The sequence below is a fragment of the Bufo gargarizans genome, chromosome 1 (assembly GCF_014858855.1).
Source record: "Bufo gargarizans isolate SCDJY-AF-19 chromosome 1, ASM1485885v1, whole genome shotgun sequence".
Lineage (NCBI taxonomy): Eukaryota > Metazoa > Chordata > Amphibia > Anura > Bufonidae > Bufo > Bufo gargarizans.
In genome coordinates, this window is record NC_058080.1 from 735,670,085 (window position 1) to 735,742,173 (window position 72,089).

General features: G+C 45.7%; 2 protein-coding genes across 5 annotated transcripts; both read left to right on the top strand.

The window, feature by feature from the left end:
• Positions 1-4,612: 4,612 nt before the first annotated feature.
• On the top strand, positions 4,613-5,642 carry LOC122930315 (ribonuclease H-like). The gene is made up of 2 exons (XM_044283595.1): positions 4,613-4,760; positions 5,359-5,642. Exons 1-2 carry the CDS (start codon positions 4,613-4,615, stop codon positions 5,640-5,642), a joined length of 432 nt encoding a protein of 143 aa, XP_044139530.1.
• Positions 5,643-24,415: 18,773 nt separating this feature from the next.
• LOC122937800 (oocyte zinc finger protein XlCOF6.1-like) lies at positions 24,416-58,509 on the top strand. 4 transcript variants are annotated; one of them, XM_044292872.1, is made up of 4 exons: positions 24,416-24,453; positions 26,067-26,470; positions 33,115-33,217; positions 57,277-58,509. In XM_044292872.1, the coding sequence occupies exons 2-4, from the start codon at positions 26,396-26,398 to the stop codon at positions 58,359-58,361; spliced, it is 1,263 nt and encodes a 420-aa protein (XP_044148807.1). In that variant the 5' UTR covers positions 24,416-24,453; positions 26,067-26,395; the 3' UTR covers positions 58,362-58,509. The 4 variants fall into 4 exon arrangements, with proteins under 4 accessions (XP_044148807.1, XP_044148816.1, XP_044148799.1 ...); XM_044292881.1 differs by lacking the exon at positions 24,416-24,453 and having other exon boundaries at positions 26,004-26,212; positions 26,341-26,470; XM_044292854.1 differs by lacking the exons at positions 24,416-24,453; positions 26,067-26,470 and adding exons at positions 28,538-28,590; positions 28,668-28,732.
• Positions 58,510-72,089: the final 13,580 nt, after the last annotated feature.

Here is a 72,089-nt window from a genome sequence, read left to right on the forward strand (position 1 = left end):
ATTTTACTTCCTTTAGGGATAGAGGAATTCAAAATTGGCAAGATGTTTTGCATGAAATTAAACTAGAATTCGGACCTTACCGAACCATTACTGCTGCAAAACGTGAGATATCTAAGCTCACATGTAGGCTCAATCAGAGTCCCCGTGAATTCCTCTCTGTCCTTAAAAATGCCTATGGGTTAGCATACAGGTCCCCAAATTGGGAATCTGAAGAGTTTAAGCAGCTGTTCTATGATGCAATGCCAACCCAAATCAAACTTAGCCTAGCCAGAGATCTTGATATTGAAGCTCCCCTGGACAGGTTGGTGACTGCTGCCACCACACTGTATAATATCAGTGATTGCCATGCTACAGGTGAGCGGAGGTTCAAAAAGTCCCCAGAGCAAAATGTAGCTGAAGCTAAGGTAAACCCTAGCTTGGGATTTGAAACGCAGCCACGTAAATACCCTCAATCTACAGTACCTGTCCAACAAACCCAGCGACAACAGGTAGGACCCAAACAGATAAAGCCCCAAAACCTCAATGGTTCAGAGGGAAATCATTTTGGTGCTGAACGGTCTAACTTCCGCCCCTATTACAATGGGGGTCCCCAGGGATATAGGCCCTTTGACAATAGGGGTTCCCAGGGATACAGGAACTGGAACAACAGGCCCAGATAACAAAGGGAAGATAGGCAGAAACCCTCAAATTCACCTAGGGGTAGGTCACCCAACAATAACCAGGGCGCCCCACAAAATCAAAATGTACGCAAACCAAACAGGTTTGATCAACTGGCTGAACAAATGGCCCAGCTGTATGACATTGTAAGTAAGTCGTCCCAAGGGTCCCAAGGAAAACAGCCTGAACCTTTTTTAGGGGCAACTCCAAGTCCCAGCTCAGCCCCATAAAGCAAATAGGGCAGGGTCAAAGTCCAGGCCAACGCAAGGTTATCAAGGTGGTTGAGGAAGAATCTAAATTGATATCTAACCATATTTTTCCTTGCAGGGTTCCTGAGCCTAAAGTTGGGGCCAGGGAGGAGGTGTCTAATATGTTATCTATTTTGCAGACTAATCTTGTCGATCCCTGCAATCCTGTGTCTTCTCCAACAAGTGATCCTATCGTATCAGCGTCAGGCTGTGAACTGTCTATAAACTGTGGCATAGCCAGGCTGTCTCCTAAGGTGGGGGCTACTACTCCTGTTCCCTGCAGCAGGAATGTGAAGGATTCACCAGAGGTCGCGACGCTGCAGAGAGGTCATCCTCTCAGAAAACAGGAAAAGAACACTCACCCTAACTTCCTATGTGATTTGTTTCAGGTCGAAGGCCGATATTTCGTGGACTCTTATCTTCAAGATGAGCATATCGGGCCAATCAGGGGTTTAATTGATACAAGATCACAGGCAACTATCTTATCACATAGTTATTTCCAACAGGTTCTGGATTTAACAGCAAAGAGACCGAGATTGAAATTGTTCGATGGCTCTCTGATAAGTGTAGGTGGAGACACTTTCAAAATTGGCAAGAAGACAATTAAACACCCCACACTGATTGTGGACCTTTCATATGATCGGCTGATCATAGGAATTGACCTTCTGAAAAGGTTGAGTTCCATAATAGACTTCATAAATGAAGCAGTTTGGACTCAGGTAAAGGCACCCATTGCCTATGATTATTCTTGCAATGCACAAACCCAACGCAGTTGTCATGTGATTGAAGAGAGGCCTAACTCTGTTGAAGTTCATTTTAGGAACAGTCAAACGCTGGATGTCACGATCCTGAAAAATGGTAAGCCGAGGAAGCTGTCAATGGTGCCGCTCATATCATTACTATCCAGAAGGACAGAATCGAGAAGATAACCTTGGATGAGGATGTATTGACTATTTCCCTTTAAGGGGGAAGTCACGAAGTCGTGGACCTGGCCAAGTATACTCAATCCATGGTACAGATTGAAAAGGTCAATGACAATGTATTGATTCCCATACAGGTGAACAATATAGCCCGGGTGAAATATGCCAAGTTGGATCTGAAATCCGAAGTCAGCTACATAAGCTTAGGACTCTTAAAACAGCTCACCAATCCTAAAATAATTAAAAATTCCTCTCCACAGGAACAATGGGTTCATGATCTGGATGGAGATTCCCAGAATCATAATGTGGTTGCAAAATGTATTTTGTCTATATCCATATGAAATAAGACTACAGAACACGTTTTCATCGTGTTGAATGAACCACGGCATCAGATGTATATGGGTAATGACCTTCTGCACTGATTTGCCATGCAGATTGATCTGGTAAAATATACCCTCTGGTCCAGATTTCCGGGAGATCCAGAGGGATTCCAGGATGTGAAGAAAGCCTTGAGATGGGGACAACAGATGCCCCAAGCCGTGAGTATCATGGTTGCTGAGGAGGTTAAAATCTCTGAAGGATGTAAACCATTTCTTCTTACCATTCAAGTGAAGAAGGGACAAACTCTGAAGAACGCAGACTCTTTGAACTGTTTGTCCAACCGGATGCAGCAACTCAGACTAAAGGTAAAACCCATACCTATAATTAACATTCACCAGGATCCATTGCACATGATAATCCATAACATGGCTCCCCATAGCATATCCCTGCAGAAAAACACCGTAATTGGTCTAGCTATGGATTCGGAATACTATACCTTTGGATTCCAGAATAATAGAAACCTAGAATGTGTCGGCAGATAAGAACCATTTGGCCCATCTAGTCTGCCCAATATACTAAATACTATGAATAGTCCTTAGCCCTATCTTATATGAAGGATGGCCTTATGCCTATCCCATGCATGCTTAAACTCCTTCACTCTATTTGCAGCTACCACTTCTGCAGGAAGGCTATTCCATGCATCCACTACTCTCTCAGTAAAGTAATACTTCCTGATATTACTGTTAACCCTTTGCCCCTCTAATGTAACACTATGTCCTCTTGTAGCAGTTTTCCTTCTTGTAAATCTTCTCTCCTCTTTTACCTTGTTGATTCCCTTTATGTATTTAGCAGTTTCTCTCATCTCCCCTCTGCCTCGTCTTTCTTCCAAGCTCTACATGTTAAGGTCCTTTAATCTTTCCTGGTAAGTTTTATCCTGCAATCCATGGACCAGTTTAGTAGCTCTTCTCTGAACTCTCTCCAAAGTATCAGTATCCTTCTGGAGATATGGTCTCCAGTACTGAGCACAATACTCCAGATGAGGTCTCACTAGTGCTCTGTAGAGCGGCATGAGCGCCTCCCTCTGTCTACTGGTAATGCCTCTCCCTATACACCCCAGCATTCTGCTAGCATCTCCTGCTGCTCTATGACATGGTCTGCCTACCTTTAAGTCTTCTGAAATAATGACCCATAAATCCCTTTCCTCAGATACTGAGGTTAGGACTGTATCACTGATTGTATATTCTGCTCTTGGGTTTTTACGCCCCAGGTGCATTATCTTGCACTTATCAACATTAAATTATGTCATTGGACTTATTCCTGATGAATACCTAACAGAAGAACAGGTAGTGGAACAGTGTTTTTCCTCAACACCTGAGGGGTTATTCAATATCCACTCTGTTTACCCTTTCAATTCTGAAGAAGGTACATGCCACATTGAAGAGTCATCATTGGTTTTCAACCAGGAGATAGATGAAAAGGAATACGAGTCATGCCAACAAGGAAAGGATAAGGTACAGTACACCCAAAATGATTTAACTAGTGAGCTTGAAGAAACTTACGAGTTAAGTCAGCGTGAAATCTTTCCAGAATTTCAGGAACGGGTGGAAGAGCAAATCTATATTGCTAACACGTGCTCCAATGAGTCAGAGCGTCAACAGCTAAAGGAGCTCTTCACATGATTCTAGGACATGTTTGCCAAGGATTCTTATGATTGTGGGGAAACAGACCTGCCTGTCGCAAGAATCCACACAGATACTGATGCACCCCCTGTCTTTGTCAAACAATACCGACTTCCGTTGGCGGCTTATAAGTCCCTATCGGAAATCATCAAAAACCTGGAGAGAAGGGGCATCATCCGGCCGATACATAGCTCGTTCAACCGTCCTATACTTGGAGTCCTCAAACCCAACGGTCAATTTCGTCTCTGCTCGGACCTAAGACAATTAAACAAACGTGTTAACACGTCCGGATGGCCCATGCCATACATTGACCAGTGTTTGGCGCAAATTCAAGGATCCAAAATTTTTACCGCCCTTGACTGTGCACAAGGATATTGGAAGATGAAAGTGGACGAAAGGGATCAGTACAAACTGGCCTTCACATTTTGAAAGCAACAATATGCATGGACCTGACTACCCTTCGGATACATAAATGTGGGCCATGAATTTGCTGTGTTCATGCATAAGGCAATGCCTGATGCCACTGAACGAGGTACCTTATCCTATGTGGAGGACATCCTGACCAAAAGCACGACTTTTGAGTAACATATTGTAGAACTGAGGTATGTACTAACCCAACTGAGAAAAGCTGGTGTGAAACTTTCTTTGCAGAAGGCTAATTATGCCAAAATTACAAAACCTCTTTTGCAGTTGCTGAAGAAAGGAGTGAAATGGGAATGGAGTGAGCGTCATGAGCAAGCTGTGAATGAACTCAAGGCCAAGCTTGTCCAGGCCCCATGCCTTGCATATGCAGAGGGTGGAAAACCTTTCTTCGTGGAAACAGGTGAACGACAAAAGCGTGAGTGCAGTCCTTTTCCAGAAAAAGAAAAACCTGAACAAGATCATCGCCTATGCCATCAAATCCTTATCACCGGTTGAAGTAAAATTCAACAGTTGTGAGAAAGCATTACTGTCAACAGTGTGGGCTTTACAATATTTCAGGAGCTTCATTCAAGGTGAAAAGATCATTGTGGAAACTGCACATCAACCACTGCAATATTTGCAAAGTGAAAGGATCAAAGATGGAAATCTGTCAAACAGCAGGATAACCGCCTGGACGATGTCCTTAATGGGATGGCCATTGGAGATCAGGTATAAACAAAATAATAAGAATCCAGTTGCTCAAGGATTAGCTGAACTGCATGATTGTTCCAATGCGGAACAGGGAGGTAAGTCACCAGAAATGTATCGATTGATAATATGAATATGATTTATTAGAGGAACAATCATTATCCCCATATAAATCCTGTGATGAGGAGTACTGCGAATCATTACCATATGTATATGTAGACGGCTGTTCTTTCCATACGGATGTGGGAAATGAGCGTACACTGGTTGCCGATGTCGGAATTGCATGGAATAATATATTCCCGGACATATCCGTTGGATATAAAATTGGCCCAAAAAGTAGCCAAGTCGCAGAACTCACCGCTGTGTACCAAGCCGTACAAATGGCTATCGAATATGATATTAAATAGTTTTCCATAATCACAGATTCTGATTATATTCGTAATAGCTTTGTGGAGTATTTCCCCGGATGGAAAAGATCCAACATGATGAGAAGCAACAACAAGCCAGTCAAGGATGGTAAGATGTTTTGCAAAATCGATGAAATGGTTATTATCCACAATCTTACCATTTACTGGAAAAATGTGAAGGGTCATTCAAAGTATCCAGGTATGGATAAGAAAGGGAATGATCTAGCAGACTCCCTCGATAAACAAGCAGCCATCAATGGAGAAGTTTTGGATGTGGATGATCTCATGGAAACTGGATGAAACAACAAAAATCAGGCCCAAAAGGGAACTGAAGCCAATGTGTTGCAATGGAGCCAAGATTCCCCTAGTGAGGATCTCATCACGAGCCAAAAGGGGGATCCAATTATTGGTACTTTTTATAAACATATTGAAGATCCACAGAATTGTCCTATAAATACAGAAGATTGCGATGGCAAAGAGGAGTTACGGATTTTGATGAAGGATAGGTCCCAATTTTCGTTACAGGATGGATTGTTGATTAGGACCTTGAAGAATGGTATCACGCATCGGGCAGTACCCGCAACATACCAAGGTTTGATGCTACAACTCGCCCATGATGCCCCGACAGCTGGTCACCGAGGTGAGAAGTTGACATACGAGTTGTTACAGGACTATGCTTATTGGCCACATATGTTGCAAGATGTTCGCACGTATTGTCAAGGATGTCTAATCTGCCCTCAATTCCAGCCATAGACACCCACTCATCGAGCGCCGCTGAAGAAAAGGAGGATGTCCATGCCATGCTCAGACATCCAAATTGACTTCATCGGACCAGTAACAACCTCATCAAAAGGCAACAGATATATGTTAACCGTGACTTGCTCACAAAATGGGTGGAATGTTTGCCTTGTAAAACATGCAGTTCAAGTGTATGTGCATCTCTTCTCATTAACCACATATTTTTCAGGTTTGGTTTTCCCCAACGCATGTGGGAGATACTGGGGGTAAAAAGAAAGCTACATATAGCCTTTAGTGGTGGAGTGGAGTGCTACAACCAGTCCATTGTGAACATTCTAAAAAAGTTTGTCAATGAATCCGGTAAGGACTGGGATGTCAAATTGCCTTTGGTTCTTATGGCCTTTAGAGCCACCCAAAGCGCAGCAACTAAACTTTCTCCCTTCGAAATGATCATAGGCAGGAAGATGGTGTTACCCCAACATTTGCTCTACCGGACGACAGACCACAATTTAATAAATGCTACAACATCTCATCAATATGTGGAAAATCTACGCAAGCACCTTCAGCATGCTTTTGCGTTTGCCCAGAAGAATATAGAGAAAGCCACAATAAGTGCTAAGACGTACTACGATCTGAAGACTACACAGAAGGAGTATCAAATTTCCGATCAGGTTTATCTCAATAGCTTTGTTTGGGATCAAGTGAAGGAGAGAAAGTTCTTACCTTCCTGGAAAGGACCTTATGTCATCACTGACAAGTTGTCATCTGTGGTCTACAAGATAAAAATCCCTAAGGGGGATGAATTTGTAGAAATATGGGTGCACATTAACCAGTTACGTGTTTGTCATCCTAGCTCACGACTTCGTGAGTTGGATGAAGAGAGGTGGAGAGATTTTACGGTTCCAGCTAAAGTCAGAAACCAGGATTGGTATTGTATGAACAAACATGTGTACTAACCATCCTCATATGTGCTTCCTCTATAACTAAACATCTCTTAACTTACCTCTAAAACTAAGAACTTGCTCTGTTCAAGAAAATAACCTATGCCAATCAAAGATACATGATAGCATTAACTCTTTTCTTGCAGGATAAAAGTGAAAGATGTATGTACTCATATGTGTCATACAATTTTATAGGTACAAGATGCCGACTAAGATGATTGCCATCGTTTATGTCATCCTAATCTTGGGGAAGGAGTTCCACGCAGAGCCGATTGCTGTGCCAGGCCTTTCATCCGGGATCATGCTGCAGGATACCCTGCAGGATTCATACTGACGAACAAGAGGATTCTATCCCAGAAGATTTACATCAGCCTGGATCCACGTGTCCGAGATCATGTTGCCGGGGATCCAAGCCTGGTACCAGACACACATGGGATATTCCCAAGAACGGATTACGCAAATCCTGGAGCAAGCGAGAAAGACCTTGACCAGAGAGCAGTTTTCTACAAACCAAAGCGATTAATTTCTGCAATCGTAGCCGCTATAATCTTTAGCGTAGTAGGCGCTGTCATTGCTACAGGTGTAACAGTTGCCAATTCCATCTCTATCAAGACATTGGAACTCGAAGTTGGTTCATTGAAAGAGAACCTAATAAACATTCATGCGGAAGATGGAGAATCAAAACAAACATTTATCGAACTTATATACTGTTTTGCAGGATCTATGGGATGGTTACGTTTATTGACTATCCAAGTGGTGCATTGTATAAGATCCTTCAAAAAGACTTTGGCCAAGTTGTGGTACAAGCAAGGTTCACGCACCCAATCCTTAGAGGATTCCATATGAAAAGCCCTTTTAGACATTCCAAATACATTCACACTTTATGGAACATTTTTGGAATGAAGAGGATTTGTTATGAAAATGCACAAGTATACAATATTATCTAATGATATTATAACCAAAATGAATGCTCATTGCCTTTAAAAATAAAATCAGCCTGAACCAAAGTTCTAATATGTGGCTGAGGAAGCCAAGATGAGTTCATGGCAAGTTTAGTTTATATAAAAATAATTGTGAACATGAACGGACATTGTATTTAAAAGTTATTGCTAAGGATATGGGTTTATCTATGGGGAGTACACCAGCTTCCTCAGACATGTCTGTCTGAAGGGAACAAGGTTGTTTCATGGATAAGCCATGACGTGATAAGAATTCATATCCTTGAGGCACACCTGCTGTATGAGGTTCAATTTATGTACTCATAATTATATTATATATATATCTTTGTATGGTATATTTAGTTTACAACATATTTTAACCAATAATTCATATAATGTGTTGTCTATGTGTAACAATGTATCGATTTATATATATATTATACCATATATGTATCAATTAGGATGTATCCTGTAGAAGGTACAGAGACATTGAAGTAAGTTTCTGTTAATTGAATTTATGAGAAGAGTTAACATATATTTCAAAAAGATAGGAGAAGACAGTGACTCCAACAAGTCCAGGATATAGGTAATAAAAAGTGTCAGGAAAATACCTTCCTCATTGATGTATATTAAAAAGGTTAAGAAGGTCATGTGAACGTATTATTAGATATTTAGTTTTAATGTTTAAAGTTGTGATGTTCATCTGCAGTACCACAGTGCCATCTGGAGGCAGATGGACAATATTATATTATTTTATTATTTGTTTTATGCCATTTCAAGAGTTAATATGACATAATGGTGTTATTAGCATGCGAATACACCCACCCTACCTGATTGGAAATCCCTAATCTAAAGGGGATGATTCTTAGATAAGGGGGGGAATAATTACTTGCGTGCAGAGCTATTAAGCAATTAATCCATAGATCCAGAGATCCATCCATCCATTCATTCAATCAAGACCAAAAGAAACTCAAAAAGAAAACTTTACCAGAAGAAACTTGGATTATTTTTTGGATTACTAGGAAAGTTCTTGAGAACTGGTCCCATCTGAACTCTGTTTACCTTTGACCCTGTAACGTATATTTGTGTTTACTACTCGTGATATTAATAAGATATTTCTCTCGGTATATAGCCATATATACTGTGGGAATATATAGTGTCAGGCGCCTCCAGTTATTTTCCTGTATAATCTGTGTTTTATTGCTATAGCCTGTTTGATAAACAGAAGATCCTAAGTTTCTCTTGGTATATGAGTCTGTTAGTTAGAAGTATGACCCTGGTTGTCATAAATCACTAAGTCACACTGTGCTGGTCAGATAGGGGTGTGTTAGCGCCACCGTGTGGTACATTTTGGGTATTATTTTGTAACTCCATTATTTGTTTTGCAATTGTATTGATTTTATATTCTTTGTTTTATAATAAACGATATATATATATTTTTTTTTTTTTTTTTTTTGCATATACAATTGTCCCTTTGTTTCACTGCTTGCACAAATCAAATTAAGATACTCGATAAAAAGAACTTAGAGGCGATTATGTCCGCCTAAAGGGTCATATAATTTTTTTTTGATACTTTTTTTTGTTTGATCCTCTCTTTTATATAAAGATTCTTTTTATATAAACGATATATGACAGATGGTAAAGCTGCCCATTCTTCCTGGCAAAAAGCCTCCAGTTCCCCTAAATTCTTGGGCTGTCTTGCATGAACTGCAGGTTTGATGTCTCCCCAGAGTGGCTCAATGATATTGAGGTCTGGAGACTGAGATGGCCACTCCAGAACCTTCACTTTATTTTGCTTTAGGGAATCACAGGTCGACTTAGAATTGTGTTTTGGATCATTGTCATGTTGGAATGTCCAAGTACGTCCCATGCGCAGCTTTTGGGATGAGTGCAAATTTTCCTCCAGTATTTATGATACAATAGTATATTCATATTGCCATCAATTCTGACCAAATGTCCTGTGCCTTTGTAGCTCACACATCCCCAAAACATCAGTGATCCACCACCATGTTTCACAGTAAGAATGGTGTTCCTTTCATCATAGGCCTTGTTGACTCTTCTCCAAATGTAGCGTTTATGGTTGTGTCCAAACAGTTTTAGTCTCATCACTCCAAATGACTTTGTGCCAGAAGGTTTGAGGCTTGTCTCTGTGCTAATTGGCATAGTGTAAGCGGGATACTTTGTGGCATTTGCGTAGTAATGGCTTTCTTCTGGCAACTCGACCATGCGGCCCATCTTTCTTCAAGTGCCTCCTTATTGTGCATCTTGAAACAGTCACACCACATTCTTTCAGAACCTGAAGTTATTTGTGTTTTTTTTCTTGCATCCCGAACAATTTTCCTGGCAGCTCTGGCTGAAAGTTTAGTTTGTCTACCTGATCGTGGTTTGGTTTCAGCAGAACCCCTACTTTTTGAACACTGCTGATCGGCATTCTCAAGTCCTTTGATATTTTTCTTATATCCCTTTCCTGTTTTATAGAGTTCAACTACCTTTTCCTGCAGATCCTTTGACAATTATTTTGCTTTCCCCATGACTTAGAGTCCAAACATCATCAGTAATGATGAGGAAGGGGAACTTATGTCCCCGAAACGCGTTGAGCCATATATTATACCGAATAAAGTGTTTGACCTGAAGCCCTCCTGTGGTGCTGCCGTCTGTCATTACCATTCTACCTGTGATCCTGGCCAGGGGGGGTTTAGGTCGCAGGTGTCATGTGCTTATCCTGACGACCACCCTTGCATACCATGAAGTGAGTCAATGATTTTTTATTTATTTTTTCTATTTAATATTGTAACATTATTACTTATTTTTAATCTTTTTTTTACTAAAAGGTTATTCTATAATAATAGTGATAACATTATCTTGTCAGCATCATTGGATGTTTTAACGTATTACCGTCCTAGTGCACGAATATTTATTCATTATATTGTATTTAATAACGGAGTGGCGCTCACCATTTCTTCAACCCTTTTTCTTTTCCTCCTTTCATGTGATCAGGCCAAATCACCAGGGTATGTAAACTTCTGATCAGGGTCATTTGGGTAGTTTGTGTTGTGATTATGATTTAAAAAGAGTAAACAGAGTTGTTTGAAAATAAATGGCTTCAGCCGACCACTAACCATGAGTGAGAGAAAAGTGTTTGTGTTATCATTCATATTCTCTGAACAATGGTATGCAAGGGTATGTAAACTGAGGAGCACAACTCTAGAGTCACTGACATAGAAAGATCTGTGAGCTCTTTGGAGAATGAATTAAAAGAATTTAAAACTGAAATCCCCATTTTGAGAACAGATCAAAACACGCTATAAAAGAAAGTGATAGACCTGGAAGATAGGTCGAGGAGATGCAATGTGAGAATACTGGGGCTACCCAAGGACGCAGAGAAAAAGAATCCAGCTGAAATGATACAGACCTTTATTCTTGATCATTTCGGAAAGGACTATTTTTCGCCAATGTTTATGATAGAGATGGCACATCGGGTCCCAGGGGGTCAACCAATGCTTGGAAGGCAGCCAGGGGTGCTCCTGGCAAAGGTTCTTGTTTCAAGGGACAGAGATATGATTTTGAAAAGGGCCAGGGAATGTTCCCCCATTTCATACGACGGAAAAAAAATGGGCCTTTCTTCCCAGATTTCTCTAAGGAGATTCAAGAAAAGAGGCGCAGCTTTTTAGCAGTTAAGAAACTGTCACCACCAGACATCTGAGAAGCTCTGACAGACGTTCTTCAGAACCTCCTCCTTGAGGTTCCTTTTGTTTTGCTTTTGTTTTCTCATCTCGTTAGCCTCTCTCAGCTGTCATGTAGTTGCACTGATTGCATCCCTTTAAATCCCTTCCCATACTGCATCACTTTGCGGTTTATACAACTTCCTGGAGTGTGTGCATGCTGGATGCTACTACTGAGTCTTCTACAGATAAGTTTTGTTCATACATTTATGTTTTCCTGTTTGCTGGATCCTAGGTGACCCTGACTCCCTCCGTATCAAGTGTAGGGAGCCGGTAGTCGTGTCCCCTCACTATTATAGGGTGTTCAGGTGTTATACAGTCGAGGAAGGAGGATATGCGATCATCTACCATTGAGATTTGTACATAGGCTGAGCAGTTAGGGAGAGAGCCAGGTCTGATGCAGGGCTCTCCCTTTGGTTCCTTAGTTTTGGATTCAGTCAGTCGGATCTTCATTTTGTGTCTTCTAGTTTTCTGTACACCTTCCGTGACAGAAACGTCTACAAGGAAAAGATATTAAGTATTCTTTTTTGCATCCAGCTAAACTTCGAATACTATTTAATGAGGCAACATATTTTTTGAGACTCCGGCCCATGTTTCTGATTGGCTTGTTTGGAATAGTATTTCAATCAGGCACTATTATATGTATGGCTCCCTAGGGTGGTGGTGGTCCGGGGTGAGGGGGAGAAGGGGTCGGAGTGAAGAGGTCTGTTGCTGGATAGCTGCGGATCATTGGAGAGGGGGGCAGGAGGTTGGGGTTTGTTTGGGCTGGGGTGCGATGTGTGTCTAAGGATGATGGGGGGGGGGGGGGCAGGGGAAGGAGAGATCTCAAATTTTGGGTCCTTTTTAGCTGATTGAGTCCTTACCTGGAATGTACGGGGACTTGGGGACAAATTGAAAAGACAAGCTGTGTTTGATTTAGTCCAGAGACATCTACCAGCTGTGGTCTGTCTGTTGGAGACTCACTTTACTGAAGAGGCTGCCTCGCAGAGCAGTAGAGGATGGGTCTCGCAGGCATTTCATTCAACTTTCACTAGTTATTCCAGAGAAGTTATTATTTATTTTTTTCATAGAAGGATTGATTTTGTATGCGAGGCATCCTCTATTGACAGTCTATGGGAAACTTTTCGGCAGAATGTGTATCTTGGCTTTTATTTATATCCCCCCCCCCTTTTTTTTTTCTTTTTATGTACCAATTTGCTTATTGACTTTTATGGAGAAGTGGCCAGAATGTCTTACGTTGGTGAATGAGACTTTAACTATGTCATCAACCCTAAGGTTGATAGGATTACTATGGAAAGCTATACCTTCTCCGGGATCCCCTCTGGCACGATTTTGTCAGGAGTCTGGTATAACTCTATGACTGGAGTTATACATGAGCTCTGATAAGGATCTGATAAGACCTCCCTTTAGACTAAATCCCTATTGGTTGATGGTGCTAGATAATCATGATCTAATTAAACAGGAGACTTTTTTTGGGCTGTTAATAATAATTCAGCTAGGGTCCAATCGGTATGGGCGCACTTAAGGCCTTTATGAGGGGGTTATTTGTCAGCAATATCCATAAGTTAATGAAGGGATACGGGATGAGAGAAAGGACCTTAAAAGAAGCTGCTACATGTTATGCCAGTCTTTGGATGCTACTAAGGCCTTTGACAGGGTGGAGTGCGAATTCCTGTGGAGGGTCATCGGAAGGATGGGATTTGGGGAGCGGTTTATTAGTATGATTAGGCTTTTGTATGTGAGATTGAATCTTAATGGGAGCATAACCTCGAGTTTTACTTTGTTGAGAGGCTCCCGTCAGGGATGCCCGCTTTCTCCGCTATTGTTTGACATATACATCGAGCCTCTAGTCGTTAGTGTTAGACAAGATGCCATAATTAAGGGCTTTGGAACATTAGGAGTAGAGGATCGCATTTCTTTATATGCAGAGGATGTATTATTTTTTGTAGAACACTCTAATATAACTTTGCTAAGAATTATTTGAACAGTTACTTCTTTTGGGGAGGTTTCTGGCTTTGATATAAATTGGTCAACAACCATTCTTTTGCTATTGGATAGGTTTGAACTTTCTAGAGAGTGGTTTTTGAGTATGATCAAAGTCTCTGATACATTTGAATATCTGGCTGTGATGATTTCCCCTAAGGAGGAAGAGTATATACGGCTCAATTTGATTCCAGTGATTACTAAATTAAGATCTAAGACCTCGACATGGATTCGGCTCCCCAAGTCCAGAGCCGGTAGAATCTCTATGGTCAAGATGATAATTCTACCCCAACTTTATGTCTTAAGGAACTCTCCAATATGGATTAAAGATAAGTTTTTTTAATTAATTGAGAAAATTATTAATAACTTACTGTGGGGAAGGAAAGGGGTAAGGTTAAAGTTGAAATATATATATATCAGCCAATGGAGCAGGGAGGGTTAAACCTTCCCTACTTCAAGGGTTACTTTATAGCTGAGCAGTTATGGCTATGGGGTGAATGGGAAAAAAGCTCCCTATGTAAGCTTTTGGTGGGTCGCTCTCCATATGATATTTCCTCTGTTTGGGCGTTTAATTAGGGTGGATCAAGACTATATGGCTGCTAGAATGCTTTTTTTCTAAATCTTGGGCCACTGCTAGATGCTGGTTGGGGATAAAGGGATCTTTAATTTGCACCCCTCTTTGGTATAATTTCTATTTAAAAGGATCTTTGAATTATCGAGGGATCAGTTTTGGCAAAAAAATATTTTATATGCTTCACAGGTTGTGGAGAATGGAGAGATTCTTCCATTATCTTTGCTAGTTCATAGAGGAAATTTAGGTAATTTAAGCTGGTTTAGATATTTTCAGTTGTGTTCAGCACTGGCCAGTGTTAAGGAAAAACCACTGCTGGTAATAGACTTATAACAAATAATACAGATCAGCGGCTCACCCTATGTACTGAATGGACAGGGTGCTCACCTCTCGGTCCACCCAGACCGCACGAAAGGTAAAAAGTATAGATATGAGAAAATGAGGGGCACTCCGTATAAGGGAACAGGAGACGATAATTAGCGGTACAAATTTAATATCGCATCAGATCATCATACATAAAACCATACAATAAAATATAATAAAATATAATGTAACAGTGAAGGCAGGGTCCTGAAAAACTGATGATATTTCAAGGGTCCATGAGACACTATCCACCTTATAATCAGTCTCAACAGGTAAGAATGGCCTAAATACCGTTCCCAAGATGTGTACTCCAAGTGTATCAAAAGGAGGTATAAGATGTCAACACTGTCCAGTTTGAAACATCCAGAATCAAGCAATACTTCTGTCAAGTCCTAAACAGAGTTGCTCTTCGGATATAATGACACAGTAGCAGCCGAGATCTCTTACCATCTGTATCCACTCCGCTCACATGGAGACTCGAGGTAGCGGCCGAGTACAGCTGACGTGGGGTCCCACGTGATGTAGAGTCTGAACGTGACGTCTCACGTGACTCACCAGCTGGAGTTGTTGTAGCGTATTCCTGTAGCACTTAACGAACACCACCTCTGTACCGGACTGGCTATGCAGATCACCCCGACCGACGTAATCACTTTGCGGTCACTAGTAGTACTTGGGGGAAAAGGCTCACTGTCCCAACTTGCCCAAACGCGGAAGGGGTATATACCCTGAAACGCGTTTGGGCAAGTTGGGACAGTGAGCCTTTTCCCCCAAGTACTACGAGTGACCGCAAAGTATTTACGTCGGTATGGGAGGACGCGATGCGAAATCCTAAGATCTCCCAATTGTATTGGTTAAGACACTGTTTAAGAAGGCATGCTCTCCTGGCCAAAAGGCATGGGGGGCTGATTGCCCTAGTATTGCTTTGGAAGAGTGGGAAAATATATTTGGGAATTTAAGACTTGTATCTCACAATTTTAACCACGTATTAGTTCAATGTAATATTATACATGGACTATATATCACCCTATTAAATAAATGTGGGTAAATGTGGTTAAATAAATGTGGGTTAAGGGAAGCTTCTAACTGTCCAAGATGTGATTCACCTGAGGCCGAGTTTATGCATAAGCTTTGGTCCTGTTTAGAACTAAGTGAATCCTGGAGCTCAGTCTGAATTTGTAGCGATCCCGTTGACGCCACAATGCTCGCTATTAGATGATATTTCCAAGGTGAACTGCCCTAAGAATGAAAAGCTACTTCTGACTAGAATAATGTTCCTGGCTAGATTAATGATTATAAGAGCTTGGTTCTCACAAAATCCCCCAAAGCTCAATGCTCTTGGTCAACAAAGTAAAAAGATGTGAAAACATTGGTCATGTTGGAGGGAGATATGGTCATGTTGGAGGTTCTAGGGAACTGTGTGGTTTTGTTGCTCTTACAAGAGTTTTCGGAGGTCACTTTTGTTGGGGGTCCCCCCCCCCCCCATCACCATTCTCCTTTCATTAGATGGGAGGAATAGAGACGCATCACAAAGGGAGGGAGGAAGGGGTAAAAGTAAAGAATGTGTATTGTATTCTTACATTTTGTAAAATAGTGTTGTTGATATTATCTAATAAAGTATTTTACAAAAAAAGAAAAAAAAAGGGGTCGTTGATCCAGGGAGTTATTCTGCCTGATTGGAGTCGGGAAGGACTAAAGTCGGGAAAAGTGGCTTCTACCTCAGTTTTTTTTTGCCTTCCTCTGGATCACTGTGCAGGATAACAGGCTGAACTGGATGGAGGGCTTTCTTCAGTCTTATGTTAGTATGATGTAGCTTTATTATATCTGGCAGAAGCTGCAGGGGAAGGGATCTCATGGGGACCTCTGCTGGTTCTCACTAGGGCCGGTGGGTTTCCCATCACTTATTCACAAGTGAAAGAATGAAGTAAAGCCCCTATCACATGAGTGAGTTTTCCTTGCGGGTGTGATGCGGGAAGTGAACGCACAGCACCCGCTCCGAATCCTGAGCCATTCATTTCCTTCATGCATCAGTTCTGGGTTGTGTGAGAATCGCAGCACGTTCTATATTCTGCGTTTATCACGCAGCCTTGGCCCCATAGAAGTGAATGGGGCTTCAGTAAAAAACACTTCGCATCCGGAATCAAAGCATTTTTCACTGACGGTTGCTAATAGGTGTGGTTTATAAACTTTCTAGTTTTTTTTCAAATGCGTGAAAAACGCATCAAAACTAGAGATGAGCGAACTTCTGTTTTAAGTTCGGCGTCTAAAGTTCGGGGGCGGGTTAGCGGAGAATCCCGATCTGGAACCGGATATGGATTCCGACTTCCGTTGTGGTCCGTGGTAGCGGAATCAATAATCGGCCATTATTGATTCCGCTACCACGGACCACAACGGAAGTCGGAATCCATATCCGGTTCCAGATCGGGATTCTCCGCTAACCCGCCCCCGAACTTTAGACGCCGAACTTAAAACAGAAGTTCGCTCATCTCTAATCAAAACTGATTGCACCTGCGTAAGAAAAAACGGAAACACGCTATTGCAGACGAAACTGACTGAACTTGCTTGCGAAATGTTGCAAATTTCACTGAACACATCCTGACACAATCCGTCCGACTGCACCAGGGGTTGGATGAGATATATAGACGACGTATTCTTCATCTGGACTGACAGAATTGAACAATTATGCAATTTCAACATTACACTAATGGCATTTCTAATGAAGTCCACTTCACTTTGGCGTTCTCTGAGACAGCCTCACAGTTCTTGGACACCACTGTCTACACGGAAAAATACGGACACGTACGCACAGACTTGTAAACCATCCTCAACCAATGGAGTCTCTCCCCGAAAGCCAACAGCTTAAGGTTAGATGTGACGGACGAAACAAGGTTGGAGGACAGATTAGAGGACGTGTGCAGCAGGCTGCCCTAAAAGGATGGTAAAAGGACACGACAAGGACACGACAGAGAGCACTCGGACTGGACCGCAAACAGAGCAGACGGATAGCAGAGCTACTGAAATCCAGCTGGCATGTCCTTATGCTGTGACTCCCTAAGATAGAAACGTTCTAGACTGCCCGTCTGATCCGTGCGAAGCGAGTGCAACAGCATATACCTGCACATGATAAGACAGGATGCTACCCGTGCTCGGGTGCTGTAGATGTAACAGTTCAGGGGTAGGACGGGAAGAAATATCAGATGGAGGGTCATTATACCTTTGGGTATAGGATTATTCTACGTGGAAGAAAGAGACTGAATCAGCACCGTTACCTCATCCGTAAAATACCCACTGAAGAGAAACGCTCGGACAAGAACTCAACCACCGAGACCAAGCACAATGATACAGAATCATCGATGGAGCGCCCCCCAGAGGAAAGGCACAGGGAGTGCTTAATCGAGACTGGAGATACATTGGATGAGCTTGAACCTAAGGGTCTTATAGGGTGTTAGCTCCCTCTATCAGCCAGATACGGTTTACGTCACGGGGCTATAGTAGTTATAAGAATGGTACCTAGAGCTTGTGACGCCATTTTTTAAATCCCATTTCCTGTCTTTTTGGTATTCAGAGGGCTCTGGAATAAATAAGGCCTCTACTGACAGAGCAATAGACATACATCATTCGGCATTATTTACCACTCCTCTACTTGCGTTATCTGTGTAACCATACATAAGGGGGGATGTAAGTCCACGGCACATGCCGCTGTCCTTTCCACTGGATGGTCCGCCCTGCATGACCCTGGATGACTGATCGGGACGCTGCCCAGGGGATGGGGTGGTCTATTAAATCTGAGGTTCAGTAGAGGGTTCTTCTTACTATGGCTGGACCCAGGTCTCTAGCCAGAGGAATAGAAACATGAGAGGGGCCGCCTGCACTCATGCTCAGGAGGGGCTCCCATCCAGTGCTGAGGGCTGAGCCCGGACCTAGGAATGGAAGTCTCCACCAAGACTAATAGAAACATGAGAAGGGCCACTCCCGCACCCGCACTCAGGTTTGGCTCCCATCCGCGGTGAGGGCTGAGCACGGATCTAGGAATGGAAGTCTCCAGCCAGAAGAATAGAAACATGATAGGGGCCGCCTGCACCCATGCTCAGGAGGGGCTCCCATCCGGTGGTGAGGGCTGAGCCCGGACCTAGGAATGGAAGTCTCCAGCCAGAGGAATAGAAACATCAGAGGGCAGCCTGCACCCGTGCTCAGGAGGGGCTCCCGTCCGGTGGTGAGGGCTGACCTAGGAATGGAAGTCTCCAGCCAGAGGAAAAGAAACATGAGAGGGGCCGCACGCAACCATGCTCAGGATTGGCTCCCATCCGGCAGTAAGGGCTAAGCCCGGACCTAGGAATGGAAGTCTCCAGCCAGAGGAATAGACACATGAAAGGGGCTGCCTGCACCCGCGATCAGGAGGGGCTCCCGTCCGGTGGTGAGGGCTGAGCGTGGACCTAGGAATGGAAGTCTCCAGCCAGAGGATAGACACATGAGAGGGGCCGCCCACGCTCAGGAGGGGCTCCCGTTCGGTGGTGAGGGCTGAGCCCGGACCTAGGAATGGAAGTCTCCAGCCAGAGGATAGAAACATGAGAGGGGCCGCTCACACTCAGGAGGGGCTCCCGTCTGGTGGTGAGGGCTGAGCCCGGACCTAGGAATGGAAGTCTCCAGCCAGAGGAATAGAAACATGAGAGGGGCCGTCCGCGCTCAGGAGGGGCTCCCGTCCGGCAGTGAGGGCTGAGCCCGGACCTAGGAATGGAAGTCTCCAGCCAGAGGAATAGACACATGAGAGGGGCTGCCTGCACCCGCGATCAGGAGGGGCTCCCGTCCGGTGGTGAGGGCTGAGCGTGGACCTAGGAATGGAAGTCTCCAGCCAGAGGATAGACACATGAGAGGGGCCGCCCACGCTCAGGAGGGGCTCCCGTCCGGCAGTGAGGGCTGAGCCCGGACCTAGGAATGGAAGTCTCCAGCCAGAGGAATAGACACATGAGAGGGGCTGCCTGCACCCGCGATCAGGAGGGGCTCCCGTCCGGTGGTGAGGGCTGAGCGTGGACCTAGGAATGGAAGTCTCCAGCCAGAGGATAGACACATGAGAGGGGCCGCCCACGCTCAGGAGGGGCTCCCGTCCGGCAGTGAGGGCTGAGCCCGGACCTAGGAATGGAAGTCTCCAGCCAGAGGATAGAAACATGAGAGGGGCCGCCCGCACCCGCGCTCAGGAGGGGCTCCCGTCCGGTGGTGAGGGCTGAGCCCAGACCTAGGAATGGAAGTCTCCAGCCAGAGGATAGAAACATGAGAGGGGCCGCCCACGCTCAGGAGGGGCTCCCGTCCGGCAGTGAGGGCTGAGCCCGGACCTAGGAATGGAAGTCTCCAGCCAGAGGATAGAAACATGAGAGGGGCTGCCCACGCTCAGGAGGGGCTCCCGTCCGGTGGTGAGGGCTGAGCCCATACCTAGGAATGGAAGTCTCCAGCCAGAGGACAGAAACATGAGAGGGGCCGCCCGCACCCGCGCTCAGGAGGGGCTCCCGTCCGGTGGTGAGGGCTGAGCACGGATCTTGGAATGGAAGTCTCCAGCCAGAGGAATAGACACATAAAAGGGGCCCGTCTGCACCGGCGCTCACCCTGCGTACTGGATGACGGGTGGTCACTGGACATTCTGACACATGAAGCTTTATTAGGGGCTCCGATGACATAAAGGTGGACAATGTGACACATTTCTGACAGATGCTGACGTGCGCCAAACAAGCGCACACGGAACAGCCTGTTACTTGGATCACATAGGACGGTGGAACACATCCTTCCATGTACATGAAGAACCGGCGCATGCGCAGCTTATCCAGGCGTAGGTGATGTTCTCTGTCGGTTACCGCGCGCTCCACATGATGACAGCTTAATGTGGCCATCTACCCTGAAGGACCCTCCCTCCATTGTGGATGTGCTTTCCTATGTTCGGTCCATCGGTAGATTGGGAGCGGTGAGTACATACATGTAAGACCATGAACGGGCGACACGTCGCATTGTTTAGGGGAATAAATGCGTCTGCAGTGAAGACGTCCGAGGGCTGCGGCTCCTCTATATATATCCGAGTAACGGGGTCCTACCGGCGGCACCGCCACATGGACAACTTCCTTTTTTCGTAACTGCTGCAACAAAATCCTTTTAGGGTAAACACACACGTTCAGGAGAATCCGCGCAGAAATCCGCAGGCAAATCTGGGCGGAAATCTGGGCGGAAATCTGGGCGGTCTATCCGCATCAATGGAGCAGATCTGCAGGCGGATTCGGTGCGGATTCTACCAAATGAATGAAGAAAATCCGGTCAGGAAAAATCTGCATCGTGTGCACTGAGAATTCTCATAGCATACAGTGTACATGAGCCTAATACTCCAACATACAGTCCCATGTAAATAACATCACTCATCCCTGCAGCATACAGTCCCATGTAAATAACATTGCTCATCCCTCCTGCATACAGTCCCATGTAAATAACATCGCTCATCCCTCCTGCATACAGTCCCATGTAAATAACATCACTCATCCCTCCTGCATACAGTCCCATGTAAATAACATCACTCATACCTCCAGCATACAGTCCCATGTAAATAACATTGCTCATCCCTCCTGCATACAGTCCCATGTAAATAACATCACTCATCCCTCCTGCATACAGTCCCGTGTAAATAACATCACTCATCCCTGCAGCATACAGTCCCATGTAAATAACATCACTCATCCCTGCAGCATACGGTCCCATGTAAATAACATCGCTCATCCCTGCAGCATATGGTCCCATGTAAATAACATCGCTCATCCCTCCTGCATACAGTCCCATGTAAATAACATCACTCATCCCTCCTGCATACAGTCCCATGTATATAACATCACTCATCCCTCCAGCATACAGTCCCATGTATATAACATCACTCATCCCTCCAGCATACAGTCCCATGTAAATAACATTGCTCATCCCTCCTGCATACAGTCCCATGTAAATAACATCACTCATCCCTCCTGCATACAGTCCCGTGTAAATAACATCACTCATCCCTGCAGCATACAGTCCCATGTAAATAACATCACTCATCCCTGCAGCATACGGTCCCATGTAAATAACATCGCTCATCCCTGCAGCATACAGTCCCATGTAAATAGCATCACTCATCCCTCCTGAATACAGTCCCATGTAAATAACATCACTCATCCCTCCTGCATACAGTCCCATGTAAATAACATCACTCATCCCTGCAGCATATGGTCCCATGTAAATAACATCACTCATCCCTCCTGAATACGGACCCATGTAAATAACATCACTCATTCCTCCTGCATACAGTCCCATGTAAATAACATCATTCATCCCTGCAGCATACAGTCCCATGTAAATAACATCACTCATCCCTGCAGCATACAGTCCCATGTAAATAACATCGCTCATCCCGCCTGCATACAGTCCCATGTAAATAACATCGCTCATCCCTCCAGCATACAGTCCCATGTAAATAACATCACTCATCCCTCCTGCATACAGTCCCATGTATATAACATCACTCATCCCTCCTGCATACAGTCCCATGTATATAACATCACTCATCCCTCCAGCATACAGTCCCATGTAAATAACATTGCTCATCCCTCCTGCATACAGTCCCATGTAAATAACATCACTCATCCCTCCTGCATACAGTCCCGTGTAAATAACATCACTCATCCCTGCAGCATACAGTCCCATGTAAATAACATCACTCATCCCTGCAGCATACGGTCCCATGTAAATAACATCGCTCATCCCTGCAGCATACAGTCCCATGTAAATAGCATCACTCATCCCTCCTGAATACAGTCCCATGTAAATAACATCACTCATCCCTCCTGCATACAGTCCCATGTAAATAACATCACTCATCCCTGCAGCATATGGTCCCATGTAAATAGCATCACTCATCCCTCCTGAATACGGACCCATGTAAATAACATCACTCATTCCTCCTGCATACAGTCCCATGTAAATAACATCATTCATCCCTGCAGCATACAGTCCCATGTAAATAACATCACTCATCCCTGCAGCATACAGTCCCATGTAAATAACATCACTCATCCCTGCAGCATACAGTCCCATGTAAATAACATCACTCATCCATCCTGCATTCAGTCCCATGTAAATAACATCGCTCATCCCTGCAGCATACAGTCCCATGTAAATAACATCACTCATCCCTGCAGCATACAGTCCCATGTAAATAACATTGTTCGTCCCTCCTGCATACAGTCCCATGTAAATAACATCGCTCACCCCTCCTGCATACAGTCCCATGTAAATAACATCACTCATCCCTCCTGCATACAGTCCCGTGTAAATAACATCACTCATCCCTGCAGCATACAGTCCCATGTAAATAACATCATTCATCCCTGCAGCATACAGTCCCATGTAAATAACATCACTCATCCCTGCAGCATACAGTCCCATGTAAATAACATCACTCATCCATCCTGCATTCAGTCCCATGTAAATAACATAGCTCATCCCTGCAGCATACAGTCCCATGTAAATAACATCACTCATCCCTCCTGCATACAGTCCCATGTAAATAACATCGCTCATCCCTCCTGCATACAGTCCCATGTAAATAACATCACTCATCCCTGCAGCATACGGTCCCATGTAAATAACATCACTCATCCCTCCTGCATACAGTCCCATGTAAATAACATCACTCATCCCTGCAGCATACAGTCCCATGTAAATAACATCGCTCATCCCTCCTGCATACAGTCCCATGTAAATAACATCACTCATCCCTCCTGCATACAGTCCCATGTAAATAACATCACTCATCCCTCCAGCATACAGTCCCATGTAAATAACATTGCTCATCCCTCCTGCATACAGTCCCGTGTAAATAACATCGCTCATCCCTCCTGCATACAGTCCCATGTAAATAACATCGCTCATCCCTGCAGCATACAGTCCCATGTAAATAACATCACTCATCCCTGCAGCATACAGTCCCATGTAAATAACATCGCTCATCCCTGCAGCATACAGTCCCATGTAAATAACATCGCTCATCCCTCCTGCATACAGTCCCATGTAAATAACATCACTCATCCCTGCAGCATACAGTCCCATGTAAATAACATTGCTCATCTCTCCTGCATACAGTCCCATGTAAATAACATCGCTCATCCCTCCTGAATACACTCCCATGTAAATAACATCACTCATTCCTCCTGCATACAGTCCCATGTAAATAACATTGCTCATAACTGCAGCATACAGTCCCATGTAAATAACATCGCTCGTCCCTCCTGCATACAGTCCCATGTAAAGAACATCGCTCATAACTGCAGCATACAGTCCCATGTAAATAACATTGTTCGTCCCTCCTGCATACAGTCCCATGTAAATAACATCACTCATCCCTCCTGCATACAGTCCCATGTAAATAACATCGCTCATCCCTCCAGCATACAGTCCCATGTAAATAACATTGCTTGTCCCTCCTGCATACAGTCCCATGTAAATAACATCGCTCATCCCGCCTGCATACAGTCCCATGTAAATAACATTGTTCGTCCCTCCTGAATACAGTCCCATGTAAAGAACATCGCTCATCCGTCTTGCACTACAGTCTCTGAACTCTGTGCAAACCTTTGTCTTTCTCTGACGTCATCTAGCCATGTGAGTTTAGGGGGACCGTCTGACGTCATCTGGTCATGTGACATTGGCAGCCTCAGTCACCATGGTGACCGTGCGTTTCACAATATGCATCTTCTTCCTTGTTCAGAGAGGCCCCGCCCATTACACCCGGAGTGCCCGCCTCTTCCTGTGACGTCATACCTACCGGGAAGAAGTCTTCTCTAGCTTCTGCTGGAGGAGGTGGTGAGTGGTCACCGGGGGCACAGGTTTCATTAACCCCTGCAGGGCTGGACCATAGAAGCAGTTGCATTTTCTACATCTTCTTTTTGAGGCTGGTTTCTTCTTGGCCTCTGACTTCTTCTATTACCTCTCAATACCCTAAACAGCCTGGTGTCTGCAGTGCCCTGTGTATACCATATACCGCCTGGTGTCTGCAGTGCCCTGTGTATACCATATACCGCCTATAGTGTCTGCAGTGCCCTGTGTATACCATATACCGCCTGGTGTCTGCAGAGCCCTGTGTAAACTGTATACCGCCTGGTGTCTGCAGTGCCCTGTGTAAACTGTATACCGCCTGTTGTCTGCAGTGCACTGTGTATACCGCATGGTGTCTGCAGTGCACTGTGTATACTGTATACTGTCAGTGAGCTAGGGACTGAGGGGCAGGTTGTCAGTGAGCTAGCAGGTTGTCAGTGAGCTAGGGGGCAGAGGGGCAGGTTGTCAGTGAGCTATGGGGCAGAGGGGCAGGTTGTCAGTGAGCTAGGGAGCAGAGGGGCAGGTTGTCAGCGAGATAGGGAGCAGAGGGGCAGGTTGTCAGTGAGCTAGGAGGCAGAGGGGCAGGTTGTCAGTAAGCTAGGGAGCAGAGGGGCAGGTTGTCAGTAAGCTAGGGAGCAGAGGGGCAGGTTGTCAGTGAGCTAGGGGGCAGAGGGGCAGGTTGTCAGTAAGCTAGGGAGCAGAGGGGCAGGTTGTCAGTAAGCTAGGGAGCAGAGGGGCAGGTTGTCAGTAAGCTAGGGAGCAGAGGGGCAGGTTGTCAGTGAGCTAGGGGGCAGAGGGGCAGGTTGTCAGTGAGCTAGGGGGCAGAGGGGCAGGTTGTCAGTAAGCTAGGGGGCAGAGGGGCAGGTTGTCAGTGAGCTAGGGAGCAGAGGGGCAGGTTGTCAGTGAGCTAGGGGGCAGAGGGGCAGGTTGTCAGTGAGCTAGGGGGCAGAGGGGCAGGTTGTCAGTGAGCTAGGGAGCAGAGGGGCAGGTTGTCAGTGAGCTAGGGGGCAGAGGGGCAGGTTGTCAGTGAGCTAGGGAGCAGAGGGGCAGGTTGTCAGTGAGCTAGGGGGCAGAGGGGCAGGTTGTCAGTGAGCTAGGGAGCAGAGGGGCAGGTTGTCAGTAAGCTAGGGAGCAGAGGGGCAGGTTGTCAGTGAGCTAGGGGGCAGAGGGGCAGGTTGTCAGTGAGCTAGGGAGCAGAGGGGCAGGTTGTCAGTGAGCTAGGGGGCAGAGGGGCAGGTTGTCAGTGAGCTAGGGAGCAGAGGGGCAGGTTGTCAGTGAGCTAGGGGGCAGAGGGGCAGGTTGTCAGTGAGCTAGGGGGCAGAGGGGCAGGTTGTCAGTAAGCTAGGGGGCAGAGGGGCAGGTTGTCAGTGAGCTAGGGAGCAGAGGGGCAGGTTGTCAGTGAGCTAGGGAGCAGAGGGGCAGGTTGTCAGCGAGCTAGGCGGAGAGGGGGTAGGGGGTAAAGGGGGTGGTTATGAACAATCTAAGGGCAGTTTGTGAATGAGGTGGGGGTGGGATGTAACCAGCAGTGAAGTGGGAAATGTAGTTTTGTCTCCTGGTGAACTCCGCGAATGTAGTTGAATATTTGACGTCTCCAATAACAGGAGAAGAGAAAAGCTAAAGCCGGGTGGAAGGCGCTCCATTATCTGGATTTAGTAAAAGAGACGATTTTACAGCAGGTTCAGAGTCCCTGGAAAGAAACACCTGAGAGGACTCTCCAGGCTCCTGATATCGATGGTCCTTGGGATAGGTTGGTGACGGTTCGACTTCCCACAAACTTGAGGAACTGCCGGAAAACTCTTCTCCCAGTCCATACCAAGAGAGAATAGAAGCTCAGGACGGCAATATCTCCTCACATGTCCACTTCTCTCCAAACAGGTTTCTAGTACACAGGACCCGCGGTCCATATCTGCTGCAGAAGGTTATATCCCTGATGGATACAGTCAACAAGATGGAGGAGAGAATGTTAGATCTCACCCTAGAGATCATCTTCTGGCTCACTGGAGAGGTGAGAGGTTCTGATGATGTCACATTACATCATTATCTCTGGTGATGCTGTGACTGGAGAGATTCTGATGATGTCCCTGTGACGGGCTGAACAGTCACTGGGGCTGCTGGAGAAGCCTGAGACCTCCAGAACTATGGAGACCCCCTCAGACCTCTTGGAGTTACAAGGAACTATTAACCCTGATTTATGTGTGGAGTTATAGACCACATCTTTCCTATTGCCCATTAAAGGTGCAGGGTGTGAATCCCACAACACAAAAAGGGTTAACTCTGCTCTGAGACTCCCACTGATTGTGTTAGTTTATTTGTCCCTTTGTTCTATTGTGTTAGTGATAGGATTAAGAAGTAGCCGACTCCGGTGTAGAGGAGTAGATCACCCTATGATGCACTCAGGAGATAATCCCATCACATGTGTCTCCTCTCTCCCTATTCTTTCATTAAGACACTGGGGGGGGGGGGAGGATGTCTGCGCGCTGTTCATGTTTGATTGAGTTATGTTGTTAGACTTCTTGAACTGTATATAGACTCTGAGTTGGTCTTCAATAAATGAGTTCTTGATTTACTCTTCAACATGTTGCCTGATGATTGAGGAGTTTAGCGTTCCGTCCTCATATACAGCTGCAAGAAAAAGTATGTGAACCCTTTGGAATGATCTGGATTTCTGCACAAATTGGTCATAAAATGTGATCTGATCTTCCTCTAAGTCACAACAATAGACAATCACAGTCGGCTTAACCTAATAACACACAAAGAGTTAAATGTTACCATGTTTTTATTGAACACACCATGTAAACATTCACAGTGCAGGTGGAAAAAGTATGTGAACCCTTGGATTTAATAACTGGTTGAACCTCCTTTGGCAGCAATAACTTCCACCAAACGTTTCCTGTAGTTGCAGATCAGACGGGCACAACGGTCAGGAGTAATTCTTGACCATTCCTCTTTACAGAACTGTCTCAGTTCAGCAATATTCTTGGGATGTCTGGTGTGAATCGCTTTCTTGAGGTCAGGCCACAGCATCTCAATCGGGTTGAGGTCAGGACTCTGACTGGGCCGCTCCAGAAGGCGGATTTTCTTCTGTTTAAGCCATTCTGTTGTTGAGTTACTTCTATGCTTTGGGTCGTTGTCCTGTTGCAGCACCATCTTCTGTTGAGCTTCAGCTGGTGGACGGATGGCCTTACGTTCTCCTGCAAAATGTCTTGATAAACTTGGGAATTTATCTTTCCTTCCGATGATAGCAATCCGTCCAGGCCCTGACGCAGCAAAGCAGCCCCAAACCATGATGCCCCCGCCACCATACCTCACAGTTGGGATGAGGTTTTGAGGTTGGTGTGCTGTGCCTCTTTTTTTCCACACATAGTGTTGTGTGTTTCTTCCAAACAACTCAACTTTGGTTTCATAATGATGTAATGTGACATCATCAGAACCTCTCTCCTCTCCAGTCACATCATCTGTTATTACCATAGATAATGATGTCACATTATAGTATTACCAGATGATGTGACTGGAGAGGAGAGAGGTTCTGATGATGTCACATTACATCATTCTAGTAATACCAGATGATGTGACTGGAGAGGAGAGGTTCTGATGATGTCACATAACATCATTATCTATAGTAATACCAGATGATGTGACTGGAGAGGAGAGGTTCTGATGATGTCACATTACATCATTAGATGAGACTGGAGAGGAGAGAGGTTCTGTGCATGTATGTAGTGATATTTATTATTGTCTCCTCATACATAGGATTATACAGTTGTGAAGAAGACATCCAGTGAGCACTGTCAGACCCCTTTGGTTGAATCTTGTGGTAGAACTTTACGCCCCATCGCAGAACCTCCCCCTCACCCCCTGATACATGAGCAGAAGATCTTAGAACTCACCCACAAGATGATGGAGCTGCTGACTGGAGAGGTGACACTGCTGGGAATGCTGGGAAATTCTCCAGTAACAGCATTGGATGGGTCTGGGTGATGACGGTGTCATTGTGTTGTCAGGTTCCTATAAGGTGTCAGGACGTCACTGTCTATTTCTCCATGGAGGAGTGGGAGTACATAGAAGGACACAAGGATCTGTACAAGAAGGCCATGATGGAGGAGCACCAGCCCCTCACATCTCCAGGTAACGGATATGGCTAAGTGCACATCTTTCTGTATTATTTGTATTTGAAGGATGATTTCATTTAGTGTCTCCTACAGTTATTTTTAGTAAGAGAAGAGCCCCAGAGAGTCGTCCTAGTCCTCGACTTCCTCAGGATCATCAGGTATGGAGAGACAGTATCAGAAATATTCCCTGGGATCTGTAGAAGATCATGTCTGTCCATGATGAGTACACATGTGTGGGATGCATCTGATGTGGTCACTGAGCTGCCATCCCTTCATCCAGCCTCTAGAAGATGTGCAGCTTGGCTCCGATAACGACTCCTGGCATGTTGGTTTTGGTTGTCTTGCTGATTAGAGTTTTTCCCGCTATTATGATCAGGTCCTACCCTACAGATTGTTGTCAGTTATGCCTGCCAGTGAACGTTATCAGAACTGTTGACCGTGCAGTAGTAAAAGTCCTCATTACCCTTTATCCTACAATTGTTCTCAGAATCCTACCCTTTGGTGTGTCCTTCTGTTGTCCATATCGAGGCAGGAGGACCACACACAGATTCCCTAGACTGATTCTGCGAGTCCTGAGGGAGTCTTGTAAGGGGTCAGACCTTACCCATGATCTTTGTGGCTTGTGAGTGGTGTAAGTCGCTCCCCACTCAAGGCTGATGACAGGAATCAGTGGCACATTTGCAGCAGATGTTGGTAGCTCTCAGAAGAGGGTGTGGGCTCAGTGGGTACAACAGTCTCTCTTTGAGGGCACAGGCTTGGGAAGCACACAGGGGAAGATTTACTAAGCCTGACTGTATAGACCTGCAGCACAAGGGCTCAGACTGGATGATCAATCTGGTGCAGGGTAGGCACTTTTGTCTAACTCTATGCCAACTATTGGTTGTCTCACATTCGACAGAATTTTACAGTAGAGCTGTGGTGCAGTTTTAGCCCAAAATGGTGCATCTTAGGTCACTCCCCTTTTCAATGGAAACCATGCCATTTCCCAAGCTGACTGGACTGTTCGTCCTGGCCTGGTTACCACAGGTCCACTGAACACTCACCAGATGCTAGGAAATGGAAGTCGTCTGCCCCTGATGAACACTCGTCTACTGCTGCAGGTGTTACTGCTTCACCGCCCCTAAGTAAGCCCTGAAGAAGTGAAGAGCTCCACTTACCTCTACTTGCTAGCTAACTACTACGTAGTGTGTGACCGGTCCTCTGTATTCCAGTGGCTGGAAAACACTCTCTCATCAGTTTGGTTCCACTACAAGGTACTCATGGGCAACTCTAATCATGGCCTCATTAATCTGCTACATAGCATGGGGATGCCATAGGGTTAACCCTTACACTGATCTCTGACTCCGCCCAAGGTTGCAGTGTGTATGGCCCCTAACCACTTACTGGTCGACATTTTGCAGTGTAATACAGTGCATCTTACAACAGCGCCATATTGACAGAGCCCAATAACATCCCTTGGTTGAACCTGATGACCATATGTCATTTTTTAGCAAAAGGGTAATAATGTTTAGAACTTCTGACTTTCAGGCCCCATATCTCGCCATCCACTACAGCTTCGGACGGGAGACTCCCATCATTTTATAGACAGTCATCTCAGCCATCTCATACATACATTGGACTTACAGCTATTTAGCATAAGATTAGTTCTCAGATTCTTCTCAAGTAACTGCATTGTTACTGTTTTGCTCCTAAAATTCAAATTATTTTTATTTTTTTAGTATTTTGTAGATCCACCTTTGGCTTTCAGCACGGCCTGAATCTTTCTGGGCATGCTCTCCATCAGATTCAAGCATGTCTCGACCAAAATCTGTTCCCTGATCTCTTCCACACGTTCCCAATGTTGGTGCATACTGGTCGCCTCACTTGGCTATGAATACAGCTTTTTCTTCAACTCTAAGTGTTGGATTGGGTTGAGGTCTGGTCTGTGGGGCTGATCCAGCTCCTCTACTTCATTGTCATGGAACCATTTGGCTGTGAAACAACCCCAAATTATCAGGTTTTCTCCTCCCGACTTGACAGTTCCTTCAATTTCTCGCTCCGTTAGCCACTTATCCCTTGTTTCTTCCAGACCCCTTTGAACCCATAAGTCGAGGCTTCTTCACCTTTTTCATACTTCTTGACACCTTTTTCCAGACTTGTGTAATGTGCATCACACGGTGCTTTCATGGACATCTGTGATCTTACTATAATGAAGCATACGAGCCGCCTCCACTACCAGAACTGATAGACCTTGTGATGAGCTCACTTGTCGACTCCGAACCTACAGTAACCCATCTTCCATTTCTAGGGGGCCTCTGTGGCAGTGGCATTGCAATGTTCTCAGTTTGAGTTTGCTTAATGGTTAATTTACAAATCTCATATTTCAAAAAGGTAATTTCCTGCTGCATTATGGAGAGCTGTCTACAGATCAGACAGTATCCAAACCTCTGAAGAGTGGAACCTGAAATAAAAGCACAACAATTCCTGCACAGAACCAGGTCTGCCATTGTAAAGAGGGGAAAGATTTTAAACAAACAAATCTTACTTGTTTAGATTGTATCCACTAGGGATCGACCGATATTGATTTTTTAGGGCCGATACCGATACCGATAATTTGTGAACTTTCAGGCCGATAGACGATAATTTATACCGATATTCTGGGAATTTTCATTTTTGAAAAAAAAGTAAAAAATTCCCACAAATCTGCTGAAAATTTATGTTTATTGTTAATGTATATTTAATATTTTGGTGTTTTTATTATTTTTTTACTAACTTTTAGCCCCCTTAGGGACTAGAACCCTTGTCATATTCACCCTGATAGAGATCTATCAGGGTGAATAGGAGCTCACACTGTCCCTGCTGCTGTGTGCTTTGTGCACACAGCAGCATGGAGCTTATCATGGCAGCCAGGGCTTCAATAGCGTCCTGGCTGCCATGGTAACCGATCGGAGCCCCAGCATTACACTGCTGGGGCTCCGATCGGAGGAGCAAGGGAGAGGGGATCCTGTGGAGGGGCGCACTGCGACTGGGGTGGGGGGGCCCTATGCGCCACCACTGGGGGGGGGGCGCACTGCGCCACCAATGTCTGATACTGGGGGGCTTGGGGGGGGGCGCACTGCGCCACCAATGAAGCTTAATCCCACATTTATTCATATACAGGAGGCGGGAGCTGGCTGCAGGATCACATAGCCGGCTCCCGACCTCTATGAGCAGTAGCTGCGATCCGCGGCACCTGAGGAGTTAACTACCGCAGATCGCAGCTACTGCTCATAGAGGTCGGGAGCCGGCTATGTGATCCTGCAGCTCCCGCCTCCTGTATATGAATGAATGATAGATTAATCTTCATTGGTGGAGCAGTGGCCATAGCTCCTCCCCTCCTCCTGTCCCCTCTCTTCTCATTGGCGGCAGGAGCAGCACAGGGGGAGGAGACACTGCTCCTTCTCCCCTGTGCTGCTAAGGGGAACACGGAGAGCGCTGTCAGCAGCGCGATCTGTGTTCCCCATACACTATCGGAATATCGGCAAAATAGATGCCGATACCGATAGTGTTCAAAATCCTGAATATCGGCCGATAATATCGGTAAATCCGATAATCGGTCGATCCCTAGTATCCACCTCCAGATTACCTCCCGAGTATCTCCTGAATATCTCCAATGCACTTATAACAAGCAGCACTTGAAATGGCAGCTTTGGAAAAGCAGCAAGCTATAATTGTTACCCTTTAGCTCGTCAGTGTATATGACATCCGGTATAAAGCTATATGACTGACAAGGGCATCATCCCTGTTTTATAGGCCTCCTGTGATGTCACCACTCCCAGTGTACGTGTCATACATAGCATGGACATGCAGGACTTTTCACTCACATATTACTCAATACCTCACTGGCCTGTCCTGGCGGCATAGGGTGCATCAATCGGCACGTCAGTTTGGCATACCCTAAATATACATATGAGGTGGTATATCACTTAGCAGGTACATTACTGGTGTTCAACATGGACGGTACCGCTACTGTATCAGGGTCAGCGATGAACCGCAGCAGCGGAGCAGTAACTGTAAAGGGGTTTCATTACGCCATTAATTCCATGGTGCTGTACATCGAGAGCGGTTACACAAACCTAATACCTTACAATCTACAAGGGAAGCGAGTAAAGCTGGCTGGAACGGCAGCATGCTCATTGCAGGTGGATTCATCCATTTGTATCCCTGTTACACGCTGGCGAAATGAAAGCCGCACCTTTGACTTGTTTTGTATCTGCACTGCAGATCATTTCCCGAGCAGGTTCTACATACCACATGGACCACCAATGCCAAAACCCCCTGCACCTCTGCAGTCACCGACAGAACCACAGCCAAGCATGGACCGCTCAGGACCTGTAGAGGAGTATGAGGTGTCCTGGGGAGGCTCTGCTAGTCGGCCTGTTCACCTCTCACCGAGCAGCTGGAATGGGAAAAAGGGAGCGGGATCAGGTCACAGGGCTTATGTGATCGCTCAGCTCAGGGTCAGGATGTTTTTAAAGGTTGACCTCCGTGTTCTGTGACTTTTACATAATTTGTTTCACAGGTACTGAAAGGGCATAACGATGAGAACAATATCCGTGCTGCAGAGTCTAATATGAGGCCTGATGACCAGTGCAAGGAGGACATCCCTACAGACAACCACCCAGGTGAGCGATAACCACCAGGCTGGATTTGATTTAAATCACTAGTCAGTAAGGCTCGATTTAAAGAGGACCTTTCACCAGAATAAAACATCTAAACTGACTATACAGACGTGTAGAGCGGCACCCAGGGACCCCCCTGCACTTCCTGTTATCCCTGGGCGCCGCTCCGTTCTCCCGGTATAGGCTCCGGAGCGGCGCCCAGGGATAACAGTAAGTGCAGGGGGGTCCCTGGGCGCCGCTCTACATGTCTGTATAGTTACTTTAGATGTTTATATCTGGTGAAAGGTCCTCTTTAAAGGGCTTCTGTCACCCCCCAAAAGTCATATATATTTTTTTAGGCTAATTAAAATCCTTATACTGCGATTTTTCAATATATAGTGCTCTTACCCTTTTTCGTTCAGTAGTTTCTTTAAAAATGGCACTTTTATAATATGTAAATTACCTCTTTACCAGCAAGTAATTTACATATTATAAAAGTGCCGTTTTTAAAGAAACTAGCCAACAGAAAAGGATAAGAGCCCTATATATTGAAAAATCGCAGTATAAGGATTTTAATTAGCCTACAAAAATAAAATAAAATTTTGGGGGGTTAACAACCTCAGCCCCGCTAGCTGAAACCCCCCTAATGACCAGGCCACTTTTTACACTTCTGCACTACACTACTTTCACCGTTTATCGCTCGGTCATGCAACTTACCACCCAAATGAATTTTACCTCCTTTTCTTCCCACTAATAGAGCTTTCATTTGGTGGTATTTCATTGCTGCTGACATTTTTACTTTTTTTGTTATTAATCGAAATGTAACGATTTTTTTGCAAAAAAATGACATTTTTCACTTTCAGTTGTGAAATTTTGCAAAAAAAACGACATCCATATATAAATTTTTTGCTAAATTTATTGTTCTACATGTCTTTGATATAAAAAAAATGTTCGGGTAAAAAAAAATGGTTTGGGTAAAAGTTATAGTGTTTACAAACTATGGTACAAAAATGTGAATTTCCGCTTTTTGAAACACTTCTGACTTTCTGAGCACCTGTCATGTTTCCTGAGGTTCTACAATGCCCAGACAGTACAAACACCTCACAAATGACCCCATTTCGGAAAGTAGACACCCTAAGGTATTCACTGATGGGCATAGTGAGTTCATCGAACTTTTTATTTTTTGTCACAAGTTAGCGGAAAATGATGATTTATTTTTTATTTTATTTTTTTCTTACAAAGTCTCATATTCCACTAACTTGTGACAAAAAATAAAAAATTCTAGGAACTCGCCATGCCCCTCACGGAATACCTTGGGGTGTCTTCTTTCCAAAATGGGGTCACTTGTGGGGTAGTTATACTGCCCTGTCATTTTAGGGGCCCAGATGCGTGAGAAGTAGTTTGCAATCAAAATCTGTAAAAAAAATGACCGGTGAAATTCGAAAGGTGCTCTTTGGAATGTGGACCCCTTTGCCCACCTAGGCTGCAAAAAAGTGTCACACATCTGGACATCTGGTATCTCCGTACTCAGGAGAAGTTGGGGAATGTGTTTTGGGGTGTAATTTTACATATACCCATGCTGGGTGAGAGAAATATCTTGGTCAAATGCCAACTTTGTATAAAAAAAAAAGAGAAATGTTGTCTGTTGCCAAGATATTTCTCTCACCCAGCATGGGTATATGTAAAATGACACCCCAAAACACATTCCTCAACTTCTCCTGAGTACGGCGATACCAGATGTGTGACACTTTATTGCAGCCTAGGTGGGCAAAGGGGCCCACATTCCAAAGAGCACCTTTCGGATTTCACCGGTCATTTTTTACAGATTTTGATTGCAAACTACTTCTCACGCATCTGGGCCCCTAAAATGCCAGGGCAGTATAACTACCCCACAAGTGACCCCATTTTAGAAAGAAGACACCCCAGGGTATTCCGTGAGGGGCATGGCGAGTTCCTAGAATTTTTTATTTTTTGTCACAAATAAAATAAAAAATAAATCATCATTTTCCGCTAACTTGTGACAAAAAATAAAAAGTTCTAGGAACTCGACATGCCCCTCACGGAATACACTAGGGTGTCTTCTTTCCAAAATGGGGTCACTTGTGGCGTAGTTATACTGCCCTGGCATTTTAGGGGCCCAGATGCGTGAGAAGTAGTTCGCAATCAAAATCTGTAAAAAATGACCGGTGAAATCCGAAAGGTGCTCTTTGGAATGTGGGCCCCTTTGCCCACCTAGGCTGCAAAAAAGTGTCACACATCTGGTATCGCCGTACTCAGGAGAAGTTGGGGAATGTGTTTTGGGGTGTCATTTTACATATACCCATGCTGGGTGAGAGAAATATCTTGGTCAGATGCCAACTTTGTATAAAAAAAAGAGAAATGTTGTCTGTTGCCAATATATTTCTCTCACCCAGCATGGGTATATGTAAAATGACACCCCAAAACACATTCCACAACTTCTCCTGAGTACGGCGATACCACATGTGTGACACTTTTTTGCAGCCTAGATGCGCAAAGGTGCCCAAATTCCTTTTAGGAGGGCATTTTTAGACATTTGGATCCCAGACTTCTTCTCATGCTTTAGGGCCCCTAAAATGCCAGGGCAGTATAAATACCCCACATGTGACCCCATTTTAGAAAGAAGACACCCCAGGGTATTCCGTGAGGGGCATGGCGAGTTCCTAGAATTTTTTATTTTTTGTCACAAATAAAATAAAAAATAAATCATCATTTTCCGCTAACTTGTGACAAAAAATAAAAAGTTCTAGGAACTCGACATGCCCCTCACGGAATACACTAGGGTGTCTTCTTTCCAAAATGGGGTCACTTGTGGCGTAGTTATACTGCCCTGGCATTTTAGGGGCCCAGATGCGTGAGAAGTAGTTTGCAATCAAAATCTGTAAAAAATGACCGGTGAAATCCGAAAGGTGCACTTTGGAATGTGGGCCCCTTTGCCCACCTAGGCTGCAAAAAAGTGTCACACATCTGATATCGCCGTACTCAGGAGAAGTTGGGGAATGTGTTTTGGGGTGTCATTTTACATATACCCATGCTGGGTGAGAGAAATATCTTGGTCAGATGCCAACTTTGTATAAAAAAAAGAGAAATGTTGTCTGTTGCCAATATATTTCTCTCACCCAGCATGGGTATATGTAAAATGACACCCCAAAACACATTCCACAACTTCTCCTGAGTACGGCGATACCACATGTGTGACACTTTTTTGCAGCCTAGATGCGCAAAGGTGCCCAAATTCCTTTTAGGAGGGCATTTTTAGACATTTGGATCCCAGACTTCTTCTCATGCTTTAGGGCCCCTAAAATGCCAGGGCAGTATAAATACCCCACATGTGACCCCATTTTGGAAAGAAGACACCCCAAGGTATTCAATGAGGGGCATGGCGGGTTCATCGAAAAAAAAAATTTGGGCATAAGTTTGCGGAAATTGATTTTTTTTTTGTTTTTTTCTCACAGTCTTACTTTCCGCTAACTTGGGACAAAAATTTAAATCTTTCATGGACTCAATATGCCCCTCAGCAAATACCTTGGGGTGTCTTCTTTCCAAAATGGGGTCAGTTGTGGGGTGTTTGTACTGCCCTGGCATTTGAGGGTCTCCGCAATCATTACATGTATGGCCAGCATTAGGAGTTTCTGCTATTCTCCTTATATTGAGCATACAGGTAATGAGATTTTTTTTCCGTTCAGCCTCTGGGCTGAAAGAACAAATGAACTGCACAGATTTCTTCATTCGCATCGATCAATGTGGATGAAAAAATCTCTGCCCAAAAAAAAAAAAAAAAGGAGGGGAAAGGCGTCTGCCAGGACATAGGAGCTCCGCCCAACATCCATACCCACTTAGCTCGTATGCCCTGGCAAACCCGATTTCTCCATTCACATCAATCGATGTGGATGAATAAATCATTGCCGGGATTTTTTTTATATACAAAGTGTTTGCCAAAGCATAGGAACGCCGCCACCTCCTCAGCTCATAAGCCTCGGCAAACGTATCTTTTACTACAGAGGAGAAATCTCGTCTTGCAGCGCCGCATACACCGACTTGCGTGTAATCTGACAGCAGCGCAATGCTTCTGTCAGAATGCACATCAGTGCTGCAGCTAGTCGATCGGTTGGTCCACCTGGAAGGTAAAAAAAATAAAATAAAAAAAACAGGCCGCAACGCAATAATTTTTTATTAACTTTATAATAACTTTAGAACAGAACATATAAACTTTTTAACTTTTGAAACTGAACGTTAACTTTTTTGCTTACTGGTGTTTTTTTTTTTTGTTTTTTTTACCTTTTATAGGACAAGCCTCCCCTTCCCCATGGGTCAATGTGCAAAGCGCAAATCGCCCAAAGATGTGGCGAAGTACATTATGCACTTTGTCCCAGGTGAAAGGAGATGTTTGCAGCAGCTCTGTGTGAATGGGCCCTAATAGCCCTGTGTGCCTGTCCTGGTGAGATGTGATCCCTATGCTAGGTGTACCTGTGTGTGGTACTTCCGGAAACACTCCCCTAAGCATAGGGCAGGGTGGTCAGGACAGTCAGGACAGAAATAGCGGGTGTCACGCCTTATTCCACTCCTGCTACAGACACGACATCTTTTTCGGGGTGACGGTTGGGTTGAGGTACCGGCAGCGACATTGGGGAAATGTCGCTCGTGTAGACGGCTAACTACACTGGTGAATGGGGCCATGGAACCTCCTGGGTACAGGAGGTTCTCGATGATCTCTTCCTGAAATTTGAGGAAGGATCGTGTTCTCCCAGCCTTACTGTAGAGAACAAAACTATTATACAGAGCCAATTGAATCAAATATACAGACACCTTCTTATACCAGCGTCTGGTGCGTCGGGAAACTAAATACGGAGACAACATCTGGTCATTGAAGTCCACCCCTCCCATGTGAAGGTTATAGTCGTGGACTGAGAGGGGCTTTTCAATGACACGGGTTGCTCGCTCAATTTGTATTGTCGTGTCTGCGTGAATGGAGGAGAGCATGTAAACGTCACGCTTGTCTCTCCATTTCACCGCGAGCAGTTCTTCGTTACACAGTGCGGCCCTCTGCCCCCTTGCAAGACGGGTGCTAACGAGCCGTTGGGGGAAGCCCGCGCGACTAGTTCGCGCAGTGCCACAGACGCCAATCCGTTCTAGAAACAAATGCCTAAAGAGGGCCACACTTGTGTAGAAATTGTCCACATAAAGATGGTACCCCTTGCCGAATAAGGGTGACACCAAGTCCCAGACTGTCTTCCCACTGCTCCCCAGGTAGTCAAGGCAACCGACCAGCTCCAGGGTCTGATCTTTTCCCTCATAGATCCGAAATTTGTGGGTATAGCCTGTGGCCCTTTCACAGAGCTTATACAATTTGACCCCATACCGGGCGCGCTTGCTTGGGATGTATTGTTTGAAGCCAAGGCGCCCGGTAAAATGTATCAGGGACTCGTCTACGCAGATGTTTTGCTCTGGGGTATACAAATCTTCAAATTTCAGGTTGAAATGGTCTATGAGGGGCCGAATTTTGTGGAGCCGGTCAAAAGCTGGGTGGCCTCTGGGATGGGAGGCGGTGTTGTCGCTAAAGTGCAGGAAACGCAGGATGGCCTCAAAACGTGCCCTGGACATAGCAGCAGAGAACATGGGCATGTGATGAATCGGGTTCGTGGACCAATATGACCGCAATTCATGCTTTTTAGTTAGACCCATGTTGAGGAGAAGGCCCAGAAAAGTTTTAATTTCGAAAACTTGGACTGGTTTCCACCGGAAAGGCTGGGCATAATAGCTTCCCGGGTTGGCGGTTATAAATTGTGTGGCATACCGATTTGTTTCGGCCACGACTATGTCTAAGAGCTCCGCAGTCAAGAACAGCTCAAAAAATCCCAGGGCCGAACCGATCTGAGCTGTCTCAACCCGAACTCCAGACTGGGCGGTGAAAGGGGGAACTACAGGTGCGGCTGAAGTTGGGGACTGCCAATCAGGGTTTGCCAGCACCTCATGGACTCTAGGGGGTCTACGGGCTTGTCTGTGCGGTGGCTGCGACGGGGTAACTACTGCACGTGCCACCGTACCAGCTTCAACTGCCCTTCTGGTGCTCGCTACTTCACCAGGTTCTACGGCAGTGCTGGTACTAGGTCCAGGAAGGGCTGGGCTGCTGGTGTATGCCGCACCACGTAATCCGACAGCACCAGCCCCACTCTGCTGCCCTTGAAGCGGATCCTGCGCAACCTGCGGTATAGCGACACGGGGCCGGGTACGCCTGGTGCTATCAGGGACCTCAGCCTCCTCGTCCGAACTTTGGGTCAGAGAGCCACTGCTTTCTACAGGTTCGTATTCTGACCCGCTGGATTCATCAGATGAGGGTTCCCATTCCTCATCTGACTGGGTCAGAAGCCTGTAGGCCTCTTCAGAAGAATACCCCCTGTTAGACATGTGGGCAACTAAATTTAGGGGTATTCCCTGAGACTACCCAAGAAAAAAAGCAAGCCTGTCTTACAAAGGGGAGGCTAGCGAAGTACCGGAGGCCGCTGCGGTTGATAAAAAATATCAAAACTGATTTTTTTTTCGCCGCAGCGCGTGTAAAGTGAATGTGCAGTGATCAAAAAAATATATATATATTTTGTCACTGCAGCGGGGCGGGCGTGGGTGAACGCACGTGTGGGCGACCGATCAGGCCTGATCGGGCAAACACTGCGTTTTGGGTGGAGGGCGAACTAAAGTGACACTAATACAATTATAGATCTGACTGTGATCAGTTCTGATCACTTACAGATACTATAAAAGTACAAATGCTGATTAGCGATACGCTAATCAGCGAATAAGTGACTGCGGTGCGGTGGGCTGGGCGCTAACCGATCGCTAAACTACATAACCAAGGGGCCTAAACTATCCTAAAACCTATCAGTCAATACCAGTGAGAGAAAAAAAGTGATAGTTTATACTGATCCCTTTTTTCCTTTCACTAGTGATTGACAGGGGCGATCAAAGGGTTAATTGGGGTGCAGGGGGTGATCTGGGGGCTTAGTATGTAGTGTTGGTGCTACTCACTGTGTAGCTGCTCCTCTGCTGAGACCAACCGACGAAAAGGACCAGCAGAGGAGCAGGCCAGCCATATAACAGATCATATTTACTAATATGATCTGTTATCTGGCACTTGATTGTTGTTTTTTTAAATCATCAGCCTGCCAGCCGCGATCATTGGCTGGCAGGCTGGTGACGTGACCCCCCTTGACGAAATGCCGGCCCGAACTGCGCATGCGCGGGCTGGCAAAGCGCGTCATCTCGCGTCTCGCGAGATGACGCATATATGCGTGACTCTGCGCAGCGCTGCCGCCACCGGACCGCACATCTGCGTTAGGCGGTCTGGAGGCGGTTAAATCATAGTTTTCTACATAAAGACTAATTCTTGCTGGTATAACTGATAATCTGCAAGTAGATGAAGATTTTTAGAATAACAACTTTTCCTATCAGTTTGATTCGGTGGATTCTGCATTTATAGGTTTGTAGAAGTTAGGATTAAGGTATTTTCCTCAACTCTGTTCATGTTATAACATTTTTGCTGTGAAGAAGAGGCCTGTGATCTCTGCTGAGTCAAATTCAGTTTTGAGAACTGCAAAAGTAAACCAAGCATCTGTGATAATATCTTGTAGGCAGAGAAACTGCCCAATAATCTTACAAAAACCTCTGGAAGAGCCGGACATTGTGAATGGATTCATGGAATTTATTTACCAAAAAAAATTACACATATAGAAACATAGAAGCCTAGACTGTGTCGGCAGATAAGAACCATTTGGCCCATCTAGTCTGCCCCATATACTGAATACTATGGATAGCCCCGGCCCTATCTTATATGAAGGATGGCCTTATGCCTATCCCATGCATGCTTAACATCCTCCACTGTATTTGCAGCTACCACTTCTGCAGGAAGGCTATTCCCTGCATCCACTACTCTCTCAGTAAAGTAATACTTCCTGATATTACTGTTAACCCTTTGCCCCTCTAATGTAACACTCTGTCCTCTTGTAGCAGTTTTCCTTCTTGTAAATCTTCTCTCCTCTTTTCCCTTGTTGATTCCCTTTATGTATTTAGCCGTCTCTCTCATCTCCCCTCTGTCTCGTCTTTCTTCCAAGCTCTACATGTTAAGGTCCTTTCATCTTTCCTGGTAAGTTTTATCCTGCAATCCATGGACCAGTTTAGTAGCTCTTCTCTGAACTCTCTCCAAAGTATCAGTATCCTTCTGGAGATATGGTCTCCAGTACTGCGCACAATACTCCAGATGAGGTCTCACTAGTGCTCTGTAGAGCGTCATGAGCGCCCCCCCTCTGTCTACTGGTAATGCCTCTCCCTATACACCCAAGCATTCTGCTGGCATCTCCTACTGCTCTATGACATGGTCTGCCTACCTTTAAGTCTTCTGAAATAATGACCCCTAAATCCCTTTCCTCAGATACTGAGGTTAGGACTGGATCACTGGTTGTATATTCTGCTCTTGGGTTTTTACGCCCCAGGTGCATTATCTTGCACTTATCAACATAAAATTTGCCAGATTTTTGACCATTCCTCTAGTTTTCCTAAGTCCTTTTCCATTTGGTGTATCCCTCCAGGAACATCAACCCTGTTACAAATCTTTGTGTCATCAGTAAATAGACCCACCTTACCATCGAGGCCTTCTGCAATTTCGCTGATAAAGATATTAAACAATATGGGCCCCAGATGGTAACAAGACCTTGGTCTGAATATACTCCATTGACTACAACCCTCTGTTGTCTGTCCCTCAGCCACTGCCTAATCCATTCAGCAATATGGGAGTCCCGTACAGCCTTATTCTACATAATTAAAAACCGAATCTTTATTTCATGATGAAATAACCTTTGGATAGTAATATATTTTCCTCCAAAAAGCATTTTAGCATTTTATATAAAAAAAAATCTGATTTAAATAAAAAAAATCCAATATATATATTTTTTTAAATCAGAGATTTTTATCCACCCTGCTAACCCCTGTGTCAAGCAGAGAAGACACATCTTCTACTCATTCACTCGCTGCTAGTAGCAGACCTACTAGAACAGAAAGGTAATCAGCAAGCTGGGTCAAAGCCAGGAGAGACAGAATCGGCCAGATCAGCTGACAAATGGTTAACCCGAAGACAAGCCAAGGACAGTTTACTAGAAGAATCAGTAGAAACTGAATTAAGATTAAGGGGTAATCCAGAAACAAGCCAAGGTCAGCTCAACAGGAGTTCTAATGTAGAAGCTGAGTAGCACAGGAGTCAGGACACGATATCACAGGCAAGGGCACAACCTGATTTAAATGTCCCTCCCTGCCTTCTGATTGGATGCTGAGCCAGAGCAGTGATTGGCCCGGCTTCCCTTCTCTCTGATAGGCCAATCAGCCAGAGCTTTGCTGGTCGGCATGACAACCTTCTGGAAACAGCTGTGTGATTGGTGCACGTGCCACTCATGATCTCCCCTGCACCACTGCACAGACCAGAGCGATGGCACTACATGATTATGGCTAGGTAAGTTCCTGACACTTACTGTACAGGCAGCTGCAGTACAGGGCCTCCGCAGTACATAGCAGTGTGACTGACAAGACTCCTTCTGCAGGAGTAAGAAGTATCTGCTGCCAGAGGGAGAAGGAGACTGATTCTTTCCATAGCCTACCCTGTAGAAGTGCAGATTAGCAGCAGCACCAAGGTGTGAGGCACGTGGAAGCTGAAGGTAAAGAAAATATATTTTTAGGACTTTGGGTGAAGATGTTCTTTTTCTTGGCCTAGAGGATCCAGAGGAGAGGAGTATTCTGCAGCATCGCTGGGAGTCAGTAGGACGTAGGTAACTCCTAATGGGCAGCTGGACGGAGCCAGTGTGAGGCTGTACGTCATCAATAAGAGTTAGAATAGCTGGGTAAAAGGAGCTTTCCCCGTGGTCAGTGACACACCATGGAGCCACGCAGCCATCATACTGTTCAGGAAGGAGACACGTTCTGTTTTCTAGGGGTGAACAGACTTTGCCTTCATGTATTGATTTGTATTTTTCTCACCGTATGATCCAAATGGAGGAAACAGTCCAAAATATGTCAACAGTAAAACGTGTCCTATACCAACATGACCTAAAGGCTGCTCGGCAAGGAAGAAGCCACTGCTCCAAAACCACGGGTTATAGTCTGCAACAGCATATGGGGATGACGGTCTTACTTTCTGGAGAAATGTCCTCTGGTCTTGTGAAAGTAAAGTGCTCTTCCTGTGGGTTATTCCCAGATGGGTCTACCAAATGAATGGTGACCCCAAACATCCTTCCAGAGCTTTGGCAAAATGGCTGGAGGACAACAAAGTGAGGGCAATGAGGCGGCCATCACAAGGCCCTGACCTCAGTCCCAAAGGATATTTCTGGGCAGAACTGAAAAAGGTGAGCAAGGAGGCTACACACCTGAGCCAGTTACACAGTTCTGTCTGGAGGAGCGGGCTGAAACTCTAGCTACTGATTGTGAGACGCTTGTGGAAGGCGAGCCGAAATATCTGACCCAAGTTATGCTACCAAATACTAACCGCACGTCTGTAACTTCTGAGCCGCTGGGAATGTGATGAATAAACCAAGCCACAAATCATGCCACACGCCGTATGTGCACCATAATTTACTATTTTGTAACCTTCTCTTCACTTTTCCAAGTGGCGATATAAGGGGGCGGGGGGGGGGGTGCGGGAGCAGGTTTTGTGTGGCCCACCAGATTTGCTATAACTTATGCCAGTTTCTGTGTAAGTTATAGCTGAAGTTTATATCAGCCCCTGCCTGACGTAGACTTTTTAGTTTCTGGTGCTCGGCATGGCAGAGATGAGAAGGATCAAGACTGGGATATGGAGCGTATAGGAACGGCTGATAAGTGTTCCCTGAATCTTATGTCCACGGCTCTCTGTGGTCCAGCTGTATCTGATGTCCACGGCTCTGTGTACTCCGGCTGTATCTGATGACCGTGGCTCTGTGTGCTCAGTCTGTATCTGATGTCCACGGCTCTGTGTACTTTGGCTGTATCTGATGTCCACGGGTCTGTGTACTCCGGCTGTATCTGATGTCCACGGCTCTGTGTGCTCAGTCTGTATCTGATGTCCACGGCTCTGTGTACTCTGGCTGTATCTGATGTCCACGGCTCTGTGTACTCTGGCTGTATCTGATGTCCATGGCTCTGTGTGCTCCAGCTGTATCTGATGTCCATGGCTCTGTGTACTCCGGCTGTATCTGATGTCCACGGCTCTGTGTACTCTGGCTGTATCTGATGTCCACGCCTCTGTGTACTCCGGCTGTATCTGATGTCCACGGCTCTGTGTACTCCGGCTGTATCTGATGTCCACGGCTCTGTGTGCTCAGTCTGTATCTGATTACAACGGCTCTGTTTACTCCGGCTGTATCTGATGTCCACGGCTCTGTGTGCTCCGGCTGTATCTGATTACCACGGCTCTGTGTGCTCCAGCTGTATCTGATTACCACGGCTCTGTGTGCTCAGGCTGTATCTGAATACCACGGCTCTGTGTGCTCAGGCTGTATCTGATTACCACGGCTCTGTGTGCTCAGGCTGTATCTGATTACCACGGCTCTGTGTGCTCAGGCTGTATCTGATGTCCACGGCTCTGTGTACTCTGGCTGTATCTGATGTCCATGGCTCTGTGTACTCCGGCTGTATCTGATGTCCACGGCTCTGTGTACTCCGGCTGTATCTGATGTCCACGCCTCTGTGTACTCCGGCTGTATCTGATGTCCACGGCTCTGTGTACTCCGGCTGTATCTGATGTCCACGCCTCTGTGTACTCCGGCTGTATCTGATGTCCACGGCTCTGTGTGCTCAGGCTGTATCTGATGTCCACGGCTCTGTGTGCTCAGTCTGTATCTGATTACAACGGCTCTGTTTACTCCGGCTGTATCTGATGTCCACGGCTCTGTGTACTCCGGCTGTATCTGATGTCCACGGCTCTGTGTACTCCGGCTGTATCTGATGTCCACGGCTCTGTGTACTCCGGCTGTATCTGATTACCATGGCTCTGTGTGCTCAGGCTGTATCTGAATACCACGGCTCTGTGTGCTCAGGCTGTATCTGATTACCACGGCTCTGTGTGCTCAGGCTGTATCTGATTACCACGGCTCTGTGTGCTTAGGCTGTATCTGATTACCACGGCTCTGTGTGCTCAGGCTGTATCTGAATACCACGGCTCTGTGTGCTTAGGCTGTATCTGATTACCACGGCTCTGTGTGCTCAGGCTGTATCTGATGTCCACGGCTCTGTGTACTCTAGCTGTATCTGATGTCCACGGCTCTGTGTGCTCTAGCTGTATCTGATGTCCACGGCTCTGTGTGCTTAGGCTGTATCTGATTACCACGGCTCTGTGTGCTCAGGCTGTATCTGATGTCCACGGCTCTGTGTGCTCTAGCTGTATCTGATGTCCACGGCTCTGTGTACTCCGGCTGTATCAATAGTGTGAACGATGCCCTAATCTGATGAATAGGACTGGCAGAAACCTTCCTTATTATGCCTTTATCTGCACAAACCAGTCTGTGCTCTGAATCAGCCACAAATCTCTTCACAGTACAAGGATCATGCTTAAAGGGAACCTGTCACCTTCCAGATGCATGTAAACCCGCCAGCAGTACCTCAGAGTAGCCCGCAGTGTGATACTAATCATACTTTTCATCCTGCAGTCCGATGCTGCATACGGTCAGAAAACGATTTTTTATCCTCTGTCCGTGCTATTTTGCATGCCGGCTTGAAGTCGAGGGGGTAGCGGCCTCCTTGCTTCAAGTCATGGTAACCGTGCCCCCTCTTGCCTTTGAGTGACAGCCAGCAGTTCAGCTTCGCTTCCCCAAGTCACGCGCATGCACAGTGCCCTCTGTTTTACTGCGCAATCCCATGTCACTCAAGACAAGAGGGGGCGCGGTTACCTTGACTTGAAGCTGACATGCAAAATAGCGCGGACGGAGGATAAAAGATCGTTTTCTGACCGTATGCAGCATCGGACTGCAGGATGAAAAATAGGATTAGTATCACACTGCGGGCTACTGAAGTACTACTGGCGGGTTTACATGCATTTGGGAGGTGACTGGTTCCCTTTAAATTTTCGTGAAATGTCTAATATTTTCATACCTTGTCCAAGGCGTTGCACTATGTGACACTTTTTGGCAGCAGACAGATCCTTTTTCTTTCTAATATTGTTAACCATATAAATGTGTGACCTGCTTAATAATGTGGAACGTCCTTCTTAAGTAGTTTTACTTTAATCGGGCTCACCTGGCAAACTAATTATCACAGACGTCTGAGATTGATTTCAGTGATCAAAGAGCCCGAGACACAATACCATCCATGATTTTAATTGAAAACAAAAAATTGCATCTTTATGACCCTTAAATCTAATTTGCATTTGGTATGTATTGTTTAATGGGTCAGTACGATTACAGTGATACCATATTTATATAGTTTTATGGGTTTTGTATTTACAGCGTTCCCTATGAGATAAAACTGTCCTGTTCTCTTCATTCTCCGGGTCAGTACGATTACAATGATACCACATTTATATAGTTTTATGGGTTTTGTTTTTACAGCGTTCCCTATGAGATAAAACTGACCTGTTCCCTTCATTCTCCGGTCAGTACGATTACAGTGATACCACATTTATATAGTTTATGGGGTTTGTTTTTACAGTGTTCCCTATGAGATAAAACTGACCTGTTCTCTTCATTCTCCGGGTCAGTACGATTACAGCGATACCACATTTATATAGTTTTATGGGTTTTGTATTTACAGCGTTCCCTATGAGATAAAACTGACCTGTTCTCTTCATTCTCCGTGTCAGTACGATTACAGAGATACCACATTTATATAGTTTTATGGGTTTTGTATTTACAGCGTTCCCTATGAGATAGAAGTGACCTGTTCTCTTCATTCTCCGTGTCAGTACGATTACAGAGATACCACATTTATATAGTTTTATGGGTTTTGTATTTACAGCGTTCCCTATGAGATAGAAGTGACCTGTTCCCATCATTCTCCGGGTCAGTACGATTACAGTGATACCACATTTATATAGTTTTATGGGTTTTGTATTTACAGCGTTCCCTATGAGATAAAACTGACCTGTTCCCTTCATTCTCCGGTCAGTACGATTACAGTGATACCACATTTATATAGTTTATGGGGTTTTGTTTTTACAGTGTTCCCTATGAGATAAAACTGTCCTGTTCTATTCATTCTCCGGGTCAGTACGATTACAGTGATACCACATTTATATAGTTTTATGGGTTTTGTATTTACAGCGTTCCCTATGAGATAAAACTGACCTGTTCTCTTCATTCTCCGGGTCAGTATGATTACAGTGATACCACATTTATATAGTTTATGGGTTTTGTGTTTACAGCGTTCCCTATGAGATAAAACTGACCTGTTCCCTTCATTCTCCGGTCAGTACGATTACAGTGATACCACATTTATATAGTTTATGGGGTTTTGTTTTTACAGTGTTCCCTATGAGATAAAACTGTCCTGTTCTATTCATTCTCCGGGTCAGTACGATTACAGTGATACCACATTTATATAGTTTTATGGGTTTTGTATTTACAGCGTTCCCTATGAGATAAAACTGACCTGTTCTCTTCATTCTCCGGGTCAGTACGATTACAGAGATACCACATTTATATAGTTTTATGGGTTTTGTATTTACAGCGTTCCCTATGAGATAAAACTGACCTGTTCTCTTCATTCTCCGGTCAGTACGATTACAGTGATACCACATTTATATAGTTTTATGGGTTTTGTATTTACAGCGTTCCCTATGAGATAAAACTGACCTGTTCCCTTCATTCTCCAGGTCAGTACGATTACAGTGATACCACATTTATATAGTTTTATGGGTTTTGTGTTTACAGCGTTCCCTATGAGATAAATCTGACCTGTTCCCTTCATTCCCTGGGTCAGTACGATTACAGTGATACCACATTTATATAGTGTTATGGGTTTTGTTTTTACAGCGTTCCCTATGAGATAAAACTGACCTGTTCCCTTCATTCTCCAGGTCAGTACGATTACAGTGATACCACATTTATATAGTTTTATGGGTTTTGTGTTTACAGCGTTCCCTATGAGATAAATCTGACCTGTTCCCTTCATTCTCCGGGTCAGTACGATTACAGTGATACCACATTTATATAGTTTTATGGGTTTTGTATTTACAGTGTTCCCTATGAGATAAAACTGACTGGATTTCTCCTTGGAAAAGACCACTCAGAAGTTGTGATCGGTTATAGGGTTTGTCTCACTTCAGCAGATGCCATTTATAATGTGGATGCACTTAATTCCAGGCAGTTACTAATGTATTGTTATTATCCATATTGCCTCCTTTGTTGGCTTAATTCGTTTTTCCATCAGCTCGTTTCCATGTTTACAACCACTCTGTAATCCAGCATTGGTGGTCGTGCTTTCACATTATAGGAGAAATCATCTCCCCAGTAGGTGCTATCTTTAAAGGCCCAACGTCTGCTGTACATGTACAGTGAATGTCTCGAAGGAGTTCATAACACGTTGGGCCGAAAATGAAGAAGCAAGGGCTATTGTATGACCAAAAAAAAAACTGTAAAAACATTCACCCTTTTTTGGGAGCAGCAACGGTACAGTATGGAACCTGATGGTCAAGGCAGGAGATGTGCGGCTATCCATGGGTAATAGTAGTAGTAGTGTAAAGGCTGTTAGCTGTCTCCTGCACATAAAAAAAATGTACTGCAGATTTAAAGGCTATGCACACCTTTGGGGCATTTTTTTTCTTATTGCATTGTACTTATTTTGAGCTAAAAATCTTTTTTTTAAATTGGTGTTTTTTTTTTAAAATATGGAATCCTATTCTCTGTCCAGAGCTGAGATGCTCTACTACCTGCCTGTGGATTTTCTGTCAGTTGTGGAGCTGACAGGCTCCTTATCTCTGCTCTCTGACCTCCTCCACACTTATTATAGATCAGTCCTTATCTTACTTATAAGAATGTGGCTTAAATAAGTATTTATGACCTCTCAATAGTTTAGAGATGAGGTTTATTAGATGACCAGCACAAAGTGAAAAGTAAAGTACCAATCGCACAGCTAGAAAAACGCTAACCCTTTGTGACAGAATAGCTCAATATTTCTAATAAAGGTCAATTGAAAGTACAATTTTTAGGCAAAAATTAGTAAAATGATATCATAAACAAAAATTGCCTCTGAAGGGTATACTCCCACAAAAAATGTCTGTGTCTCAGGAACTTGTCCTGTGGCCTTGAGCATCAATTCCAGCTTGACAAGGACGTCTCCTGCTGTTCACACGCCGCCTTATTGTCTGCTGAGACATGGGGTTCCACTCTTCTTGAAGGGCGGCCCTCAGTCATCGAGGTGCTGGTGTACACAGTTACGAGCCTTTACACGACGACTCAGCTGATCCCATAGGTTTTCAATAGGATTCATGTCTGGAAAAAGTGCAGGCCACTCCATGTTAGGTCCCCCAGTCTCTAGTAGCCGTTCCCCAATGAGCTGGAGCATTGTCCTCCATGAAGATGACATTAGGCCTGTGTTCTTCCTGCACAGGCACAATGACTGGATTAATGATTTTCTTCAGATAGTATGAGCTTGCCACTGGACCATTCACACATTGTAGGGCAGTTCTGTATTGACTAGACACACCTGCCCACACTGTAACACCGCCACCACCAAAGCCTCATCTGGTGACACCAGTGGCTGATGCAGAGCGCTCTCCTTAACGTCTCCAACATCGTCGGCAGCCATCATTTCTGCGTGAATCGACTTTCATCATTGAACAGCACTGAGGCCCACTGCTCCCTCATCCATCGTAGATGCTCCCAGTCCCATACAAGACAATGACGCCTGTGCCTTGCAGGTCGTCTAGCACGCAGACCAAGCTAATGTAATTAATGAAGCGGCCATCAGTGTGGGATGTGGACTCTCTGTGAAGCTCAGTGGCCACTTTCATCTGAGAACATCCAGCTTGAAGCCTCACAATGTACTTTTGATCAATTGTTAAGTGTCGTCTTGGTCTCATGATGTCAAAATGTGAACAGCATGTTGAGGAGGACTGTTTAATACCAATTCTAATTGAACCAGGAAATTTATTGGGCAATTCATGGATCAAACTCCTGTTGTGAATTTTGCCGTTAAAGGGATTCTGTCATCAGAATTTAGGCCTATAACCTAAACATATGGCGAGGTCCCTACTAATACACAGAATCCTAAAGTGACCTTATCAAATGCGCCTGTGGCTCTATAATCATATAAAACAGGTTTATATCACCTGTCACTCGCGTCACAAATGTGTCCAAGGGGACGTCTCATGATGCAGGGTGCCCGGCTGCAGCCATCTCCTTTCGGTGCCCAGCGCCGCCTTCTGAATTGAAATTGCCGCCCTCCCTTTCATTAGCGCCGCCTACCTCAGTCATCACCGCCTCTCTAACATCAGCGCTGCCTCTGAAATCGTCCGCTCTCCTCAGGTTATACCTAGTGCGCACGTGCGGGATCTGGCTGAGGAGAGCGGACGTTAGAGAGGCGGCGATGACTGAGGTAGGCGGCTCTAATGAAAGGGAGGGCGGTGATTTCAATTCAGAAGGCGGCGCTGGGCACCGAAAGGAGATGGCTGCAGCCGGGCACCCTGCATCGTGAGACGTCCCCTTGGACACATTCATGACGTGAGTGACAGGTGATATAAACCTGTTTTATATGATTATAAGGTCACTTTAGGATTCTGTGTATTAGTAGGGACCTCGCCATATGTTTAGGTTATAGGCCTAAATTCTGATGACAGAATCCCTTTAAGCTCCTTGTTAGAGAACAGCAAGTTGTGCAGAAAGTCCTGACACACTGAACAGTTGGACATGTGCCTTCAGAAGGTTAGATAAGGTCACATTAAGTTCTCCTGTAAAGGTTAGAGGGCATTTTAGGTTCATCCTGAAATTTCACCCACAAGACAAATATCCCAATTTTTTTGTGAGTAGTGTATGTCGAAAATGAACAAGCCGGATCCAGCACTAAAACCATATAAAGTCAGTGGGCGCTGGATCCGTTTTTTCGTGTACCTTGATTTACAGGGTTTTAGGTGCCGGATCCGGCATGTTCAGTTTCCCATGACACACACAAAAACGCTGCTTTCAGTAGTATGCGAACGCAACAATCCAGAACGGAATGTATTCCGGTGCTCTCCATTCCATTTTATAAAAAAATTTCCCCGATTGACAATGAATGAGAACAAAACTGAAGCTTTTTCCTCCGGTTTTGAGATCCTCTGCCGGATGTCAAAACTAGAAAGGAAAACACAGATGTGAACGTAGCCAAAGCATGATTTTTTGAAAATTCTAACGAATTTGATTTGTCTAGAATTGATCTGCTCCTGTCTGCAAATAACTTTTCTTTTTTTAAACGACATTAGCAAAATGTGTTATAGTTACAAATACAAAGTGGTTCCGCTTGATGGTTACAGTTTATTTAGGAAGGTACAAAGGATTGTTGGTTACGGTGACGTTTAGTCTGGAGCGAAACGAGCTTCGGATCATAGATCCGAAGTAGATTTTTTCGTAAACTTCAATTTTAATGCTCTCTCTGCACAGCGTTAAAATGTATGGTCTGCGCGTAGGCAAAATTTGTGTTGCACGAGACTTCGGTGAATTACTACTGTATTCATATCTGCGTCTTCACAAACATTTTAAAATAAGAATCTGAAATTGGGTTTGGTGGGAGCAGCTGGTACCTCAGTACCAATGCCAACTTCGGATTCCTATTTTAAAATGTTTTTAAAGACGCAGATAGGAATACCGAATTAATTCACCGAAGTCTTGCGTGATTTCTGGCGATACAAAAAGTGATTGTCAGATAAAAAGGTGAAAAGCTCCATCCAGTTACTCTATGCATTCAACAGTGTGTGAAAATAAAAGGGATGAAAGGACCGAATGAAAGCTTCCTGATGTCCAGCAGAGATATCGGGGCTGTGGGGGCAGAACACGGCCAGTCTCTGCACTCGAGATATGGATGCCCAACCACTGACCCTTCTTTTCCTGGCAGTTTAAACCCATTCTTTTTCCCTCCTGGCTGGTGATGTCACTGAGATGCATGCGCCTCCTCTTACCCAGTTATATACCCAGAAATGGTCATGTGTCCTAGAAATATAATATTACCTGCAGCCACCTGGGTGTACATTCACCAACCAGGACATATCTGACACGGTAATCGAGCCAATTCCGGGTAGTTCCCCTGGGCGTGTGGCTGTGGATTCAGCATATATATGAGGGCTGTTCTTCCTGATCATAACTACCGATGGAGGTCACTCCAAGTATCAGTTCTGATGGATGATAGTTCCTTTGAAGTAGGGCTGTCACGATACCAAAATTTAGATTTAATTTCGATACCATAAAAAAGTATTGTGATACTCGATACCGCGCAAAAAAAATAAAACGCCAAAAAAGCTGCATGCATTCCACATTTTATGGAACGTCCAGCCCATAGTCCGATCCTATTTTTTGGGGGGACAAGATGACAAAAAAATGGCGAATCTCGCATTTATTTATTTTTCTCTGTTAAGGCGTTCACCGCATAGGAGACTTTTTTTAATATTGTAATAGTTTGGACTTTTCGGAAGTGGCGATATGTAATATGTTTACTTATTTATTGTTTATATATCTTAGATGTAAAATTAGTAAATGGGGTGATTTATACTTAATATTTCAGTGTTTTTTTTTTTGTTTTGTTTTTTTACTTTTTATTTGATAACTATTAGCCCCCTTAGGGACTAGAACCTGGGATCTTTGAACCCCTTGTCCTATTCACCCTAATAGATCTCTATTGTGGTGACTAGGATCTCATACTCCCTGCTGCCCTGTGATCTGTACACACAGCAGCAGGGAGCTGACCATGGACGGCTTCAGTAGCGTCCTGGCTGCCATGGTAACCGATCGGAGTCCCGCGATTACACAGCTGGGGCTCCAATCAGAAGCTGCCACGGCCACCAACGAATTAATAGGGCAGAGGGGACTTTAATACTGGGGCGTGGGTGGAAGGCGCACTGCGCCACCAATTAAGATACAGTTAATACAGATACAGGAGGTGGGTGCCGGCGGCAGAATCACATAGCCGGCACCCGACCTCTATGACAGGGAGCTGCGATCAGCGGCAGTTAACACCTCGGGTGCGGCACCTGCTTCCTGTATCTGTATTAAACGTTTAGTTATTTTCACTGGTGGCTCAGTGGCCACAGTCCCTCCCCTCCCCCGCCCATCTCTCCTCTCATTGGTGCTGCAGTGGCCACAGTCCCACCCCTCCTCCTCCCCTCTCTCCTCTCATTGGTGGTGCAGTGGCCACAGTCCCTCCCCTCCCCCGCCCATCTCTCCTCTCATTGGTGCCGCAGTGGCCACAGTCCCACCCCTCCTCCTCCCCTCTCTCCTCTCATTGGTGCAGTGGCCACAGTCCCTCCCCTCCTCCGCCCCTCTCTCCTCTCATTGGTGGTGCAGTGGCCAGTGTCCCTCCCCTCCTCCGCCCCTCTCTCCTCTCATTGTTGGCGCAGTGGCTACAGTCTCACCCCTCCTCCGCCCCTCTCTCATCTTATTGGTGGCGCAGTGGCCAGAGTCCCTCCCCTCCTCCGCCCCTCTCTCCTCTCATTGGTGGAGCAGTGGCCAGAGTCCCTCCCCTCCTCCGCCCCTCTCTCATCTCATTGGTGGCAGCGGCTCAGGGGGAGGGAGACACTGCTTCCTTCTCCCCTGTGCTGCTGAAGGAACATGGCGCTCGCTGAGAGCAGTACCTGCCATGTTCTGTGATACTAGGCGGCGCAGTAGTGCAGCCTAGTATCAGTAAAAGGCAAATCCCAGTATCGAATCGATACCGATACAAAAGTATTGATTGGGTATCGATAATTCGATGCTCGGTGCAACCCTACATTTAAGCTCAGCCATTGCCATGTTTCTCCCAGGCCCTCGTGGCAGGCACACTACAGACACTGCTGCTTGATGTTTCATCCCTGGTCGGGCTGTGTGGGTACTTACCTCCTCTTGGACTGTGAATGTTATCTGATGCCAAGTACGGGCCCTAGTAATAAAGCCTTTAACCAATACTTCTGGCCCCTGGTTAGTTTAGGACCAATAGAATGTTTGTCACAGAGGACATCTTGAGATGCTGACAGATATGCATTCCTTAATCACCTCATCTTTACTCCACTCATACATGTTAAATGAGTATCGGAGCATTTCTTGCTCCGATGCTCTCCCCTGTCCTACCCTGCATCGCGCAGGGCAAGGGCTTGTACTTTGCTGCCAGTGACATACTGGGCTTCACTATGGGTCTGCTAGACGGAGGCTTCTGCCCAGCATTGATCCCGGTGACATCATCGGCAGAAATGGGCCGTCCATAGCACTGCCCTAAGCTGTTTTAGAGCCTAGGGCAGCGCTGTAAGACCCCCATTTGTGCCAGGATCACTGCTAGGCGGAAGCCTCTGCCTAGAATAGTGAGGAAGTAAACCGCACAGACCTTGGGGAGCATTGGAGCAAGAAATGCTTCACTCATACATGGTCAATGAGTGAAGATGAGGTGATGTCCAGGTTCAACTCCGGAGAACCCCTTTAAGGAGCACAGATGGGGTTATGAACAGACTATTAATAGTGACACTTTTACCTGTTACAGTTCACGGTGGGCTGCACATACGCTTTACAGGGCGCCCATTAGAAAAATGGACAACTTGTGGCACAAACACTTGAATCTTCCAGAACTCCGTTTCTGCAGTCTGGACTGGTCAACGCGATCTTCACACTGACCACGGTGATTTCACACAAACGGACACAATATTCAACGCTCAAACTTTATTTTTACAGGGGGAGAAGCACTCCTACTACTTGTACTTTAGTCAACCATTATCCCAACTGCTGTTCAGTGAACTGCTTTAGGTCCCTTCCACACGAGCGAGTTTTCCGCACCGGTGCAATACGTGACGTGAACGCATAGCACCCGCACTGAATCCTGACCCATTCATTTCAATGGGTCTGTGTACATGGGCATTGCGTAAAAATCGCAGCATGTTCTATATTCTGCGTTTTTCACGCAGCCCTGGCCCCATAGAAGTGAATAGGGCTTCAGTGAACAACGCATTGCATCCGCAAGCGAGTGCGGGTACGATGCGTTTTTCACTGATGGTTGCTAAGAGATGTTGTTTGTAAACCTTCAGTTTTTTATCACATGCATGAAAAACACATCAAAACGCATTGCACCCGCACGGAAAAACTGAACGCAATTGCAGAGAAAACTGACTCAACTTGTTTGCAAAATGGTGCGAGTTTCACTGAACGCATCCTGAATGCATCTGGACCGAGTCCGTCACATGAAAGAGGCCTTACAGGAACAGCTCCTTCAGGCATTATAGACCTCACAGCAACCGACATTCTGATACCCACTGATCACCACCCACATATCCCCTATTATCCCCAGATAACTTTCTCTAGGGTTGAAGACTGTAGTAACACAAATCACATTGACCCCCCAAAGACTGAGTTTTCTCACAGACCTCCCCCCATGACTCTTCCAAGGATTGACATTGACAGTACACTCAACCCACATGTCTTTATCAACAAAACACCACAAGCTGTCCCTTCTGATGACTGAAGATCCTCCAAACCCACTACTCTAAAGCATTGTCAGTCCCTTCCTTTACTGTCTACTCCCTGATCTTCCCCAGGCCTCTCTAGACGATACCACAGTGGTACCTCTCTCCCATGGGTCACCAAAAGAATCGTAGGAGACCCACTGCATGACATTTTCACTGGCTTCTTATAACTCTTCTCCCACCCTTCAGCCTACAAACTCTAAAGATTCACACAAGTCTACTAGCCCCCATCCGCAAATACCCACATGATAGACAAGTCCAGGGCTAAAAGTTACATAACCCAACAACAGGTTCTTCAGGTCACCCACTTGGTCTAACCACACCCTTCCCCTTTGGTGCCCAAAACCAAGCCCTGCATTGTGGTTCAGAGCTTCAGCACCCGAATACACACTGGTTCATAAGTGTCAAGCCTTTACTAGAACCACATTGATTTTGGGACCTCCTATTAACTGACAGCCAGAAGCCATTACTGAGGTCGGCTGCTAGGACAGCACATAGTGGTGCATTTGATAACCTGCCACTCCATGTCGCCCGAGTCGTCTAGATGCACACACAGTGCAGTGCAAACCACATAACAATGTACACAGCAGCTTATACATCATGACACAAACACGTTCTGAGGCTTCCCTTTTTTAAGGCCCCTTCTTTGGAAACTGCTCAATTCTCCTGGCCTAGTTCATTCCCTCCTCCGTAACAGGGAGGCCTCTGCCACACGTGGTCTCAGCCACACACTAACAGCCTTTCACTCTCTGCATTGAAAGCATATCCACACTCACCCGAGCCTGTATGTATGGGGGATTCTGGAGAGATAATTGATGTCCAAACGAGTATTTTCAGCTATTGAAGGTAGATGGACATATTTACAGGATGGGATTGTCTAATGTCCAGCTAATTAGAATAGGATGCCTGCATGATACTTTCCAGGCATAGGGCTTTTGGGTAGGTAACTATCCTGCTCTGCTCCTGCACAAACACTTTAACATCATGACTTTCTGGTCCTTGCCCGGTGGTTTACTGTTAGGTTGTGATCTGACCAACAATGGCTTATTCAGTTAAAAGGAACCTGTCATGTTGAACACGGTGTCTGATCTACCATCATCCTGTTATAGGGCCGGAGATGCTGAGCAGATTAATATGTTGTTTTGTGGGAAAAGATTCAGTGTAACTTGTGTTTTATACATAGAAATCTCTATTCTATACGTAGGAGTCCATTGGGTGGTCCTATCAGCTTCGGATAGCTTTCTCTGTATGCCCCATCATAGAGGGAAGGCTTGGTCACTGATAAGACCACCCCCTGGACTCCTAAGTGTAGATAGAGTAGAGATTCATATGAATACAAGTTTTACTGAATCCTCTTCAGTTGGTCTGCTCCTGCAGATCCCCCTAAAAGTCCCCTTTAATAATTGCATTTTGCTGCATACCGTGTAATTTTATCATTTTAACATTGTATTATTCTTGACAGATGAGTGTTCCAGGAGCTCGGAGAGACATCTGATGCCTTCAGACATAAAAGCAGATGATTGTGGTGTCACACAAGATACATGTGAAGAACGTGTTATTGTCCCAGATAGACCCTCAGTCCTTCACAGTCATAACATATCATCTGATCCTATTAAATGGGTCCTACTGTCCGATTCGTCACAGAATGAGAAGCAGAGATGTGCTGGACATCAAATAAGTCACCTGGTGGAGAAGCAGTATTTATGTTCAGAATGTGACAAATGTTTTACTTCAAAGTCACATCTTGTTATACATCAGAGAATTCACACAGGAGGGAAACGATTTTTATGTTCAGAATGTGGGAAATGTGTTAATCTGAACTCCACTCTTGCTGAAGATGAGAGAATTGTCATAAGAGTGAAACGATTTCCATGTTCAGTATGTGGCAAATGTTTTACGTCAAAATCACAGCTTGTTAAACATGAGAGAACTCACACAGGAGAGAAGCCATTCTCATGTTCAGAATGTAAAAAGTGTTTTTCTCTGAAATCACATCTTGTTATACATCAGAGACTTCACACAGGAGAGAGACCATATTCATGTCCAGAATGTGGGAAAGGCTTCACTCTTAAATTATCTCTTGTTGAACATCAGAGAATTCACATAGGAGAGAGGCCATTTTCATGTTCAGAATGTGGCAAATGTTTTACTCGGAAATCAGATCGTGCTAAACATCAGAGAATTCACACAGGAGAGAAGCCGTATTCCTGTTCAGAATGTGGGAAATGTTTTACTCGGAAATCAGATCTTGTAAACCATCAGAGAATTCACACAGGGGAGAGGCCATTTTTATGTTCAGAATGTGGGAATTGTTTTACTGTGAAATCAGCTCTTCTTAAACATCAGAGACTTCACACGGGAGAAAAGCCGTTTTCATGTTCAGAATGTGGGAAATATTTTGCTCTCAAATCAAGTCTTTTTAAACATCTGAGAGTTCACACAGGGGAGAAGCCGTATTCATGTTCAGAATGTGACAAATGTTGTACCTCAAAATCAGATCTTGTTAAACATCAGAGAATTCACACACAGAGAAGCCATTTTCAGTGACCATACCTCCTGGTGCGAGTTCAGTTTCCACATAAGGCTGCTTTCACACTGGCGTTTCTGGGTCTGCTTGTGAGATCCGTTTCAGGGCTCTCACAAGCGGCCCAAAACGGATCAGTTCAGCCCCAATGCATTCTGAATGGTTAAGGATCCGTTCAGAATGCATCAATTTGGCTGCGTTTGGTCTCCGTTGCGTTTATTAGACCGTCACTAAAATGCAGCTTGCAGCGTTTTGGTGACCGTCTGACTATGTGGATCCGTCTAGACTTACAATGTAAGTTTATGGGGACGGATCCGTTTTCATTGACACAATATAGTGCAATTGAAAACAGATCTGTCCCCCATTGACTTTAAATGTAAGACAGATCTGTTTTGACTTACTTTTTTTTTATGAATAATGCAAACAAATCCGTTATTAATGGATACAAGTGTTCGCATTATTGGTGCGGATCCGTCTGTGCAGATACAAGACGGATCCGCACAAAACGCGAGTGTGAAAGTAGCCTAAGGCTGCTTTCACATATGCTTCAAAGAAATCTCTGACAGGATAGCTTGCCGGAGTTCTCCAGATCTAGCATAGCCATATAGTGGCGCATGCCCACTGGACTCGATTGACTATAATGGAATGCAGCGGGGATACCGACCCTCCCCAGCATATCAGCAGGATCCAGCCGTACAAAAATTGCTGTCTGAATCCCAACATATACAGTATGCCGGGCAGCTGACGGATCCGCTCTGCATCCCATTATAGTTATTTGGGTCCAGAATTTATAATGGGCATCTCTGCTAGAACAGCCTTGCAGATTTCTTTGACGCAAGTGTGATACTAGCCTAAGCGCGTTTCTGGGCTCGTATTGTTTCCTGCTCCACATTCTGTTAGAGCGGAGGAGAGGTAGCAGCTGATGATCTTGTCTTCCTCCTCAACAATGTGGAGGTGGCCTGCCAACCAGAATGATGAGTAGGAGAAGGAGGACAGTTTTGCTCGATTGCTTGCCACTTCACTTTTTCCACGTACGCAGGTGATGCCACCATATGTTGGAACGCCATATTGCCTACATTTGTGCCTGAAATGCTGCCTGGGTGGAGCTTAATATTTACATTTGTAATTAACACCTTCTTAACCTGATTTTGTGTATATGAAAAATAAATTGAGGCAAAATATCATCTTCTTTGGTGAATATTTACTGGAGGCTCAGTTATAGTTGGGATCATTCCCTTACATCTCCCTAATTTGTTAAGAGGCAGAAGAGTTTATTGACTGTCACCTCTGTACCTGGTCCTCCTTTGATTAGGTCAAATGTAGCTTCCTCCCCTCTCGTTCACACCTGATTGAACTTAAGTGGCATAAATTTAGGTCACTTGGTCTTACAAAACTTGGTCTTTTAAAAGCAACATCTTTTAAGTGTGACATTTCTGCTTCTCACAATCTTCAGTCCTATTCTCCTCCACTCCTTAACCGCCTCCGGACCGCCTAACGCAGATCTGCGGTGCGGAGGTGGCAGCTGTGCGCTCAACGACGCATCGGCGCGTCATCTTGCGATAGCCGAGATTTCCTGTGAACGCGCGCGTTCACAGGATCGGAAGGTAAGCGAGTGGATCTCCAGCCTGCCAGCGGCGATCGTTCGCTGGCAGGCTGCAGATGTGATTTTTTTTAACCCCTAACAGGTATATTAGACGCTGTTTTGATAACAGCGTCTAATATACCTGTTACCTGGTCCTCTGGTGTCCCTTTTGTTTGGATCGACCACCAGAGGACACAGGCAGCTCAGTAATAAGTAGCACCAAGCACCACTACACTACACCCCCCCTGTCACTTATTAACCCCTTATGAACCCCTGATCACTTCATATAGACTCCCTGATCACCCGCCTGTCATTAATCACCTCCCTGTAAGGCTCTATTCAGACGTCCGTATGATTTTTACGGATCCACGGATGCATGGATCGGATCCGCAAAACACATACGGACGTCTGAATGGAGCCTTACAGGGGGGTGATCAATGACAGGCGGGTGATCAGGGAGTCTATATGGGGTGATCACCCCCCTGTCATTGATCACCCCCCTGTCATTGATCACCCCCTGTAAGGCTCCATTCAGACGTCCGTATGCGTTTTGCGGATCGTATCCGTGGATCCGTAAAAATCATACGGACGTCTGAATAGAGCCTTACAGGGGGGTGATCAATGACAGGGGGGTGATCACCCCATATAGACTCCCTGATCACCCTCCTGTCATTGATCACCTCCTGTAAGGCTCCATTCAGACGTCCGTATGATTTTTACGGATCCACGGATACATGGATCGGATCCGCAAAACACATACGGACATCTGAATGGAGCCTTACAGGGGGGTGATCAATGACAAGCGGGTGATCCCCGATATAGACTTCCTGATCACCCCCTGTAAGGCTCCATTTAGACATTTTATTTTTATTTGTTTTTGTTTTTTCTTACAAAGTCTCATATTCCACTAACTTGTGTCAAAAAATAAAATCTCACATGAACTCACCATACCCCTCACGGAATCCAAATGCGTAACATTTTTTAGACATTTATATTCCAGACTTCTTCTCACGCTTTAGGGCCCTTAAAATGCCAGGGAAGTATAAATACCCCACATGTGACCCCATTTCGGAAAGAAGACACCCCAAGGTATTCCGTGAGGGGCATATTGAGTCCATGAAAGATTGAAATTGTTGTCCCAAGTTAGCGGAAAGGGCGACTGTGAGAAAATACAAAAAAAAAATCAATTTCCGCTAACTTGTGCCAAAAAATAAAATAAAAATTCTATGAAATCGCCATGCCCCTCATTGAATACCTTGGGGTGTCTTCTTTCCAAAATGGGGTCACATGTGGGGTATTTATACTGCCCTGGCATTTTAGGGCCCCGAAAGCGTGAGAAGAAGTCTGGGATCCAAATGTCTAAAAATGCCCTCCTAAAAGGAATTTGGGTCGCTTTGCGCATCTAGGCTGCAAAAAAGTGTCACACATCTGGTATCGCCGTACTCAGGAGAAGTTGGGGAATGTGTTTTGGGGTGTCATTTTACATATACCCATGCTGGGTGAGATAATATCTTGGTCAAATGCCAACTTTGTATAAAAAAAAGGGAAAAGTTGTCTTTTGCCAAGATATTTCTCTCACCCAGCATGGGTATATGTAAAATGACACCCCAAAACACATTCCCCAACTTCTCCTGAGTACGGCGATACCACATGTGTGACACTTTTTTGCCGCCTAGGTGGGCAAAGGGGCCCACATTCCAAAGAGCACCTTTAGGATTTCACAGGCCATTTTTTTTACAGATTTTGATTTCAAACTTCTTCTCACGCATCTGGGCCTCTAAAATGCCAGGGCAGTCTAACTACCCCACAAGTGACCCCATTCTGGAAAGAAGACACCCCAAGGTATTTTGTGATGGGCATAGTGAGTTCATGGAAGTTTTTATTTTTTGTCACAAGTTAGTGGAATATGAGACTTTGTAAGAAAAAAAAAAAAAATAATAATAATTTTCCGCTAACTTGTGACAAAAAATAAAAAGTTCTATGAACTCACTATGCCCATCAGTGAATACCTTAGGGCAGGGGTGTCAAACTCAAATTCATCGGGGGCCGCATCAGCAGTTTGGTCACCCTCAAAGGGCCGGGGGCCGGCATCTGCTTTTATAATGACAGCGGGGCCTGTGCAGTGACTATTCTACTACACGGGCCCCGCTCACTATATAATCGTATCTCTAATAGTTAATGGTTACCGTATGTATATAATCACATAAGGAGCGCTGTGTATTACCGGTACTTACAACTACAATCACTCGCCGAGAGGAGGCAGGAGGCAGGCCGGGAGGACAGGCGCTGGCAGCGTGAGTCATACGTCATGCGCCCACGCCGCCTGCTTCATTCATAAAGTGAGTGGCGCAGGCGCGTGACGTATGACTCACACACTGCCAGCGCCCGTCCTCCCAGCCTGCCTCCTCTCGGCGAGCGTTTGTAGTTGTAAGTCCTCCGCTCATTATGCGATTATGTACATAACTATTTACTATTAGACATACGATTATACAGTGAGCGGGGCCCGTGTAGTAGAATAGTCACTGCACGGGCCCCGCTGTCATTATAAAAGCAGACGCCGGCCCCCAGCCCCTCCTCCTTCACAGCTGATACACCCGCCACGCGGCATCGCGGCGGGTGTATCATTGAAAATCGCAAAATAATTTGCGCAAAAAATTTGCAAATCGCAAAATAAGCTGCATTCGCCGTATAAGACGCACTGCTATTTTCCCCCCACTTTTGGGGGGGGAAAAGTGCGTCTTATACGGCGAAAAATACGGGTATGTTTTTAGGAGAATCTACTGAACCAAAATGATATATAACATTATGTATTGATAAATCGCAGTTAAGGATTATAAGTAGCCAAAAAAAAATATAAAAGACTTTAGTGGGGTGACACTGTTACGATACACTTCAAATGTTTTATATTTATACCTTTTTAGAAAAAACACTGCTGCACTGTCTGCAGGCAGGGCACAGTGGGCACTGGGCTGGGCACTACTTGGGCGCTGGAGCTGGACTGGAGAGGAGAAGAATGATTTCAATTCTCCCTCCCTGCCTCTCTCTCTGATGTCACTTCCTGTATGGACCTGACTTCCTTATCAGAGAGGAGGAGGGAGGGACTAGTCTGGGAGGAGCGAGGAGGAGCAAAGACCGGAGACTGAACACAGTGAGTGAGCAGCTGCGCTGCCTGGAATCATTCACTGTGTAGTGACTGTGTAGACTAGAGGAGGGAGGGAGAGGAGGGACTCGGGGAGGCTTGGGAGGAGCGCTGGCTGCGCTCAGCTGATCACCCGGCCCCAGCTGCCGCAGTGAGTGACGGCGGCTAGCTTATTTTGTGTAGACTAGAGGAGGGAGGGGAGGGACTCGGGGAGGCTTGGGAGGAGCGCTGGCTGCGCTCAGCTAATCACCCGGCCCGGCTGCCGCAGTGAGTGACAGCAACTAAGCTTAGGTAAGACAAACACTGTCTGCTACGCGGGCCACATGACGAGGTCTGGCGGGCCGGATTCGGCCCGCGGGCCTTGTGTTTGACACCCGTGCCTTAGGGTGTCTACTTTCCGAAATGGGGTCATTTGTGGGGTTTTTCTACTGTCTGGGCATTGTAGAACCTCAGAAAACATGACAGGTGCTCAGAAAGTCAGAGCTGCTTCAAAAAGCGGAAATTCACATTTTTTGTACCATAGTTTGTAAACGCTATAACTTTTACCCAAACCATTTTTTTTTGACCCAAACATTTTTTTTTTTTTATCAAAGACATGTAGAACAATAAATTTAGCGAAAAATTTATATATGGATGTCGTTTTTTTTGCAAAATTTTACAACTGAAAGTGAAAAATGTCATTTTTTTGCTAAAAAATCGTTAAATTTCGATTAATAACAAAAAAAGTAAAAATGTCAGCAACAATGAAATACCACCAAATGAAAGCTCTATTAGTGAGAAGAAAAGGAGGTAAAATTAATTTGGGTGGTAAGTTGCATGACCGAGCAATAAACGGTGAAAGTAGTGTAGTGCAGAAGTGTAAAAAGTGGCCTGGTCATTAAGGGGGTTTCAGCTAGCGGGGTTGAAGTGGTTAAAATACCCCCAAACCCCTGCACCCAGCAAAGAACAATTTATCTCTCCCTCCATCTTACCCACCCATCTGACCTCCTCTTCAGATCTGTTTCTTAGCCTAAAAGCTTCTCTCTCCAAACACACACGACCTCCTCATGCTCTCTTTTACTCCTACCTACTAACACTTTCTCTGCTTCTCCTTATTGCTGGCGATATATCTCCAAATCCTGGGCCTCCTAAGCAGATACCCACACTCATGTCTAACTCCCACTATCGATCTCCTACAAATTTCTCCAACCCCTCAAACCTGAAAACCACTTACCTTATCCCTGATCCCTTGGTACCTCTTGCAGGAGCATTATGGAACGCTCGCACTATCTGCAACAAACTTTCATTTATTCATGACCTTTTCATCTCTCACAAACTTACTTGGTTTTACAGAAACATGGTTGACACCCTCTGACACTGCCTCCCCTGCTGAACTCTCTTATAGTGGATTTCATTTTACGCACACCCCCTACCCTGGCAGCAAACATGGTGGAGGAGTCAGTCTTCTCTTATCAGACAACTTCTCCTGCAGCCCACCTCCACTGCCAACCTCCATTATGCTCCCTTCATTTGAAGTACACTCTGTCTGTATCTACTCTCCCTCCAACATCCAAGTAGCTGTCATCTACCATCCTCCAAGCCCAGCCACCATCTTTCTTGGCCACATCAACACCTGGCTCCTACACTTTCTTTCTGCTGACATCTCTACTATCATTATGGGTGACTTTAACATCCCCATTGACACTTGCCACTCAGCTGCCGCTAAGCTTCTTGCACTCTTCCTCCTTCGGCCTCTCGTAGTGGTCTTCCACTCCCACCCATAGAGATAGTCACACACTGGATCTTATCTTTACCCGCCTCTGTTCCCTATCTTACCTTTCTAACCCGCCTCTCCCCCTGTCCGAACTACTCACATTCTCTTCACTGGTCTCTCCAGCTACTCCACCAGTCAACACACAAGCACACCCTCGGAAAAAAACTTTAAACATCTTGACTTTCAGTCGCTTTATGTCTCTCTTTTGCCACTTTCTACCATATGTTCCTTCCAGGATGCCGATGCTGCCGCCACTATGTATTACACCACAATAACTACAGCTCTCGACTCAGTTGCCTCCCTCTCGCACAACAAAATCTGGAAAATCAATAGACAACCTTGGCCCACTAGCCTGACCAAAGAACTGAGACAAGCTTCCAGGGCTGCAGAGCAGCAATGTAAGAAATCCCCATTCCAAGGGGCACTTTACCAGATGCAAGCAATTCCTCCTCATTTTTAGGTCCTCACTTGCTGCTGCAAAACAGGCAGTCTCCATATCTCTCATATCTTCCCTGTCTTACAATCCTAAACAACTTTTTAACACTTTTAACTCTCTTCTCCATTCCTTGGTGCCGCCACCCTCACCTCTTGTTTCAGCTGAGGACTTTGACGTATACTTTTAAACAAAAGATTGACAACATAAGAGGAAGCTTCAGCGCACAGTCCCCACAGACCCTCTACACAACTACTTAGTCCTCTTCTCCTAAAACCCGCTTCTCCACCATCACAGAAAAAAACTATTCACCCTACCCTCCAGATCACATCTCACCACCTGTACACTGGACCTGATCCCACCTCATCCCCAATCTCAACACAGTGTTTATCCCAGCCGTAATCTCTTCAACCTATCAGTAACCTCTGGGGTCTTCCCCTCTGGTTTTAAACATGCTGCCATTACACCCATCCTCAAAAACTCTTCCCTTGACCCATCTTCTTTGTCTAGTTATCACCCCATATCGGTTTTCCCATATGCCTTAAAGCAGTGGTCCCCAACCTTTTTTGCACCAAGGACCAGTTTCATGCAAGACCATTTTCCCAGGGACCAGGTGGGGAAAGGGGCGGGGCTTATGGGTGCTAGTCGGTGCTGACTGATTCACGCGCATAACAAAACAAAGTGTATATTAAAATAACACTATATAACGACTATATAAACTGACTAAGGTCTCTGCTGCACTGTACCATATTTTTCACCCTATAAGACGCACCTAGGTTTTAGAGTAGAACAATAAGAAAATATATTTTTCATTACACCTCAGGTCAGACCAGCAATCAGACCCCCAATGTTAATCAGACCTCAAATCAGACCTCCAATGCCTCAGATGAACCCCCAACCTTTAGCCATCTATCATCCCCCATGTCAGCCATTAGCCCCTTATGTCAGCCATCAGACCCCCATGTCAGCCATCAGCCCCCCATGTCAGCCATCAGCCCCTTATGTCAGCCATCAGCCCCCCATGTCAGCAATATGTGAGCCATCAGCCCCCAGGGCAAAAAAAAAACACTTACCTCTCCTGCTCCTGGTCACCATCGCGATCCTCTGTTGGCTGTGTATCGCTGCGCACAGTGTGAGTTCACAGAGTGACCTCATGCTGTGCGCAGCCGATAGCCGAGGACCAGGAAGCGGTGAGTACCGATCCTTCACCGCTTCCTGGTCCTCCTATACTAATGAAGCGCTTCCAAAGCGCTTCATTAGTACCACGTTAAAGACGGCCCTGATCGCCGCGGCCCGGCAAACAATCTTCCAGGGCCCCGTCCTTGGCCGCGGCCTGGCGGTTGGGGACCGCTGCCTTAAAGCACCTTGAAGAACATGTTAACCTTGAACTGTCCTCTCACCTCTCTTTCTGCTCCTCTATTTGTCTGGCTTCTGACCCCCACCACTGAACTGAAACTGCCCTTACTAAAGTCACCAATGACCTGCTCACTGCCAAACAATTAGTCTGTCCTCCTCCTCCTTACCTTGCTCTCCTCTGGATCACATGGTACATCACTGACCAAGCATTTAGTGTCTCTCACTCTCATACCACCCCTTTGTCACATTCCCTCTCTGTTGGTGTCCCTCAAGGCTCTGTCCTAGGACCCTTGCACTTTTCAATCTACATTTTTGGCCTGGGATAGTTCATAGAGTCCCATGGATTTCAGGATCACATTTATGCTGACAGCATGCAAATTTACCTCTCTGGTTCAGAGGTCACCACCATACGATCCAGAATCCCACAATGCCTATCTTTTATATTATCCTTCTTCTCCTCTCGCATTCTAAAAACTTAACATGGATAAAACTGAATCATATTTCCTCCATCTCACTCAACCCCCCTTCCCCAACAGACCTATCTATCACAATCGATGATGGTACACTCTCCCCAGTCAAATTAGTCCATACCTAATTCATGATGGGCAGGGGCTTAGGTATAAGGGAAGCAGCTGCTTTAGGGCCCAAACTCAGAAGGGGCCCACCCAGGATAAGGACTAAAACTTTTTTTCTAATATTTTTTGATTAAATAAAGAGACTTTTTTCTAGGGGGTAAGACCACTGAAAATCACCAACTTTATTTTTCTGGGTTGTTAAGCTCCACCTTAATAGCCATTGCTTTTTTTTTCCTACCGAATGTGCACACTGCAATGGTTTTGTCTATAATCCCTGTGGAGAAAAATTCTTATACAGGGGATACCCACACAGAGCCACCACTGTCCGAGCCTACCTTAGATCTGACAGCAACAGTGGCATCACCTGTTCCCGAGCCAACTGTAATAGAAGCAGATCTGCCCTTGGCAGTTTTTTTTAGATGTTTGCCATATATTGGCTCAGTTTTTTTATCACCCACCTCTCATCACCCTGATTTGGTTCCCATGTCCTGCCCAACACATCGTTATCATCACCTTCATGATTGTCATCAGCCCTGCCACTTTTCTAATGGGCTCCTTGCAGCTTTCATGATTCTCTCCTCTGTATTTGCCCCGTGTGCCATCACTGTGACTACCAGTGCCCCTACCACAACAGCCATGGCTACAGGTGTCACTATTACCACCACCAACATGGCTTGGCAGCTCAAACATGAGGTCCTCCACCTCTACCAGAACCTCCTCATCACAGTCCAACTGTTCTCACACAACTCATCAATAGGAAGACTATCTTGAGAATCTTTCATCGCACACAGGGTGTTGTTGGCTCTTCATAGGAAAAAAGAAGTGAGCGCTCACTGTGCGGACTGCAGACAATACCATACTAATCTGTGCGGGAGAAGTGAGCGCTCACTGTGCGGACTGCAGACAGTACTGTACTGATCTGTGCAGAAGTGAGCGCTCACTGTGCGGACTGCAGACAATACTGTACTGTGTGCGGGAGAAGTGAGCGCTCACTGTGCAGACTGCAGACAATACTGTACTAATCTGTGCGGGAGAAGTGAGCACTCAATGTGCGGACTGCAGACAATACTGTACTGATCTGTGCGGGAGAAGTGAGCGCTCACTGTGCGGACTGCAGAAAATACTGAATTAATCTGTGCGGCAGAAGTTAGCGCTCACTGTGCGGACTGCAGACAATACCATACTAATCGGTGCGGGAGAAGTGAGCGCTCACTGTGTGGACTGCAGACAATACTGTACTGATCTGTGCAGGAGAAGTGAGCGCTCACTGTGCGGACTGCAGACAATACTGTACGAATCTGTGCAGGAGAAGTGAGCGCTCACTGTGCGGACTGCACACAATACTGTACGAATCTGTGCAGGAGAAGTGAGCGCTCACTGTGCGGACTGCAGACAATACTGTACTAATCTGTGCAGGAGAAGTGAGCGCTCACTGTGCGGACTGCAGACAATACTGTACGAATCTGTGCAGGAGAAGTGAGCGCTCACTGTGCGGACTGCAGACAATACTGTACGAATCTGTGCAGGAGAAGTGAGCGCTCACTGTGCGAACTGCAGACAATACCGTACTGATCTGTGCAGGAGAAGTGAGCGCTCACTGTGCGGACTGCAGACAATACTGTACTAATCTGTGCGGGAGAAGTGAGCACTCAATGTGCGGACTGCAGACAATACTGTACGAATCTGTGCGGGAGAAGTGAGCGCTCACTGTGCGAACTGCAGACAATACCGTACTGATCTGTGCAGGAGAAGTGAGCGCTCACTGTGCGGACTGCAGACAATACTGTACTGATCTGTGCGGGAGAAGTGAGCGCTCACTGTGCGGACTGCAGACAATACCATACTAATCTGTGCCGGAGAATTGAGTGCTCACTGTGTGGACTGCAGACAATACTGTACTGATCTGTGCGGGAGAAGTGAGCGCTCACTGTGCGGACTGCACACAATACTATACTAATCTGTGCGGGAGAAGTGAGCTCTCACTGTGTGGACTGCAGACAATACCGTACTAATCTGTGAGGGAGAAGTGAGCGCTCACTGTGTGGACTGCAGACAATACTGTACTGATCTGTGCGGGAGAAGTGAACGCTCACTGTGCGGACTGCAGACAATACTGTACTAATCTGTGCAGGAGAAGTGAGCGCTCTTTGTGCGGACTGCAGACAATACTGTACGAATCTGTGCAGGAGAAGTGAGCGCTCACTGTGCGAACTGCAGACAATACCGTACTAATCTGTGCGGGAGAAGTGAGCACTCAATGTGCGGACTGCAGACAATACCATACTAATCTGTGCAGGATAAGTGAGCGCTCACTGTGCGGACTGCAGACAATACTGTACTAATCTGTGCAGGATAAGTGAGCGCTCACTGTGCGAACTGCACACAATACTGTACTGATCTGTGCGGGAGAAGTGAGCGCTCACTATGCGGACTGCAGACAATACTGTACTAATCTGTGCGGGAGAAGTGAGCGCTCACTGTGCGGACTGCAGACAATACTGTACGAATCTGTGCGGGAGAAGTGAGCGCTCACTGTGCGGACTGCAGACAGTACTGTACTGATCTGTGCAGGAGAAGTGAGCGCTCACTGTGCGGACTGCAGACAATACTGTACTAATCTGTGCGGGAGAAGTGAGCGCTCAATGTGCGGACTGCAGAGAATACTGTACAAATCTGTGCGGGAGAAGTGAGCGCTCACTGTGCGGACTGCACACACTACTGTACTGATCTGTGCAGGATAAGTGAACGCTCACTGTGCGGACTGCAGACAATACTGTACTAATCTGTGCAGGAGAAGTCAGCGCTCACTGTGCGGACTGCAGACAATACTGTACTAATCTGTGCGGGAGAAGTGAGCACTCACTGTGCGGACTGCAGACAATACTGTACTGATCTGTGCGGGAGAAGTGAGCGCTCACTGTGCGGACTGCAGACAATACTATACTAATCTGTGCGGGAGAAGTGAGCGCTCACTGTGCGGACTGCAGACAATACTATACTAATCTATGCGGGAGAAGTGAGCACTCACTGTGTGGACTGCAGACAATACCATACTAATCTGTGCGGGAGAAGTGAGCGCTCACTGTGCAGACTGCAGACAATACTATACTAATCTGTGCGGGAGAAGTGAGCGCTCACTGTGTGGACTGCAGATAATACTATACTAATCTGTGCCGGAGAATTGAGCGCTCACTGTGTGGACTGCAGACAATACTATTTTAATCTGTGCCGGATAAGTGAGTGCTCACTGTGTGGACTGCAGACAATACCATACTAATCTGTGCCGGAGAAGTGAGCGCTCACTGTGTGGACTGCAGACAATACTGTACTAATCTGTGCGGGAGAAGTGAGCGCTCACTGTGCGGACTGCAGACAATACTGTACGAATCTGTGCAGGAGAAGTGAGTGCTCACTGTGCGAACTGCAGACAATACTGTACGAATCTGTGCAGGAGAAGTGAGTGCTCACTGTGCGAACTGCAGACAATACTGTACTAATCTGTGCGGGAGAAGTGAGCGCTAACTGTGCAGACAATACCATACTAATCTGTGCGGGAGAATTGAGCGCTCACTGTGCGGACTGCAGACAAAACCATACTAATCTGTGCGGGAGAAGTGAGCGCTTACTGTGTGCACTGCAGACAATACTGTACTAATCTGTGCGGGAGAAGTGAGCGCTCACTGTGCGGACTGCAGACAATACTGTACGAATCTGTGCAGGAGAAGTGAGCGCTCACTGTGCGAACTGCAAACAATACCATACTAATCTGTGTGGGAGAAGTGAGCGCTCACTATGCAGACAATACCGTACTAATCTGTGCGGGCGGGAGAAGTGAGCGCTCACTGTGCGGACTGCAGACAATACTATACTAATCTATGCGGGAGAAGTGAGCGCTCACTGTGTGGACTACAGACAATACCATACTAATCTGTGCGGGAGAAGTGAGCGCTCACTGTGCAGACTGCAGACAATACTATACTAATCTGTGCGGGAGAAGTGAGCGCTCACTGTGCGGACTGCAGACAATACTGTACTGATCTGTGCGGGAGAAGTGAGCTCTCACTGTGCGGACTGCAGACAGTACTGTACGAATCTGTGCGCGAGAAGTGAGTGCTCACTGTGTGGACTGCAGACAATACTGTACTGATCTGTGCGGGAGAAGTGAGCGCTCACTGTGCGGACTGCAGATAATACCATACTAATCTGTGCCGGAGAATTGAGCGCTCACTGTGTGGACTGCAGACAATACTATACTAATCTGTGCCGGAGAAGAGAGTGCTCACTGTGTGGACTGCAGACAATACCATACTAATCTGTGCGGGAGAAGTGAGCGCTTACTGTGTGGACTGCAGACAATACTGTACTAATCTGTGTGGGAGAAGTGAGCGCTCACTGTGTGGACTGCAGACAATACTGTACGAATCTGTGCGGGAGAAGTGAACGCTCACTGTGCAGACTGCAGACAATACTGTACTGATCTGTGCGGGATAAGTGAGCGCTCACTATGCAGACAATACCATACTAATCTGTGCGGGAGAAGTGAGCGCTCACTGTGTGGACTGCAGACAATACTGTACTAATCTGTGCGGGAGAAGTGAGTGCTCACTGTGCGGACTGCAGACAATACTTTACTAATCTGTGCGGGAGAAGTGAGCGCTCACTGTGCGGACTGCAGACAATACCATACTAATCTGTGCCGGAGAATTGAGCGCTCACTGTGTGGACTGCAGACAATACCATACTAATCTGTGCGGGAGAAGTAAGCGCTCACTGTGTGTACTGCAGACAATACTGTACTAATCTGTGCGGGAGAAGTGAGCGCTCACTGTGCGGACTGCAGACAATACTGTACTAATCTGTGCCGGAGAAGAGAGTGCTCACTGTGCGGACTGCAGACAATACTGTACTGATCT

Bases quoted from the DNA above. Each gene is read 5' to 3' on its own strand.
- LOC122930315 (XM_044283595.1), top strand. From the start codon at position 4,613: ATGCAGAGGGTGGAAAACCTTTCTTCGTGGAAACAGGTGAACGACAAA. The intron at 4,761-5,358 runs GTGAGAAAGCAT...CCATAATCACAG, and splicing joins TGAAGTAAAATTCAACAGTT to ATTCTGATTATATTCGTAAT.
- LOC122937800 (XM_044292854.1), top strand. From the start codon at position 28,557: ATGATGGAGGAGCACCAGCCCCTCACATCTCCAG. The intron at 28,733-33,114 runs GTATGGAGAGAC...TTTGTTTCACAG, and splicing joins GACTTCCTCAGGATCATCAG to GTACTGAAAGGGCATAACGA. The intron at 33,218-57,276 runs GTGAGCGATAAC...TATTCTTGACAG, and splicing joins CCCTACAGACAACCACCCAG to ATGAGTGTTCCAGGAGCTCG.